Source organism: Limanda limanda, chromosome 6 (assembly GCF_963576545.1).
Source record: "Limanda limanda chromosome 6, fLimLim1.1, whole genome shotgun sequence".
NCBI lineage: Eukaryota > Metazoa > Chordata > Actinopteri > Pleuronectiformes > Pleuronectidae > Limanda > Limanda limanda.
The window spans coordinates 26,974,495-27,044,662 of NC_083641.1; the positions used below are offsets into that span (position 1 = coordinate 26,974,495).

General features: G+C 41.5%; 6 protein-coding genes across 8 annotated transcripts in view; 5 read left to right on the forward strand and 1 right to left on the reverse strand.

The window, feature by feature from the left end:
• Nucleotides 1-6,043: 6,043 nt before the first annotated feature.
• LOC133003012 (optic atrophy 3 protein homolog) lies at nucleotides 6,044-7,213 on the forward strand. Its single transcript, XM_061072599.1, has 2 exons — nucleotides 6,044-6,185; nucleotides 6,930-7,213. The coding sequence occupies exons 1-2, from the start codon at nucleotides 6,044-6,046 to the stop codon at nucleotides 7,211-7,213; spliced, it is 426 nt and encodes a 141-aa protein (XP_060928582.1).
• Nucleotides 7,214-11,438: 4,225 nt separating this feature from the next.
• Nucleotides 11,439-12,807, forward strand: LOC133003913 (optic atrophy 3 protein homolog). Its single transcript, XM_061073736.1, has 2 exons — nucleotides 11,439-11,580; nucleotides 12,491-12,807. The coding sequence occupies exons 1-2, from the start codon at nucleotides 11,439-11,441 to the stop codon at nucleotides 12,772-12,774; spliced, it is 426 nt and encodes a 141-aa protein (XP_060929719.1). The 3' UTR covers nucleotides 12,775-12,807.
• An 837-nt stretch (nucleotides 12,808-13,644) lies between these two features.
• On the forward strand, nucleotides 13,645-16,720 carry opa3 (outer mitochondrial membrane lipid metabolism regulator OPA3). Its single transcript, XM_061073272.1, has 2 exons — nucleotides 13,645-13,798; nucleotides 15,657-16,720. Exons 1-2 carry the CDS (start codon nucleotides 13,657-13,659, stop codon nucleotides 15,980-15,982), a joined length of 468 nt encoding a protein of 155 aa, XP_060929255.1. The 5' UTR covers nucleotides 13,645-13,656; the 3' UTR covers nucleotides 15,983-16,720.
• A 2,692-nt stretch (nucleotides 16,721-19,412) lies between these two features.
• hnrnpul1 (heterogeneous nuclear ribonucleoprotein U-like 1) lies at nucleotides 19,413-31,481 on the forward strand. 3 transcript variants are annotated; one of them, XM_061072751.1, is made up of 16 exons: nucleotides 19,413-19,462; nucleotides 20,010-20,287; nucleotides 20,961-21,443; nucleotides 22,442-22,661; nucleotides 23,655-23,728; nucleotides 23,962-24,101; nucleotides 24,524-24,623; nucleotides 24,745-24,857; nucleotides 24,996-25,262; nucleotides 25,379-25,501; nucleotides 25,596-25,724; nucleotides 27,848-28,016; nucleotides 28,831-29,100; nucleotides 29,314-29,465; nucleotides 29,569-29,811; nucleotides 30,552-31,481. In XM_061072751.1, exons 2-16 carry the CDS (start codon nucleotides 20,047-20,049, stop codon nucleotides 30,666-30,668), a joined length of 2,841 nt encoding a protein of 946 aa, XP_060928734.1. In that variant the 5' UTR covers nucleotides 19,413-19,462; nucleotides 20,010-20,046; the 3' UTR covers nucleotides 30,669-31,481. The 3 variants fall into 3 exon arrangements, with proteins under 3 accessions (XP_060928734.1, XP_060928736.1, XP_060928735.1); XM_061072753.1 differs by having other exon boundaries at nucleotides 29,572-29,811; XM_061072752.1 differs by lacking the exon at nucleotides 19,413-19,462 and adding an exon at nucleotides 19,476-19,530.
• A 65-nt stretch (nucleotides 31,482-31,546) lies between these two features.
• Nucleotides 31,547-45,545, reverse strand: rasgrp4 (RAS guanyl releasing protein 4). The gene is made up of 17 exons (XM_061073230.1): nucleotides 45,440-45,545; nucleotides 39,902-40,074; nucleotides 38,472-38,583; nucleotides 38,200-38,262; nucleotides 37,950-38,084; nucleotides 37,671-37,812; nucleotides 36,707-36,880; nucleotides 36,496-36,612; nucleotides 34,626-34,901; nucleotides 34,452-34,532; nucleotides 34,088-34,192; nucleotides 33,867-33,976; nucleotides 33,595-33,745; nucleotides 33,471-33,507; nucleotides 33,234-33,365; nucleotides 32,946-33,148; nucleotides 31,547-32,820 (listed from the first exon to the last, which is right to left on the reverse strand). Exons 1-17 carry the CDS (start codon nucleotides 45,454-45,456, stop codon nucleotides 32,710-32,712), a joined length of 2,139 nt encoding a protein of 712 aa, XP_060929213.1. The 5' UTR covers nucleotides 45,457-45,545; the 3' UTR covers nucleotides 31,547-32,709.
• Nucleotides 45,546-51,119: 5,574 nt separating this feature from the next.
• The window catches only part of ryr1b (ryanodine receptor 1b (skeletal)), a 64,051-nt gene continuing 45,002 nt past the window's right edge, over nucleotides 51,120-70,168 (forward strand). Inside the window, exons 1-14 of the mRNA XM_061072600.1 lie at nucleotides 51,120-51,167; nucleotides 64,515-64,637; nucleotides 64,748-64,849; nucleotides 65,845-65,865; nucleotides 67,561-67,635; nucleotides 67,727-67,805; nucleotides 67,892-68,004; nucleotides 68,099-68,198; nucleotides 68,317-68,413; nucleotides 68,517-68,591; nucleotides 68,677-68,833; nucleotides 68,934-69,098; nucleotides 69,744-69,865; nucleotides 69,983-70,168. The exon at nucleotides 69,983-70,168 is cut by the window's right edge and continues 1 nt beyond it. Coding sequence (XP_060928583.1) covers nucleotides 51,120-51,167; nucleotides 64,515-64,637; nucleotides 64,748-64,849; nucleotides 65,845-65,865; nucleotides 67,561-67,635; nucleotides 67,727-67,805; nucleotides 67,892-68,004; nucleotides 68,099-68,198; nucleotides 68,317-68,413; nucleotides 68,517-68,591; nucleotides 68,677-68,833; nucleotides 68,934-69,098; nucleotides 69,744-69,865; nucleotides 69,983-70,168 — 1,463 coding nt within the window. The remainder of the gene's footprint in view (nucleotides 51,168-64,514; nucleotides 64,638-64,747; nucleotides 64,850-65,844; nucleotides 65,866-67,560; nucleotides 67,636-67,726; nucleotides 67,806-67,891; nucleotides 68,005-68,098; nucleotides 68,199-68,316; nucleotides 68,414-68,516; nucleotides 68,592-68,676; nucleotides 68,834-68,933; nucleotides 69,099-69,743; nucleotides 69,866-69,982) is intronic.

Here is a 70,168-nt window from a genome sequence, read left to right on the forward strand (position 1 = left end):
TATTGTTGTATTGTTTTTCACTATTAATCCTTTGGTGCTAGTAGATATTTTATCATTATTATATTATATATATTTGTTCAGGTAAATGAATTGGCTTTTTAAGGGGTTTAACATGCTCAAAACGTTAATCAAAGTTTGCAGAATTTTAAAAGTAACTTGCACGTCTTTGTAATTGCTATCAAAGAAAAACATATTGTAATCTTTACTGCTATCGTTTTATTTCCTACATCCAGAAAACAATTCAGTTTGATTGTGTCAGTATAAAACTTTCTGATCCACACCAATTGGTGGCGTAATCTCGCTCTTTGCCAGCCCTTCCGAAAATCACCAGAGAAGAAGAAGGCAACGTTTCCATAGATAGGTAGCAGTGCAGCGGGAAGTGAACAACCACTAGGGGCAGTGAAGCACCACCCATCAGAGGCGGAGTATAACTTTAAACCCTTCATATTAAAGACGCCTGTAGCTCAAATCATCTCAACAGAAGAAGGAAACACCACTTACTTTCTCTAAAGGTAAGAACACATTCTATGAGCTTATATAAAACAACATCAACTTTGAAACTTAAATTGTTCTTATTATCAGGTTTCTTCTTCTCACTGTATTGTTGTATTGTTTTTCACTATTAATCCTTTGGTGCTAGTAGATATTTTATTATTATTATATTATATATATTTGTTCAGGTAAATGAATTGGCTTTTTAAGGGGTTTAACATGCTCAAAACGTTAACCAAAGTTTTCCCCCTGGTGTTCAGACCCGGCGTTGCCTCTATAGTATATAAGGTAAAACCATTGACTGTAAAACAGAGAGACACCCGGACAACATCCGGAAAACTAATGTAGCTCAAATCATCTCAACAGAAGAAGGAAACACCACTTACTTTCTCTAAAGGTAAGAACACATTCTATGAGCTCATATAAAACAACATCAACTTTGAAACTTAAATTGTTCTTATTATCAGGTTTCTTCTTCTCACTGTATTGTTGTATTGTTTTTCACTATTAATCCTTTGGTGCTAGTAGATATTTTATCATTATTATATTATATATATTTGTTCAGGTAAATGAATTGGCTTTTTAAGGGGTTTAACATGCTCAAAACGTTAACCAAAGTTTGCAGAATTTTAAAAGTAACTTGCACGTCTTTGTAATTGCTATCAAAGAAAAACATATTGTAATCTTTACTGTTATCGTTTTATTTCCTAGATCCAGAAAACAATTCAGTTTGATTGTGTCAGTATAAAACTTTCTGATCCACACCACTTGGTGGCGTAATCTCGCTCTTTGCCAGCCCTTCCGAAAATCACCAGAGAAGAAGAAGGCAACGTTTCCATAGATAGGTAGCAGTGCAGCGGGAAGTGAACAACCACTAGGGGCAGTGAAGCACCACCCATCAGAGGCGGAGTATAACTTTAAACCCTTCATATTAAAGACTCCTGTAGCTCAAATCATCTCAACAGAAGAAGGAAACACCGCAAGAAAACACCACTTACTTTCTCTAAAGGTAAGAACACATTCTATGAGCTCATATAAAACAACAGCAACTTTAAAACTTAATTTGTTCTTATTATCATGTTTCTTCTTCTCACTGTATTGTTGTATTGTTTTTCACTATTAATCCTTTGGTGCTAGTAGATATTTTATTATTATTATATTATATTATATATATTTTTTCAGGTAAATGAATTGGCTTTTTGAGGGGTTTAACATGCTCCAAACGTTAACCAAAGTTTGCAGAAAATTGGTTTGTTTTTTATTTCTTTATTTGCTTATTTATATTTTAGTTTATGATCTTAGGTAAAAGTAACTTCCACGTTTTTGTAATTGCTATCAAAGAAAAACATATTTTAATTTTTACTGTTATCGTTTTATTTCCTAGATCCAGAAAACAATTCAGTTTGATTGTGACATTCACTTTCTGATCCACATGTCAACAAAAGGTGCTGATAGTGCGTCCTCTCGCTCTTTGCCAGCCACACCACAGAAGAAGAAGGAACTAGATATTTTGTTGATGGGTGTGTCAAACGGAGGACCGCCTTCATACACATAAGAGAATAGACTGTATAAGAGGCACTTGCTGGAGCTCAAGTAACAGCTACAGAAGAAGAAAACACAATAGGAAAACATATGAGCTCATATACAACAACAGCAACTTCCAAACTTAATTTGTTCTTATTTCATTTGTTTGTCCTTCTTATTGTATTGGTGCTAGTAGAAGTTTATTTTATTATTATAATAATTGTTGTATTATTTTTTCATTATTATTATTATTATTATTATTATATTATGTTATATACACATATTTTCAGGTAAATGAATTGGCTCTTTGAGGGGTTTAACATGCTAAAAACGTTAACCAAAGTTTTCCCCCTAGTGTTCAGACCCGGCGTTGCCTCTATAGTATACAAGGTAAAACCATTGACTGTAAAACAGAGAGACACCCGGACAGCATCCGGAAAACTCCTGTAGCTCAAATCATCTCAACAGAAGAAGGAAACACCACTTACTTTCTCTAAAGGTAAGAACACATTCTATGAGCTCATATAAAACAACATCAACTTTGAAACTTAAATTGTTCTTATTATCAGGTTTCTTCTTCTCACTGTATTGTTGTATTGTTTTTCACTATTAATCCTTTGGTGCTAGTAGATATTTTATCATTATTATATTATATATATTTGTTCAGGTAAATTAATTGGCTTTTTAAGGGGTTTAACATGCTCAAAACGTTAACCAAAGTTTTCCCCCTAGTGTTCAGACCCGGCGTTGCCTCTATAGTATACAAGGTAAAACCATTGACTGTAAAACAGAGAGACACCCGGACAGCATCCGGAAAACTCCTGTAGCTCAAATCATCTCAACAGAAGAAGGAAACACCACTTACTTTCTCTAAAGGTAAGAACACATTCTATGAGCTCATATAAAACAACATCAACTTTGAAACTTAAATTGTTCTTATTATCAGGTTTCTTCTTCTCACTGTATTGTTGTATTGTTTTTCACTATTAATCCTTTGGTGCTAGTAGATATTTTATCATTATTATATTATATATATTTGTTCAGGTAAATGAATTGGCTTTTTAAGGGGTTTAACATGCTCAAAACGTTAACCAAAGTTTGCAGAATTTTAAAAGTAACTTGCACGTCTTTGTAATTGCTATCAAAGAAAAACATATTGTAATCTTTACTGTTATCGTTTTATTTCCTAGATCCAGAAAACAATTCAGTTTGATTGTGTCAGTATAAAACTTTCTGATCCACACCACTTGGTGGCGTAATCTCGCTCTTTGCCAGCCCTTCCGAAAATCACCAGAGAAGAAGAAGGCAACGTTTCCGTAGCAGTGCAGCGGGAAGTGAACAACCACTAGGGGCAGTGAAGCACCACCCATCAGAGGCGGAGTATAACTTTAAACCCTTCATATTAAAGACTCCTGTAGCTCAAATCATCTCAACAGAAGAAGGAAACACCGCAAGAAAACACCACTTACTTTCTCTAAAGGTAAGAACACATTCTATGAGCTCATATAAAACAACAGCAACTTTAAAACTTAATTTGTTCTTATTATCATGTTTCTTCTTCTCACTGTATTGTTGTATTGTTTTTCACTATTAATCCTTTGGTGCTAGTAGATATTTTATTATTATTATATTATATTATATATATTTTTTCAGGTAAATGAATTGGCTTTTTGAGGGGTTTAACATGCTCCAAACGTTAACCAAAGTTTGCAGAAAATTGGTTTGTTTTTTATTTCTTTATTTGCTTATTTATATTTTAGTTTATGATCTTAGGTAAAAGTAACTTCCACGTTTTTGTAATTGCTATCAAAGAAAAACATATTTTAATTTTTACTGTTATCGTTTTATTTCCTAGATCCAGAAAACAATTCAGTTTGATTGTGACATTCACTTTCTGATCCACATGTCAACAAAAGGTGCTGATAGTGCGTCCTCTCGCTCTTTGCCAGCCACACCACAGAAGAAGAAGGAACTAGATATTTTGTTGATGGGTGTGTCAAACGGAGGACCGCCTTCATACACATAAGAGAATAGACTGTATAAGAGGCACTTGCTGGAGCTCAAGTAACAGCTACAGAAGAAGAAAACACAATAGGAAAACATATGAGCTCATATACAACAACAGCAACTTCCAAACTTAATTTGTTCTTATTTCATTTGTTTGTCCTTCTTATTGTATTGGTGCTAGTAGAAGTTTATTTTATTATTATAATAATTGTTGTATTATTTTTTCATTATTATTATTATTATTATTATATTATGTTATATACACATATTTTCAGGTAAATGAATTGGCTCTTTGAGGGGTTTAACATGCTAAAAACGTTAACCAAAGTTTTCCCCCTAGTGTTCAGACCCGGCGTTGCCTCTATAGTATACAAGGTAAAACCATTGACTGTAAAACAGAGAGACACCCGGACAGCATCCGGAAAACTCCTGTAGCTCAAATCATCTCAACAGAAGAAGGAAACACCACTTACTTTCTCTAAAGGTAAGAACACATTCTATGAGCTCATATAAAACAACATCAACTTTGAAACTTAAATTGTTCTTATTATCAGGTTTCTTCTTCTCACTGTATTGTTGTATTGTTTTTCACTATTAATCCTTTGGTGCTAGTAGATATTTTATCATTATTATATTATATATATTTGTTCAGGTAAATGAATTGGCTTTTTAAGGGGTTTAACATGCTCAAAACGTTAACCAAAGTTTGCAGAATTTTAAAAGTAACTTGCACGTCTTTGTAATTGCTATCAAAGAAAAACATATTGTAATCTTTACTGTTATCGTTTTATTTCCTAGATCCAGAAAACAATTCAGTTTGATTGTGTCAGTATAAAACTTTCTGATCCACACCACTTGGTGGCGTAATCTCGCTCTTTGCCAGCCCTTCCGAAAATCACCAGAGAAGAAGAAGGCAACGTTTCCGTAGCAGTGCAGCGGGAAGTGAACAACCACTAGGGGCAGTGAAGCACCACCCATCAGAGGCGGAGTATAACTTTAAACCCTTCATATTAAAGACTCCTGTAGCTCAAATCATCTCAACAGAAGAAGGAAACACCGCAAGAAAACACCACTTACTTTCTCTAAAGGTAAGAACACATTCTATGAGCTCATATAAAAAAACAGCAACTTTAAAACTTAATTTGTTCTTATTATCATGTTTCTTCTTCTCACTGTATTGTTGTATTGTTTTTCACTATTAATCCTTTGGTGCTAGTAGATATTTTATAATTATTATATTATATTATATATATTTTTTCAGGTAAATGAATTGGCTTTTTGAGGGGTTTAACATGCTCCAAACGTTAACCAAAGTTTGCAGAAAATTGGTTTGTTTTTTATTTCTTTATTTGCTTATTTATATTTTAGTTTATGATCTTAGGTAAAAGTAACTTCCACGTTTTTGTAATTGCTATCAAAGAAAAACATATTTTAATTTTTACTGTTATCGTTTTATTTCCTAGATCCAGAAAACAATTCAGTTTGATTGTGACATTCACTTTCTGATCCACATGTCAACAAAAGGTGCTGATAGTGCGTCCTCTCGCTCTTTGCCAGCCACACCACAGAAGAAGAAGGAACTAGATATTTTGTTGATGGGTGTGTCAAACGGAGGACCGCCTTCATACACATAAGAGAATAGACTGTATAAGAGGCACTTGCTGGAGCTCAAGTAACAGCTACAGAAGAAGAAAACACAATAGGAAAACATATGAGCTCATATACAACAACAGCAACTTCCAAACTTAATTTGTTCTTATTTCATTTGTTTGTCCTTCTTATTGTATTGGTGCTAGTAGAAGTTTATTTTATTATTATAATAATTGTTGTATTATTTTTTCATTATTATTATTATTATTATTATGTTATATACACATATTTTCAGGTAAATGAATTGGCTCTTTGAGGGGTTTAACATGCTAAAATCGTTAACCAAAGAAAATCATATTTTAATCTTTACTGTTATTGTTTTGTTTCCTAGAGCCAGAAAACAATTCAGTTTGATTGTGTGTCCGCCAAGATGGTCGTCGGTGCCTTCCCCATCGCCAAGCTCCTCTACCTGGGAGTGAGGCAGATGAGCAAGCCGGTGGCGAACCGGATCAAAGCCGGAGCCCGGAGGAGCGAGTTCTTCAAAAGCTACATCTGCCTGCCGCCGGCCCAGAGTGAGTACCCGGGGGAAAAAACAGCAATAACATAATACATGGTTATACCACTTAAAATTAGATTAGATTCAACTTTATTGTCATTGCACAGTACAAGTATTTATACAACGAAATGCAGTTTAGCATCTAACCAGAAGTGCAAAAAAAAGCAGTAAAAGTGCAGAGTATTGTGCATATTAAAGTGAAAATGTAAATACATAAGATCTGTACAGTAAGAAATATATATGGAATATTACAGTATTAACAGGAATTGTATGATATAAGGACGATGAATACACTATGAGCAGGATAAAAATATAAATATGTATAAATATGAATACACTATAGGCGGGATAATACAGTAGTAAAAAAAGTAACAGTTAGTGCAAATGTACAAATGTTCAGTGGTTGGAGGAGGGGGTGTGGCAGTCCAAGCCAGGGTGGAGAGGGGGGGGGGGGTATAGTCAGTGGAGAAGGTTCTCATCAATGCAGATGCCAAGATAATTATAGTAGATATATAACTAATGTAAATATATATATTATTTGTCTCCTAGAACTTTAAGCAAAACAGCCTCTAGCTCTAAATAATTACCATAAACATTTCTATTATTCACACAAAACATTGCAACAGACGACGATCTTTGTTAATGTATTTGCAGGTGTATCATTCAGCACATTTGTGCATATTTGAGCAAACAAAGTCTTTTTTTTATTGAAAGCCTAACTTCCATGTGCTTGTGTATTGTTTGTTAATTTCCCTCACAGTTTACCACAGGGTTGAGATGAGAACCAAGATGCGGATCATGGGCTTTCGGGGCTCCACCATTAAGCCGCTGAATGAGGACAAGGCTGTGGAGCTGGGCGCAGAGTTGCTGGGAGAGGCCTTCATCTTCCTCATCGGCACTGGATGCATAGTGCTGGAGTACAGCAGGCAGGCCGCTAATTCCCGCAGCAAAGAGGAGGAGCTGACTGAGACCATCACAACCACGAGGATGATCATGTTAACCGAGGTCAAAACAGATGAATTTAGATCATATAAAATAAAATAAAAAGTGTAAGAAGCAAGAAGTGAAAAAGCTGCTGTGTTTTAAAAAACTACATTACACACAATGCCTTTAAGGTAAACATCACACGACTTCCAGAGTGATCCAAGTTCCGAAGAAATAAATTATATAAATTATAAATTAGAGCCTGTGTTGGATTTAATAAAAAAAACAATCTGGTTTTCTCTTTTAATTCAAGGTAAATAAACTTTTTTTCTTTTTAACTCTCTCTTTACCTTTTGACTCTTTTCTCAAATGTCTTTGTAGCGTGAGAGAAAGCAGGGATATTGATAGTTGCCACAACGCCACCTGGGGAGTTTCACCTCCAGGAATATTAATATATACTACGTGCGACAGCACAGGTTCTTGGATTCACTGGGGCAAGAGAAGTGTTTAAATTAATAGAGAATTACTTTAATAAATCAAATACATATTACCAAAGACACAATAAGCACACAAAAACACACCAAACACTTGAATTAAAATACTTACAAAAGGGGGAGGGATTAATAAAGCCGACCACCCGTGACACAGCAAACCAAACAAAACGGGTCGTGAAGAACTCCCACCACCAGGAATTGGGTCGCAGCCTCCGGGCCACAGCACCTACCAACAATAAAAAAATTAAAACAAGTCAAGGTTTTAAAACAAGTTAAACAAACAAAAATCAAAAATAACCTGCATACAAAACTATCTAAACACAATATAAATGGGGTTAAGACGTAACTTTAAAATACGGGCGTCCCCCCGACGTGTTCCCTCCAGGTGCCGTGAAGGTGTAGCGTGGAGTCAGTGGAGACAAAGATATTTATAATAGTGAGCAGGTCCTTAGGCTGAGCCAGGCAGTCTTTATACCACTCCTCCTTGCCTTGTTTCAGTCATCCAGACACTTGAAGTGTCAGGCCAAAGCAGCGTCTCAGCAACCCGGAGGGAGGGGTCTCCCAAATTGTAACCGATTCTATAGCCCAGCTGTAGATTTGCATATTGCGTCAGCATTCACTTTGAAACTAGCAGCTTAGTCATTAATAGGTTTTAATAATATCTTCTAACACTGTGCGTGTATCATCAGATCGCTGCAGTGAACGGGACTGAGCCAGAGAACGCACAGAGCACAGAGCGCACTGGAGATCACTTATAAGAAATGAGGAAACTTTCCAAATCATATCTCAGAGGAGGTGAGGATCCACTGATGTGAGGGAATCGGTCCGATGCTCTAAATAAATAAATACTGCCGTGACAGTGGAGCGTGGATCTGCTCGATGTGTGCATGTGAATGGAAAGAACCGCAGTAAAGTGAGCCGTCATCTGGGGAGCCAGCCGCCACTCGGGTTTTTGTTGCGCGTCTACTACTGCCTCATACGGTAAAGCGGTATAGATAGTCGGAGCGCTTAAAAAAGAACGAAAAGACAACTATATCTTAGTTATAGTCTCTCATTTGATTTTTTGTGTTGATCTTCATGACGTATCTGTTCATGTAAATGATGTATTTTTACTGCAAATTGAAGGGCAAGTCTGTAAAAAAGGACCACTGTATTCGTAATGTAACAATATTTGAAAGCTTATTAAAAATATTCCTTGAGACCTTAAAAGTTACTTTGAGTGGATTCTTGTTCATGGTGTCTCTGACTATACTGAGATATATTTTTTGTGTATTTCTACTGTAGAATTACTGAGAAAATGAAAGGTGAAATCTGTGAAAGGACGAATGTACAAGAATCCACTCAAAGTAACTTTTCTCCTGTATATAGGGGGGGGGTGAACGTCGCCCGTGTCCTCCTGTATATAGAGGGGGAGGGGGGGGGGTGAACGTCGCCCGTGTCCTCCTGTATATAGGGGGGGGGGGGGGGGTTAGACCGTTAGACAGTAAGTGGTTGGTGCAGTCGACTTGTTTAACGTTTGACCGGCAGCCACTGACTGGCTCTTAAAGTTTGCCCCCTGGTGTTCAGACCCGGCGTTGCCTCTATAGTATATAAGGTAAAACCATTGACTGTAAAACAGAGAGACACCCGGACAACATCCGGAAAACTAATGTAGCTCAAATCATCTCAACAGAAGAAGGAAACACCACTTACTTTCTCTAAAGGTAAGAACACATTCTATGAGCTCATATAAAACAACATCAACTTTGAAACTTAAATTGTTCTTATTATCAGGTTTCTTCTTCTCACTGTATTGTTGTATTGTTTTTCACTATTAATCCTTTGGTGCTAGTAGATATTTTATTATTATTATATTATATATATTTGTTCAGGTAAATGAATTGGCTTTTTAAGGGGTTTAACATGCTCAAAACGTTAATCAAAGTTTGCAGAATTTTAAAAGTAACTTGCACGTCTTTGTAATTGCTATCAAAGAAAAACATATTGTAATCTTTACTGCTATCGTTTTATTTCCTACATCCAGAAAACAATTCAGTTTGATTGTGTCAGTATAAAACTTTCTGATCCACACCAATTGGTGGCGTAATCTCGCTCTTTGCCAGCCCTTCCGAAAAACACCAGAGAAGAAGAAGGCAACGTTTCCATAGATAGGTAGCAGTGCAGCGGGAAGTGAACAACCACTAGGGGCAGTGAAGCACCACCCATCAGAGGCGGAGTATAACTTTAAACCCTTCATATTAAAGACGCCTGTAGCTCAAATCATCTCAACAGAAGAAGGAAACACCACTTACTTTCTCTAAAGGTAAGAACACATTCTATGAGCTCATATAAAACAACATCAACTTTGAAACTTAAATTGTTCTTATTATCAGGTTTCTTCTTCTCACTGTATTGTTGTATTGTTTTTCACTATTAATCCTTTGGTGCTAGTAGATATTTTATTATTATTATATTATATATATTTGTTCAGGTAAATGAATTGGCTTTTTAAGGGGTTTAACATGCTCAAAACGTTAATCAAAGTTTGCAGAATTTTAAAAGTAACTTGCACGTCTTTGTAATTGCTATCAAAGAAAAACATATTGTAATCTTTACTGCTATCGTTTTATTTCCTACATCCAGAAAACAATTCAGTTTGATTGTGTCAGTATAAAACTTTCTGATCCACACCAATTGGTGGCGTAATCTCGCTCTTTGCCAGCCCTTCCGAAAATCACCAGAGAAGAAGAAGGCAACGTTTCCATAGATAGGTAGCAGTGCAGCGGGAAGTGAACAACCACTAGGGGCAGTGAAGCACCACCCATCAGAGGCGGAGTATAACTTTAAACCCTTCATATTAAAGACTCCTGTAGCTCAAATCATCTCAACAGAAGAAGGAAACACCGCAAGAAAACACCACTTACTTTCTCTAAAGGTAAGAACACATTCTATGAGCTCATATAAAACAACAGCAACTTTAAAACTTAATTTGTTCTTATTATCATGTTTCTTCTTCTCACTGTATTGTTGTATTGTTTTTCACTATTAATCCTTTGGTGCTAGTAGATATTTTATTATTATTATATTATATTATATATATTTTTTCAGGTAAATGAATTGGCTTTTTGAGGGGTTTAACATGCTCCAAACGTTAACCAAAGTTTGCAGAAAATTGGTTTGTTTTTTATTTCTTTATTTGCTTATTTATATTTTAGTTTATGATCTTAGGTAAAAGTAACTTCCACGTTTTTGTAATTGCTATCAAAGAAAAACATATTTTAATTTTTACTGTTATCGTTTTATTTCCTAGATCCAGAAAACAATTCAGTTTGATTGTGACATTCACTTTCTGATCCACATGTCAACAAAAGGTGCTGATAGTGCGTCCTCTCGCTCTTTGCCAGCCACACCACAGAAGAAGAAGGAACTAGATATTTTGTTGATGGGTGTGTCAAACGGAGGACCGCCTTCATACACATAAGAGAATAGACTGTATAAGAGGCACTTGCTGGAGCTCAAGTAACAGCTACAGAAGAAGAAAACACAATAGGAAAACATATGAGCTCATATACAACAACAGCAACTTCCAAACTTAATTTGTTCTTATTTCATTTGTTTGTCCTTCTTATTGTATTGGTGCTAGTAGAAGTTTATTTTATTATTATAATAATTGTTGTATTATTTTTTCATTATTATTATTATTATTATTATATTATGTTATATACACATATTTTCAGGTAAATGAATTGGCTCTTTGAGGGGTTTAACATGCTAAAATCGTTAACCAAAGAAAATCATATTTTAATCTTTACTGTTATTGTTTTGTTTCCTAGAGCCAGAAAACAATTCATTTTGATTGTGTGTCCGCCAAGATGGTCGTCGGTGCCTTCCCCATCGCCAAGCTCCTCTACCTGGGAGTGAGGCAGGTGAGCAAGCCGGTGGCGAACCGGATCAAAGCCGGAGCCCGGAGGAGCGAGTTCTTTAAAAGCTACATCTGCCTGCCGCCGGCCCAGAGTGAGTACCCCGGGGAAATCCAAACAGCAATAACATAATACATGGTTATAACATTTAAAATAAGTTAAGAATGAATTAAAAGTAACACTGTTGAAGAGTAAATTAATAAAAATAGTGACAGCAGTAATCAAATTGAGACCAACAACAGTTAAAATTGATAGTATTGACAATTAATCCCCAGAAAGGGCCTCAGTGGTATTAATGAAGTCAACCTGAAGTTCTGTTGAAGTCTAAGTGTTGGAAAACAGTAAGAACAAGGAGATCTTCCAAGCTCAGTGTGGATCTTTGGCACCTGCAGGGTGAGCCATGGTAGTGATCAGGTAAAATGAGGACAGTAAGTCAGAGGGCCATGGGGTGCTTTCCTGCTTTTGTAAAACAGCTTTGTACATAAAGGTAAATGAACAAGTGTTTAAAATGTGCCACACAATGTTTATGAGTGGTGTGGGGTTGTGACTAATGAGAGCTTGAGGCTGTTGTTCTTACACTTCTAGACTTCTGTCAATTTCCGATGACAGAGCACGTGTGACGGCTCATGATTGGATACAGCATACAAAGGTTTTAGGTGGAGCTTGCTGCCTTCCATAAATAACGTCACGGTAGTCCAAAGATGGAGAGAAACACTGCTCACTAAATGTTTTCTTGTGAACAAACGGAAGCAAGATTTGTTCTTAAAAATAAATCCCAGTCTCATTCAAAGCTTTGACAACAACATATCAACATGGACATTAAAGGTCTGTTTCTCAATGACAGAACATCACACTCTAGCTCTAAATAATTACCAATGATTTTCATAGACATTTCTATTATTCATCATTCAGCACATTTGTGCATATTTGAGCAAACAAAGTCTTTTTCTATTGAAATACTAACTTCCATGTGCTTGTGTACTGTTTGTTCATTTCCCTCACAGTTTACCACAGGGTTGAGATGAGAACCAAGATGCGGATCATGGGCTTTCGGGGCTCCACCATTAAGCCGCTGAATGAGGACAAGGCTGTGGAGCTGGGCGCAGAGTTGCTGGGAGAGGCCTTCATCTTCCTCATCGGCACTGGATGCATGGTGCTGGAGTACAGCAGGCAGGCCGCTAATTCCCGCCGCAAAGAGGAGGAGCTGACTGAGACCATCACAACCACGAGGATGATCATGTTAACCGAGGTCAAAACAGATGAATTTAGACCAATCCATATAAAATAAAATAAAAAGTGCAAGAAGCAAGAAGTGAAAAAGCTGCTGTGTTTTAAAAAACTACATTACCAACAATGCCTTCAAGGTAAACATATCACAACTTCCGGAGTGATCCAAGTTCCGAAGAAATAAATTATAAAAATTATAAATTAGAGCCTGTGTTGGATTTAATTTTTTTTTTAAAAACCTGGTTTTCTCTCAACACAATGTTATGGGTGAGCGAGCAACCTCTGGCAAGATGGCCGCAATGTGGTGACGTCCGGCTCCGTTGGCCGGCATCGCAGACGAGACATCTAGTCTTTATATATATCTATGGTGAGTGGGTATGAGAAACGGAGGAGGAACTCCTTCATATAAAAAGCGCTTGCTGGAGCTCAAATAACAGCTAAGGAAGAAGGAAACACCGCATGAAAAAAACACTGTCACTACAGGTAAAAACCATAGACTGTATATACAGATTAATATATATACTATTAATCATTTGGTGCTAGTAGAAGTTTATTTTCATAATTATTATAATAATTTATTTTTTTCATTATTTTTATTTTATATATATAATTTGTTTTCAGGTAAATGAATTTGCTCTTGAGGGGTTTAAAATGCTCAAAACGTTAACCAAAGTTTGCAGAAAATTTGTTTGCTTATTTACATTTTAGATTATAATCTTGGGTAAAAGTAACTTGCAGGTATTTTTAAATGCTATCAAAGAAAACGTATTGTAATCTTTACTGTTATCGTTTTATTTCCTAGATCCAGAAAACAATTCAGTTTGTCAGTATAAAACTCTTTGATCCACTCGCTACCACTTGGTGGCGGTAGGGCGTACTCTCGCTCTTTGCCAGCCCGTCCGATAAACCCCAGAGAAGAAGACGGTGAACCGTTTCCGCCAAGATGGTCGTGGGTGCCTTCCCCATCGCCAAGCTCCTCTACCTGGGAGTGAGGCAGATGAGCAAGCCGGTGGCGAACCGGATCAAAGCCGGAGCCCGGAGGAGCGAGTTCTTCAAAAGCTACATCTGCCTGCCGCCGGCCCAGAGTGAGTACCCCGGGCTAACGGCTGCTAATGACCGCTAGCTCCGTGTCCGAGTCCCGGAAGGGAGATCGGCTCGGGCAGGGCCGGAACGACCAATCACAGGGCTCGGGTTATGACCGCTTATCCAATCACGTTCTGGGATCCATGTGGCTGACCAATAGCAGCGAGGGTAGCTTTGAAGAGGGCGGGTCTTGTCTGTCATTGAACAGGGTGAATAGAAGTGATTTTATCAGGACAGGAAGTGTCTTTACCTCAGGTCGCGTTCATTGTGTCCTATCAGGAGGACATGTTCATTGTGTCCTATCAGGAGGACATGTTCATTGTGTCCTATCAGAAGGACATGTTGTAGTTCTGTCACTGTGCTCTGATTATACTTATATTTAAAAAATCTAAGAAAATGGCCGTTGCAGCTAAACACATCATGTTATTAACACTATCTGCAATACAGGGAATAAGAAGCATTGAAATACAAACAGCAATAACATAAAACATGGCTATACCTATTAAGATAAGGTGAGAATTAATTAAAAGTAACACTGTTGAAAAGTAAATAAATACAAATAGTGAAACCAGTAATAAAATTGAGACCAACAACAGTTAAAATTGACATTATTGACAATTAATCCCCAGAAATGGCCTCAATGGTATTAGATAGATAGATAGATAGATAGATAGATAGATAGATAGATAGATAGATAGATAGATAGATAGATAGATAGATAGATTACTTTATTCATCCCCGAAGTGAAATTAAGTCGTCATAGCAGCCGGTATATTTGAATACAATAAAATACAATCCAATAGAATAAAAAATATTGAGGTATAAAGAAGTATTAATGAAGTGTGTGGAAAACAGGAAGAAAAAGCAGATTTTTCCCCAGCTCAGTGTGTAACTTTGGCACCTGCAGGGTAGGCTGTGTTTGTGATCGGGTAAAATGATGAGGACAGCAAGTCAGAGAGGCGGTGGGGTGCTTTACTGCTTTTGTAAAACAGCTTTGTACATAAAGATTTAAAAAATCAACAACAAGAGAGTAAAATGTGCCAGACAAGGTGCAAAGGTTATTGAGATACAAGACGGAATCAACATGTTTCCTTATTGAGTGGTGTCATGGGGGGTTGGGGATCAATGAGAGCTTGAGGCGGTTGTTCTTACACTTATAGACTCTGTCACGTCTGCCTAAAGGTGAGCGGTCAAATTCAGAACGTGTGACAGCTCATGAATGAATGCAAGATGAATTGCATGTAAAAGTTGTAGGTCGGAGCTTGCTGCCTTTCCATAAATAACATCACCAGTCCAAAGACGGAGAGAAACACTGCTTCACTAAAAATGTTTTCTTGTGAACAAACGGAAGCAAGATTTGTTCTAAAAAATGAATCCCAGTCTCATTCTCAGCTTTGACAACAATATATCAACGTGGACTTTAAAGATCAGTTTCTTATCAATGCAGATTCCAAAATATTTATAGTAAATATATAAATAAAGTAAATACATATTATTTATTGTCTCCTAGAACTTTAAGCAAAAAAGTCTCTCTTGCTCCAAAAAATTACCAGTGATTTTTATAGACATTTCTATTATTCACACAAAACATTGCAAAAGACCAACAAAATCTAAATATAGAATCTGCACTGTTTTTTTTATATTGTAAGTTTTTAGGCATTAAATTGCATTGTATTGTGTTTTCACTCATTGCTGCTATTTAGGTTCCTCCCTTGGACTTAATATTTTGCAGTTTAACCTTAAACTTCACTAGAAATAACTGTAAAACACAAATACAACCTGCTTATTTGAGAAACCAAGTATTTTATTGAAAGCCTTACTTCCATGTGCTTGTTTACAGTATGTTCATTTCCCTCACAGTCTACCACTGGGTCGAGATGAGAACCAAGATGCGGATCATGGGCTTTCGGGGCTCCACCATTAAGCCGCTGAATGAGGAAATGGCTGCGGAGCTGGGCGCAGAGTTGCTGGGAGAGGCCATCATCTTCCTCATCGGCACTGGATGTATGGTGCTGGAGTACAGCAGGCAGGCCGCTAATTCTCGCCGCAAAGAGGAGGAGCTGACTGAGACCATCACAAGCCTACAGACTCAACTAGCAGAACTCTCACTGACCACAGAGACTATGGATGCTCGCCTGAGAGAGTTCAACAGGCAGCTGGTGTCCTTTCCCACTCCAAATAAGTGATTAAATAAGTCATTTGCTAGATATTATGGCACTTTCTGTTGATCTGTGTGTGAAGGAATAATTGCACCAACTTAATACAGCCATGTGTACAACCTGAAGACAACCCTGCTTCACACACTGTCCCCTAAACCCATAACCTAGGGTGAAGAGGGGGACATGAGCATTTCAGTGGCCTGTGGATTCTTTCATTGGCTCAAGTTTTGAGCCTGGTTTTTAAAGGGGGATTGCTATGATATTCATAGTGTTTTTCTGTGGTTCATCTTGCATGTTCATAATAAGACTTGACTGTATATAAAGATTAAAATAGGAAGTGACCCTAAAGCTAATATATTTGATGACAAATTCAGCATAAAACCTTTTATTTCAGTGATTGTCATGGACCAGAATCTCATATCAAACACAGATTTCTATGCTCTATTGGCTTCATTTGAGACCCTGGGTCACATCAGTGATTTATTTTTGACATCTGCCCCTAAAGTTTCATAATCACATATCACGTTGTATTTACTCTGAATTCCTTGGCTGGTTTGTGTACACTGGATATGATGACATCTGTATATTGAGGGTGTAAAATAAAATGATATGCTGTCTGTTAATGGGGATGGTGCCACATTACAAGCAATTTGTCAAATTGTATTTGTATTCACAACTCATCACTCTGTACAAGGTGCATCCTACATGCTCTGTCATTAAGCCTGGATTGGTGTAAGGAAAAACTTAGCCAAATAAACTCTATGACATCCCCTCAGTAGTCAGTTACTAGATGGAAACAAGAAATGGGCAATAAAACAAAGATTCAGTGTGTATCGATGCGATTCTCCACCAGTAAAATGCCCCTTGTACAATCCATTCACCGAACATATTCTCACACTGCACAAATTGTTCTGGTTTTTACACTAAACATTTTATATTTCATACGCATTCTCTATTTCTTTACACTTAAGTATTATTATCCTTACACTTAAGAATAGAATGTTACTTATTAACGCTGATTAATACCTATTTTGACTCCAGCTGCTGTATTATTGCTAAATTCCACATCGTGTTTCCACGTTTATTTGTCACATACAGTTTAACACATTGTCAACAGTAGGATGTTGGACAAGAAGAAACCGGTCAGCTCAGCAGTCCAATAGTTAAATTAAAATAAAAGAAAGGTAGAAAGAGCCCACCATAATAAAGCAGAAATAAAATACAAAACAAAAACTACAATCATTCAAAGGTGCAGTGAGGCATTCGCTGCAAGTGAAATAACAACTATCTGTATGGAGTGTGTGTGTGTGAATAGTTGTGATTCACATTATTCCAAATAAAGAACAGGCAGGAAAAGGATGTGCAGATGGTTGTTAGTCATGATGAGTTAGAACCTGACAGCCTGTGGGACCAATTAAGGATATCATCTTTTAAAATAGCAATATATATAAACCTTATAAAATCATCCCATAGATCCTCTGCTGCTTTACAACAGTGTATTATCTCAATAATATTCATAATTAATATGATTAATACACCTCATTCAAAGGAGAGTTTGGGTTCTGTCTATTTACAGCAGTGATTAACCACGAGGAGAATAATATGTTAACCAGGTTCGAAACAGAGGAATTTAGACTAATCCAAATAAAAAAGAACCCGAGTAATACAAGAAAAGGCGGCTGTGTTTAAAAAACTACATTACCCAGCATGCCTTGAAGGTAAACATCACCCCACTTCCGGAGTGACCCAAGTTCCGAAGAAACCAAAACCAACTGAAACTCGTGATGTCGCCTCACAAACAAAACGTTAGGGCATTAGACACAACGCATCCAGACGAATTTTTATCAACAAAACATAAATACAGTAAAGATAAAAAGTCTTATAATACACGTGTATGTGTGTGTATGTACTCCTTGCACTGTGTACCCTGTACAACACTCCGCTCCATATACACTTATTTCACATCATATGTGATATGTGTTAATATAAACCATATTGATATTATATATCATTTGATATTATATATCATTTTATACAATAATATTGTCTTTTGCACACTCTGTCTACATATTCTTACACTCATAGTATATTATCTATTGTATAGTCAAATACTTATATCTATACCTCTACTATATATCATATATTATATCATACTCTCTGTATATTCTTTGTATACATTAGTCCACATACACATATTTATACATGTAAATGTATATGTAAATGTTATAATTATTACTATTATATTACTATTATTATTATATATACTGTTGCTGCCATTATTACTATATACTGCTATTATATTGGTATAATTACTATCATATATAAATATATATTATGATATATTATATACTATATATACTGTACTATTCTTATATACTGTCTAACAATAACATTACCATCATATCATCAGTACTATTACCATCATCTTGCCACTGCACCTTATCTACCTATTTATCTTGTGTTTCTGTTTTTTATTCTTTCTACCTCAATATTTTTTATTTTATTCTATTGTATTGTATTTGATTGTATTCAAATATACCGGCTGCTATGACGACTTAATTTCCCTTCGGGGATGAATAAAGTACTCTATCTATCTATCTATCTATCTATCTATCTATCTATCTATCTATCTATCTATCTATCTATCTATCTATCTATCTATCTATCTATCTATCTATCTATCTATCTATCTATCTATCTATCTATCTATCTATCTATCTATCTATCTACCAGCTATCTATCTATCTATCTATCTATCTATCTATCTATCTATCTATCTATCTATCTATCTATCTATCTATCTATCTATCTATCTATCTATCTATCTATCTATCTATCTATCTATCTATCTATCTACCTACCTATCTATCTATCTTTCTATCTATCTATCTATCTATCTATCTATCTATCTATCTATCTATCTATCTATCTATCTATCTATCTATCTATCTATCTATCTATCTATCTATCTATCTATCTATCTATCTATCTATGTATCTACCAGCTATCTATCTATCTATCTATCTATCTATCTATCTATCTATCTATCTATCTATCTATCTATCTATCTATCTATCTATCTATCTATCTATCTATCTATCTATCTATCTATCTATCTATCTATCTATCTATGTATCTACCAGCTATCTATCTATCTATCTATCTATCTATCTATCTATCTATCTATCTATCTATCTATCTATCTATCTATCTATCTATCTATCTATCTATCTATCTATCTATCTATCTATCTATCTATCTATCTATCTCTCTCTCTCTCTCTCTCTCTCTCTCTCTCTCTCTCTCTCTCTCTCTCTCTCTCTCTCTCTCTCTCTCTCTCTCTCCCTCTCTCTCTCTCTCTCTCTACCTCTCTATCTATGTGTATGTGTGTGTGTGCGTGCGCAGGTTTGGCGCTAACGTCCGGTTTGAGCTCCCGCCGCTAGGGGCCGCTGTGCGACTCTCTCACACATCTACCGCTGCTGATCCGCGCGCCAGGCGAGAGAGGAGGTAGGCCGCGACCCGATTCCTGCTTTTATTCTTCCCCGCAGCTCCGTTAACCTGCACCCGGGCGACGTGTGAGTGATCCCCGGAGCTCCGGCACAACAACCGCCGTAGCGTGTGGTTCTACTTTCACGCTAAAAGCCACGTATCCTGCAAAGCCGTTGGCCGGGTGTTTGGCTAACCTCAGGCGGGCTAGCAGCGTTAGCATCGTAGCGGCAACCGGGAGAGAGGGGGCAGAACGAAAACAAACCGCAGCCCAAACAAAGTGTTGATTTGTTGTTGTTGTGTGTATGTGTTTACTCACATACGGTGGGTGTTATATTTGAACTGTTTGTGGGTCTGTGGGAGAACGGGGTGTGTTTGTTGGTTGTTGTGGTTCTTCCACCGCTGCTAGCCTAGCTTACCGGCCAACGGCTAGCCTGTTAGCATGTTAGCCTGTTTTGGCTCCAGTCTGCCGCGCAACAGATATCGATTTGAAAGTTACGCGGGTGTTGTTAGCTCTGCGTGACCGCTTCTCCTCCCCCCCCCCTCTTTCTATTTACTCTGCTTATAGATTAATTTACTAAAACCAGGAAACGCCCGACGACACGATGAGTGTTGACGTGAAGAAGCTGAAGGTGAACGAGCTGAAAGAGGAGCTCCAGCGCCGCGGCCTGGAGACCCGCGGCCTGAAGGCGGACCTGGTGGAGCGGCTGCGGGCCGCGCTGGAGGCCGACAGCCCGGACGACGCTGCGGAGCCCGGGGAGCAGGCGGTCGGCTTCGGCCGGGACTTCCAGGACGACGACGACGACGAGGGGGACGAGGATGGAGATGAGGCCCAGGACAGCCCAGGTAAACCCCAGGAAATAAGGTCCTCTAGAGGGGTCTGTTGCCTTCTGTAAGACAGGGGGTTGAAATAATAACAATCCACATGTGCAGCTGTGCAGCAGCAGACATGTTCTGAATGATCAGAGAATAAAAAGATGCAATAGAGTACCAATTAAATAAAGAATGCACATTATAATATATACACGTTTCACTGTAGTGGTTTGTAAAGAAATGTTATAAGTAGAATCAAAAAATAGAAGGACATATTGTGATGTGTAAATGTGCAAAAAGTTTGTGAGAATAGAGAAAAGAAGTATTCATGCACTACAGTTTTGATCCATCTGCTGCTTCCTGGTCCTGTACATATATTCGTCATTCACCTTATCTGTACATAATTAATGTCAGTATTAATTACCTCAATGCAGCTTTCACAGCTGTTATCCCGTTCGCCGTTCTTTTACAGTCACATACACAACTCTCACTTTATAGTTTTTAGTAAACTGAACTTAGCTTTTTCTTTTTGACCCATACAACCCGTTGGCAGGAAGTCATTCAGGTATTTTAAGGGACTGTCTCTTCTTCGTGTGGATTTGTGTCTGTGGGAATACATTTGCAGATAAGAAGGAAAGGGGAAGAGTGCGTTGTTTATGTTCTTGAGTGAGACCTAAAAGTTTTGATTCTCCCTTTTTGTTTGCAGAGGCAGTAGAGGATTTGGATGATGATGGGGAGGATGATGCATCAGATGGGCGTGTTGATCTAGATGATGGGCCTGATGATCCAGATGATGGGCGTGTTGATCTAGATGATGGGCCCGATGATCCAGAAGATGGACGTGTTGATCTAGATGATGGACGTGTTGATGCAGATGATGGACGTGATGATCCAGAAGATGTGGCTGACGATGGGGTGGATGATGGAGATGATGGGGTCGATGATGGAGATCGACTGGCTGAAGCTGACGATGCTGCCCTCGAAGAGGAAGATGAGGGACGAGATTCAGGCGGTTATTACGAGGAAGAGGAGGCGGACGGCGAGCCCTACGCAAGTCAACCAGCATCAGACTCGGGCCACAGCATGCCCGACTTCACAGCAGATGTCGATATACACAAAGCTGACACGATGTCGGAGGAAACGACCGAACCTGTTCCTGAACCAGGGGAGAAATCTGAGAACAAACCAGGTGAGATATCGACGGACGTTTTGCTTAAGGTGCATCGTTTGGGACTGATAACTTCACTTAAACTTTGAATGTTCAGTAATTAAACTAAATAAGACGTAGTATTCACCACCAGGGTAGTGAAGCTGGATATAAACAAGGTTGAGAGAGAAACTCTTCATCCACAGCAAAGGATATCATCTTATAAAATACCAATATATATAAACCTTATAAAATCATCCCATAGAACCTCTGCTGCTATACAACAGTGTATTATCTCAATATTATTCATAATTAATATGATTAATACACCTCATGCAAAGGAGAGTTTGGGTTCTCTCTATTTACAGCAGTGATTAACCACGAGGAGAATCATTTTAACCATGTTCCAAACAGAAGAATTTAGACTAATCCAAATAAAATAGAACCTGGGTAATACAAGAAAAGGCGGCTGTGTTTAAAAAACTACATTACCCAGCATGCCTTGAAGGCAAAGATTTGCAGATGTTTTTATTGGTGACATAAATGTTACTTACAGGATGGCACAAGTCATTAGTATTTTAATTGCCTAGTAAAAGTTGGTATACAGTTTGCTCTGCCCTGCGGTTGCCTTACGATGGGTCAAATACAGAGGACCACTTAGCCCACAGCTGCATATTAATAGTTTCAGATTTTGCAGAATCCTTTTTAGATAATCAGACTGGTTGGTGTTGCCAAAATGAAACCGCAGTTCTGCAAAGAAATATAACAGCCTCAGGCTCAGTTAATACAAAGACCCAACACACTGTGTACCTGTGCACATGTTTGAACTCATATCTCCTGATTTATTCATTAGTTTCAGTGTGTAGCACCGGTTGATGTAGCCTGAAGACATGAGGGCAACACATTGGAAACATCTCTTTACTACATTTCCACCAACAACACGACAAAATGTTACCTACTGCAGATACGTTTTTACAATTGCAATTGATTGTAATGTAGTAACACTGAACAAGTAGCTCACTTTCATTGTTCATTTATAGCTTCAGAAGTAAAAGTTGAGATCAAAGCGGAAGAGGACGCCGAGCCTGCTGGAGACAGACAGCAGGAAAACCAAGAGACGGAACAGAAACACGGCGAAGACGGCGCTGCTCAGGCCGACGAAGTCAAAGTGGAATCCGATCGAGGCCGAGAGCACAGCCGCAAGAGATCACACGAGGAGAGCAGGAGCTACGGCTATTACGAGCACCGAGAGGACAAGAGGTACGTGCATCATCAATTTTGATTAGGGTTGCAAAGGGGTGGAAAGTTTCCGGTAAATTTCCGGAAACTTTCCATGGGAAGTTTAGCTCGGGAATTTTGGGAATTTTGAAAAAAATAAAAAATAGCAAATTAAACGCTGAGCAATAAAAACATCATTCAAAACTCTACTTTTAAAGATGTATGGAATGCAGCTCACACTGCACGTTGATTTTCAACCCTCCACTGTGCATTCTTCCATCACATGCACAGATAACTCCCAGCATCCTTCACTCTACAGCAGGGCTATTGAGGCCTGCTGTAGAGTGCAGGACTAGTCAGGTAAGTTTCAATGATATTACTGGGGAAAATATATTAGCATGCTAATTGAGGATTGTTCATCTGTTCATCTAGCCTATTTCCATACGTTTATCCATCAATTGTAAAATATGTTTACAGAAGATTCCAATTGTTTGGCTAACTATTTATATCTCTGGCATTGCATTAGTGTTTTTTTACAAACTTTTTTCTCATCATATTCTACAGAACAATGCCACGTGCACAATCTCATGTGTGGAGGCATTTCACCCCATCCAATGTAGAAGGAAAGGCTGTGTACATTTGCAAATACTGTGCAAAGACCTATGTTAAGAATGACACAACGATGCAGAAGCATATAGTCAAGTGCCCAAAGTTTCCTCAGGGCTCAAAACAGCCTATGACAAAACAAAATGTTTATATTTATGTCTGTATATGACAAGGTAAATACAGTTAGTATAAATTACCCACAACATTTCCAGTTTATTCCCGTTTATTCCCGTATATTCCCGTTAATTCCCATGGAAAGTTTCCAACTTTGAATATTCCCGGAATTTTGCAACCCTAATTGTGATATTTTAAAATCGAGGCTACCTGATGATATGAATTATCACAGAAGTACGTGAGAATCAACAGCAGAATAAGTGAAATACATGTTATGAAACGCGGCTGTTAACATCATCCGCTGTGATTGTACAGATCTCGCACACCACAACCTCCTGCTGAAGACGAGGAGGAGATCATAGATGACACTCTTGTTACCATTGACACATGTAAGTAAACATGAGATTTGTCTTGATACCTGGTGTAGTGGCCAATCTGATCTCACCGCTCTATGTACCTCTCTCTCTTATCTTCTTCTGACAATGATTCCTTGACAGAATAAGTCTAGATTGTATGTGAAGTGGAGGCTGTTTGGCTGCATTCACTCCTTTTGAGCTTAGACAACTCATTCACTTTACAGCAGTATATGTTTTATGCAAACTAAATTTTGGCTTCTTTTCAGACAACTGTGATCTGCACTTCAAAGTGTCCAGAGATCGCTACAGCGGATACCCATTGACCATCGAAGGCTTTGCTTACCTGTGGGCCGGAGCACGAGCTTCCCATGGTGTCACCCAGGGTCGTGTCTGTTACGAGATGAAGGTAATATACACAGAATGAATGTCTTCCTCAAGCGACTAGCTGGATTTTAAACTTGACAGATAAAACTACTCAAATGGAGCTAGAGAATTGAAATTAATCCATTCTGAAAAATGGTCCTTAATGCACAATGCTTGCAGTATTTTGTAATTGGTGTATGAGGAGCTCCTTTTGTTGGTTTCTCCTATTTGCATACAGTGAAATTTTGGAAACTAACATGGTTGGACATTCATTATTATACAAATGAATCAGGGAAATTCTACAAACTGTTGTGACCATGAACTCAATCATAACAAGCAGTAAACGATGACAAATTGTTGGCTACCTTCTAGTTGCGTGACTGGTTCCATGTTTATGGTATCAAAGATTTCCTGAAAGTCGTCTCTTGGCTTTTGTTTGACCGGAGTTTTCTCTCAATTCTTCAGATCAATGAGGAGATTCCCGTGAAGCACCTTCCCAGTAGCGAGCCGGATCCCCATGTGGTCAGAATCGGATGGTCCCTCAACCACTGCAGCACTCAGCTCGGTGAGTGAAGCAACTGTTCCAACAATTGAGATGTTTTTCGTTGGAATGGATGGATGAATGAATTTGCTGTATAGGAGATTTGTGTTCTTAAATAGAAACGATGCATTTTGTCATGTTTTAGGTGAGGAAGCCTTCTCCTATGGATACGGAGGAACAGGAAAGAAATCAGAAGACTGTAAGTTTGCAGACTACGGGGAGAAGTTTGGTGAAAACGACGTCATCGGCTGTTACATTGTAAGTTATGGCAACAGCAATTCAACTATTTCTTTTTGTTTAACACTGTATAACTCTTTTTTTGATCATTGATCTTATAATTTGAGTAATTCGTCCTTGGTTTGGTGGTTTTAACTAATATTCATGCTGTCACTGTAGGACTTTGACGGGAGTGAAGGGGTGGAGATGACCTATTCAAAGAACGGAGTGGCGTTGGGTGTGGCTTTTAAGACAACCAAGGAGGAGCTGGCAGGTCGTGCCCTGTTCCCTCACGTGCTGGTGAAGAATTGTGCTGTTGAGTTCAACTTTGGACAGAAGCCGGAGCCTTACTTCCCCGCACCAGAGGGATACACCTACATTCACAATCTGGGGATGGAGGACAAAATCCGAGGCACTAAGGGACCTGCCAGCAAATCTGACTGCGAGGTTGGCCAGCACTGAAAAGAATAATGCATTTGAAATTCATTTGACAAAGTTGTGGATTTAAATAGGAACTGGATTTATCTCAGATTTATTTAATTCCTTCTGTCACCTGTTTCCAGATTTTGATGATGGTTGGCCTTCCTGCCTGTGGAAAGACTACCTGGGCCATCAAGCATGCCCAGACCAACCCCGAGAAGAAGTACAACATCCTGGGCACAAACGCCATCATGGACAAGATGAAGGTCGGTTTGAGACGCCGCCGCCCGAACAACACAAACACAAACTGCTGAACAGTCTCTTCACTACCGCGTGTCCGTTTGTCCATTTGTCCCGCAGGTCATGGGCCTACGCCGCCAAAAGAACTACGCCGGCCGCTGGGACATCCTGATCCAGCAGGCCACCCAGTGTCTGAACAGGCTGATCGAGATCGCCGCCCGCAAGAGGCGCAACTACATCCTTGACCAGGTACTGCCATCCCACCCACACTCTGCTCTGATTCTCGCCATAGTCAATGTGCCCTGATGTTCACTCTCTCTAATGGAATATTTATTTATCTTTCAGGGTGGCTCTGTGTATTATAGAGTAGAAGATGCATTGATCACCCTCTTGTCACTTGCTTGTCATGCATTGTTTAGGAAAACTGATTAATGGCTCTCATAAGTGACAGAATATTTCATGTTTTCATCCCTCCGTATATATTTGCACTTGCTATTTTCTTGTCATAATACAGTACTGTTTGTCTTGTGAATTTCAACAATGTACAAGTAGACCATGACTATGTAAAGATGTTGAGAAACAAGTAAGCTCTGACTGGTGAGTAAGAAACACCTTCTGTTGCTAATTTTACTAAGACAGAGTTGATAGCTTTTTTAAAAGCTATTTTTGAGCGAGATACATGGAGCTTTTGAGTGTGTGTTTTAATTAATTGACTGAAGGTAAGTAACGACTAACGGCCTTTAGATTTCCAGATCCATATCTGCGAATGTGCAAAAAGGTAGGTGGGTCTTTAATGGACGCTGGGTTTTCATTGGACACTGTGAGTACGCGCAGGTGGGTTATATTTGTCTCTGTTGTGTACTTGACTGGGACTAGAGTGCGTATGAAGAGGAGGTAAGTCAAGGTAAGTGTTTTGAGGGACCCGGCAGAATAGCAAGTCATTCTTCGTTTGTTCGGTTTATCGACGGCTAGCAAGTAAAGTCAAGGTGCATTAGCGCCATCTGCTGTGCTGGAGCACCGGTCCTGGAGGTATTTCTATGGGAAGCATGTTTCTGGAGTTTGCGTTTTAAAACTATTTAATATCTTGCTTACTGATTGTTCGAACATATAGACATCGATTATTTACATATATATTATTCTGAACATTAACATTAACATTGATCTTACTAATAACTGCTGGTGTCATGTTGGTCAGTGTAGAAACAGCTGGTGGTTGTTGAGCAGTTATTTGCAGCTGGTATTTAGAGTTGCTTTGCTGTTGAGTAGTAAAGTGTGTAACTGCTGGTGCAGCACTTTGTCTATTTAAATAACACGATGCAGGATGATGCTCAGTTTATTATTATGTGCATGTTTGTCGCGGATCTGTATTGGTTTGAATTAATTGAATCTCTATTAGATGAATACAGGTTTGTTATCCAGAAGTAGTGGAAGCGGTTTCAGATTTAAACGCCCTCGGATGTGTTACAATAGATTGAATCATAAAGCTAAGTGGGGACTTGCTGCATGTTGCCATGGTGTTTGCATTATGCTGTTATGAGTTATTTAAAATTGGCCTCACAAATAACAATGGGATGACAAAAACCTCACGTGGGAGGAAGTTCATGTTTATGAGGCAGGACTTGTAGTGTGGTATAGAAAATGCAGCACTTTTAACATTCCCAGTTCAAAGTGGCTTCCATTAAGTTGACTAACTCTCGGCAGGATAAATATACTTCCTAAATTTCAACATGTAACCACTGGTAGAAATGCATTACCTCTTTAATAATGACACATATTAGTTAATGGCGGTTTAGGTTTGTGACTTTTACTCTTTAATATTCCTTTTAGTGAGTTATGGAAACTGCACGACACATTTGGAAAACATTGCATGTTGCATCATCCTAACTTTGCATTTACTCTGCTCTGTCGTGAAAATGATTAATATCTTGGGTTTTATTGGCTGGTCACCTTGTATGGCAACGATTGTTCAAAGTAGAAATGCGTCATAACTCCAACTATATGTAAAAGATGTTCAAAGGCAGCACAGCGTCAGGAGATGAAGAGATACAGTTTTAATATTGATTTATGAGTACCTGCATATCTTAAATAGCTGAGGAAAGGTGCAGTGTAGCCAGTTCAGATATTTTTGGGTCCCTCTACGTCCAAAGTGAATGTCCACCAGAAGTCACCGGAGCCTGGATCCCCGGACGCGCAGGTGAGTCAGTGGAGTGACGAGAGGCCGTTAGCACTCGAGAAAAAAACCGTAGACTTGACATCCGAGCCAAACCTCTCTCACTTCATTATTGCAGGGTTCCTGCTTCCTTCCAGTGGAAAGCCATTACAAGTAAACAATAACAAACAAGCTTCTACTTCTTTCTTGTCACCATTGCTAGACAAATGTATATGGATCAGCAAGGAGACGAAAAATGCGTCCTTTTGAAGGTTTTCAACGCAAGGCTATTGTAATTTGTCCCACGGACGAGGATTTAAAAGAACGAACATTAAAGCAAACCAATGAGCAGGGGAAGGATGTGCCCGATCATGCTGTTTTAGAAATGAAAGGTAGGAATGCTGTGGAAACAACAAAACACCAGATCTACTTTTTTACTTTTTCTATGTGTTGTCTTTAAAATCAAACTTGGAAGATGCCCCCCCCTCCCCTCCCTCCCTCCCCCTCCCCCCCTATCATAGCCTTTGGCCAGATATCAGACCCGGACATTATATATAAAAAAAACAAACGGCCCACATGAATTTAATTCTTACTTTTGCCCTCAATCTGCCACCTGCCATTCAGCTTACTTCTGACGCACTGCAAACGGAGACTCTGGCCTCGCTGAGCTCCTGTAACCATGGCGATAACGCTGCACACCCGGGCTTCCCCTGAAAAAAAAAAAACCATATTTCCAAACAGCAAACTTACAAGCAGTCACATGCTGGAGTTGTTGGAAGTTAATTTGTAATAAGCGTTACGTCAGCTGTGCTCGGTTTGCAGTGCTGTTTCCTCTTCTCACCGACCCCTCTAGTTGTCCCCTTTGTGCCCCTCCCCACCTCCTCCGATGTCTCCTCCCCCCCCCCCCACCCACCCCCCCGTGTCTGCTTAAACAAATGTTTCCTCCATGTTCCCCTGGAGGTCATGTTTGTGACCTTTACCCCGCCCTCTGCTTTCATCTATTTGCTCGTACCTTCTTTATGATTCCCACCGACCCTGTACGGTACTAATTATTTTTCATTTTGTTTTCCGGTGGTGTGGCTGCTCTGGTCTTCACTACATCCCTCCCCCCCCCACCCCTCTCTTTCTCTCTCCTCCTCTCTCCATCCGTCTCTCGCTGGATGGGCTCTCTCTCTCCTCCTGTGGTCACCTCTGTCACTCTCCAAGCCAACTTTACTCTCCCTGAGGCTTGCGACTTCCTGGAGGCGGTGACGCACATTGAGCTGCAGCAAGAGGAGGCTGACAAGCTGATGAAGCAGTACAATGAGGAGGGCCGCAAGGCCGGCCCGCCCCCTGAGAAACGCTTCGACAGCAGGCAGGGCGGCTTCCGCGGCCGTGGCGCCAGTGGCGGCAGCTTCCAGCGCTACGATAACCGCGAAGGATCCCGCGGCAGCTACCAGAACCGCAGCGGAGACGGAGGCAGTGGCTACAGAGGAAGTGAGTACTACGTCCCATTTGTTTCTGATCACTTACGACTCTAGCATTGATAAATTCAAATCACGTATTATTCTGAAAGACGATTATCTCGTACGAAGGTTACAGATTTTATAGGTGTTTTAAATCCTAAACTCTGATTTTTGTAGTAACGATATGTTATTTTGTGCATTATACTGTATTTTACTGTTTTAACATAATGTGTGTTCATGGCAGGCTACAACCGTGGTGGCAGCTATAACCAAAGTCGTTGGGGCAACAGCTACCGTGACGGAGGGTCTGATTCACGCAGTGGATACAGCCGCAGCCAGCCGTCGGGAGCCAGCTACAACCGCCCGGCTCCTTACAAGGGGGCAGGATACAGCCAGGTATTTACCATCGCCTCTTTGGCAGTATGAACGTTTAGAGATGATAAAATGATAAAAAAGACAAACTTATTAAATGAATCTCTTCACCTTCTTGTTCCACCAGCAGGGCTACAGCCAGAGCTACAGTCCAGGGTACCAGCAAGGCAGCTACAACCAGAACTACTACGGCAACTACAGTCAGTACCCGGGCTACAGCCAGAGCTACAGCCAGACACCGGCCGCGGCACAGACCTACAACCACCACCAGCAACAGCCACAGCAGCAAGCGCAGCAGCAGCAGCAAGCGCAGCAGACACCACAGCCACAGCAGCAGCAGACACAGAGCTACAACCAGCAATATCAGCAGGTACTGGTGAACATCCTTCCTCCCTCCGTCTTTAACTTTGAGCAACAGGTGCTGAGGGAGGGAGTGTTTCTAAAAGTATTCAATCAACTGTATGATGGGAGCACGGGTTCATGTACTGACAGACAAACGTTGCTCTCATGTTCATTTTATGGACGCATTCAGCAAATAGCACTGCACACAGACACACAATGCATCAATGCAGCAAAACACAAGGTTCCTACGGTCATGGAAAACCTGGAAAAGTCATGGAATTGTTTAATGTTTATTTCCAGGCCCGGAACAGTCACTGGAAACAATAAAACCCCAAAAGTTTTGGAAAAGTCATGGAAATTTGTTATATTCATATTTTCATGATATTCACATACACTGAGTTTTAAATAATTCACATGCTTTTAAAGAAATACGTTCAAAATATATAAGCAGGCATACTTCGGTTTGTGTCATTTAAGGTATACTGTATGCCTTGGAATTCTCATTGTTAGTTTAAATACTACATTTTGTCACTTTCACGTATACACTGAGATTTCACAAAATGTGTGGTTATGGAAATTTGGTTCAAAGTTATTGAAAAGTCATGGAAAAGTCATGGAAATCCATTGGTCAAAATGTGTATGAACTCTGCAAACAATAACAAGTTAGAGACGTGTATTGGTTCTTATTGAATCTGTAAGTTGGACAAATTAGAAATTATCTGGAAACTCTGAACCTTCTCACCGTTGTTTTTCTCTCTACCCCTCCAGTATGCTCAGCAGTGGCAGCAGTACTACCAGAACCAGAACCAGTGGAACCAGTACTACAGCCAGTACGGCAGCTACCCTGGACAGGGCAGCCACGGCTCCTCCTCCGGTTCCCAGTAGCTTTGCCCCTCATCTGTACCTGCATCCACCTGTGTCCTAAACACCTCCGACCTCTGCGGCAAATTGATTTTTGTACAGTTCCACTTAAAGTCACCACCCATAACTGTGTCCGTGTGGTTTAACACAGAATCATGCATTCTTCACAAATCAGTATACAGCTGTATACAGTCTAATGTCTCTGCATTTATCTTTTGTTTTTACTGAATTGTCTTACTGAGCAGGGACTGTGAGGCGGTAGAAGATAGGTATCAAACATTTAATGAATGTTATCTATTATGCATTGAATGTGGACGTCTGTTGAACTTCAAACCCCATTTTCGACAGGTTGAAGAGGTGACAGTTTATTTCAAGGAGGCATAGAGTGAACAAGTGACAAGTAAAGTCACGTGTATTGAGAAGCTTAACAAAAGAACAAAATTGCATGCTTTTTACCATCATTACCCTCCCCCCCCCTCTCCTCCTCCTTTGTCTTGCTTTTTAATTTTCAGTTACCAAATGAGAACATTTTATTTTTCTCTGATAGAATTCAAACCATTGTGGAACATTTTTTTATAGGTGTTGATACTGTAGTATTTAAACATTAATCCCATCTCTGATTGAGAAGATTTTGCCACTTATTGTTGCGTAGTTGTATGTGCAGTTTTTTTGTTTTTTTTTATCACTTTGTGATTTGCTGTCCATTGAATCCAGTAGTTTAATCCTGTTTTGTCAAACCCACTTTTTTCTACCTGAAAATGAAAACCTGATATTGACAAGTAACCCAAATTGTCTTTTTGTCTTTATACAATAAATGCAATTGTATGCGCCTGTAAATGTTCACGTTCTCCTTTTGTTGCCAAACACGACACATGAGGCATGATTTATTATTATCGGTGTATTTTCATTTTCAACAAAATTGAAATTGTGACCAACAGACAATAAAAACAAACACACAGAGCTTAAAACAAGACAATCTTCGGAGCAGACGTTCCAGTGCAGTCCTGCTGAACCTTTGACCTTTTCAAGAATTACGTAATTCAAAAACTCTGGTCAGGGCAGGAAATACATTTTCTTTTGCTGCTTGCTGATGTGGCTGATGGATTTAGAGTTGGGTTCTGCTGAGAGAAGACACAATGAGCCCCCCCGAACCTGAAGGGCTTCCTGGTGTTTGTGTCTGAACCCGACTCCAGCCGGATGTTTCCCTGATTACAAGCACACGTGGTGTAAAAAAATCAAGTAGAAAACACAGCTAACGGGACCAAACCCGACCTGGACCTGAATGTCTCTTCACAATGTATCTGACCCCAGCCGGACCCCGGTCGGGGGTCCACACTCCACAGAGATCAGGCTCCACAGGCTTCTTTCAATATTTACCAGCCAAACTAGTGGTGGACGACATGAACAGACTTTTGTGTAATAGCAAATAAAAAGAGAAACATTTTCAGGAAATTTCATAGAAACCAGATGAACATGCCATGTTAGTTTTTTAAAACAAAACCGCAATCGAGAATTACCGTAAAAAAATAAAGGGCTGCGGTGGTTTGACGGGTTGTCAAATAAAACCAGAGAGAAAGAAACAAACCATCATCATATCACCAATATGATCCCAAAACAAAGTTCTCCGATACTGTAGCTGCCAGAGTTAAAATTTATTTTAACCAATATGTTGAAGTTAGTGTTAAGTTCCTACCCTGAATGTAAGTTTCATATATTTGATCAGGAAACAGTTGCGTGTCTGTAGGTTGTGATTCTGTGTGTGACTTTCTGAGGTTGTGTAGAATCTTAGCACCAGAGAACCAAGGCACGAGTTTTGAAAAAACAAAGTGAGATGTTCATAAATTACAGCAGAATCGGATGTTTGAAGCCTGAACAACTTGACAAACCAACAAGACTTGACAGAAATAAAATTAAAAAACATGTGACGAACACGAAGGAGTCCATTTGTAACTGCTGGCCAGTAAAATCTCATGAGTTCGACACCAGTCCGACGCAGCTCTGTCACAGCGTGGTGGCGTCTGGGCGTTTGTGTCCGTGTGAGGAAACGTTCAGAAGACCCGAGCGCTCAGTCCGGCTCTCTGCTCTTGTCTTTGTAGAGATGCAGCTCCTCCATCTTCTCCTGCAGGAAGGAAACAGGCATGGAGCCGCCTCTGCTCCTCGGAGGCAGCGTGTTGGCCTGGGAAACAGAAACGTTTGGGTTCTTAGCAGGTTTATACAAAAACGACACAACCGATTTCAATGACAGGGAAAAACACATGTGTCGTTAAATATACGATAGACTCCTATCAGGCCCCATCTTACCCTTCTGTCTGGAGATCCGTTCACCAGAGTGTTGTGGTTGTTTCCCCTCTTGTCCTTTTTCTGAGGCGTCCACACGCCGGGGTCCGTCTGCGTGGAGCGGTCCGACAGAGAAGAATCACTGCTGTTGTTCTTCCAGTCCGAGGATCCCTTGTCCTGCTCCGTCTCGTTACTTTGGGGGAAAACAAAGGTCTCGTCCTCTGAACCTGCCACAGAACATTAAGTGTTAAAGGTCATTTCACAGGGAGGGAGATGTGTGTAGTGTGTGTGTGATGAGGAGATCGGACGCACTCCAGCTATTGCCTTTGGTTCTGGAGTCAGGGGCGGGGGTGCAGGGACAGGACCCGGTCGTGTTCTTGTGTTTCTTCAGGCACTCCATTCCCACCAGGTTCCTGCAGTGTCGGTGGCAGTTTATCCCACAGTCTGAGAGAGAGAGAGAGAGAGAGAGAGAGAGAGAGAGAGAGGAACAGAGGAACTTAATGATGCAGTCCATCGAATATCATATTCTTGCTTTTGGTCGGGTCCTACCTTTACAGTGGTATCCCTGTTTGATGACTCCCCAAAGCTACAGGAGAACACAAGAAGTCATATTAGAGTTTGTTTGGCCAAAGAAAAACCACAACACTCAAAAAACGTAAAGACAAATACTCACGAAGCCTCCACACGTGTCGCAGAACGTCGGGCGTTTGTACGTGGTCTCGTGGAAGTTGTGCACGTCTCTGAAGTTGTAGCCCAGCTTGGCACAGATGGACATTCCCCTCATGAAGTAGGAGGTGATCTCCTCACGGCTGATTTGTCCTTCCCTGGACAGACAAGTGCAGAAAACAAGAGAGTGAGCAAGCTGAGGTTTTTTATATAATCCATTCAACAACTCATCTCATTTCATATCTCGGGTCTGTTCGGCGCCGGTCGCAGCTTCCTCACCTTTCGGTTTCGTGAGTGCAGAAGGAAAAAGGGAAGTTGGCGGCAATCTTGTCAAAGTCCTCCTGTGAGATGTAGCCGTCTTTGTTCTGGTTGCAGTTCTTCATGATGGACTGCAGGGGGCAACAGAGCAGTCATATAGCCTGCAGCCTAGTTCTGCTTTAAGCCTGAGGAGTAATAAGGAAGTGAAAGAGCGGGCGGCTGCTGCAGAGCCTCATACTCACATCCACCATCTGCTTGACGTGTTTCGATATGGTGTCGGGGTCGAGCCGGGGGTTGACCCCCGAGCCCCACTCGGCCACCACCGGAGGCTTCACCGGAGCTACAGGCTGCGGAGCGACAAGGTGAAGATAAGAAACGAGAAAACAAGAAAACTAGAAAAGAGCGCTCACACCCACCACATGACACGCTTGGCCCCAAAGTACAGGGCTTTGATGTGGCCGGCTTTGATGCAGATCAGCACCGAGCGTGTGCTTTTGTTATGAACTTTAGTTTGACGCCCACAGACGAGTTACATGCGTGTCCCTCCTCTCGTGAGAAGGTTAAAACAAGTGTCACTGCGATGACTCCAAAGAGAACAAAGCTGACCTGGATCTTGGGGTTCCTCGGTTCCTTGGTGTACGAAAGTTCATAGATCTCGTCTTCGGTGTAGTATAAATCTAGAGAAAGCTGAAGCATTAAAAGAACATAATTTGAGATGTTCTTAAGGTTGTGGAATCTTTTTTTCTTTAAATCTGAGAGCTTGTTGCCTGGGCCTCGTACCGTGAGCAGGTGCAGGAGGTCCTTGTTGGCCTCGAAGGGCGGCGTGCAGCTGTGGATGGCCAGCAGCTCGTTGATGTTGCTGTACAGGTGCTGCAGCTTACTCAGGTTGATCTTGTCTCCGTCGATGTAGTCGGGCAGCGCCTCGTTCAGAGAGATCAGATCCTTCAGGTGGACGCCCAGGATCGGCACCTTGAAGCCGCTGCACTCGTTGTACAGGCGCCGGTAGTTGCTGTAGTTGCTGCGTGAGGAGAGCAGCTCGGTCATCTCACTCAGCGCCTGGGAGAAGAACAGGAACGAGAAGCTCCTGTCAGGTCTTCACAGCTCGTGATGGAGATGAGGACTTAGCATGTAGAGTTCAAATATTTATTTTAGGGTGTGAATTGTGTGTTTTCCCCACATTTATCTACTGTAACTTAGTGGTGGGGGAAAAAATCGATTCTGTTCAGTATCGCGATATTTTGGGCCCGCGATTATATCGATACTGTAGCACAAAGTATTGCAATATTTTTTTTTTTTTAAATATTTATTTACAATTATATATGTAACAGCCCCTGGCTGGCAAAGCATGACAAGGAGAGTTTCAGAGTTTAAAAGATACCTAGTGTGTGTGCGGAAAGGATGTTCTCCACTGCAGGAGATATAGTAACGGCCCAGAGGAACTTTAACATCTGAGCATGTTGACCAACTCCTTTTTCTGAACAAAAATGCCAATATTCCCAAATGAATTTAACATTTTGGGTCATGACCTTGCAGGTCTCAATTTGATTGAACTTCTAGGTTACTCTTATTTATATGATTGAGCTCAGTGTTCATGTGAGAGGTCTCCTATTCAGAAAATAATTACAAAGGTCCTGTGTCCTGAATGTTCAAGGACAAAGTTTTTGAACGACCCTTTCTTAGTTTTTGCACTTCAGTTAATGTGAAGAAGACAATGTTGTTCACAGAATTGAATGTGACATTTGAAGTGAGTTGAGCAGTCTTATTTTCCTCATTTTTTGTAATGCCTTTGAATAATATGGGGGACATGAATCGCAATATATCGCAGAATCGAATCGCAATACTTGCAGTATCGCAATATATCGCAGAATCGCAATACTATTAAATCGTGGCCCAAATATCGCAATACTATTGAATCGTCACATTTTGCCAATTCCCACCCCTACTGTAACTCAATTAACTGAAAAATGTAAACAACAAAGAAGAAATAATCCTCAACAGGGACAAGTTGTTCCCCTGCAACCCAGAAAATATATTAAAAAACTATCAGTTTTAGTTTTATACAAATTAAGAACAAATAATAAAAGGAAAAGGCGTTGAGAAATAAAAAGAAAAAACACAGAATGCATTCTGAACAGTCTTCATCCTCTGAAGCCTTTTCTGCCAAAGACATGAATAATGTTTTTTTGCTTATCATACAACAATGTTAATGCAGAACATCTTTTTGTAGTATTCACATTGCAGAGCAGCATTTTGATGCATCTTTATAGCATTTCATAAATACTCCTAAATATGCAATTAGGTCAAGTTGACATTTGTGCACTTTGCATCTCGTCAAACTACTTGAGATGAAGATCTTGAGTTAAAATGTTGCTTTTGCTGCATTTTTAACTTGAACTAATTTCATATTTTGCCGGCAGAAACACTGAACACAATGTTGCCTATCAAGATGAATTCTCCAACTTACAATTGTCAATATACACAGAGAGATTCAGACAGTTCCTCACAGAGAAAGTAAGATGTAACAGGTCAAACAGACATGAAGCCAAAACATTTCAAAACTCCGGGAAGGAGATTGACTCAAGACCGAACATTTCCTTTTTGTGGTGTCGTCAGTTCTCTGACTCACGGGTTTGTGTAATAAGTGAATTACCTTGGTGACGTCAGGAGGCAGCAGGTTGGACGTGTCCTTCAGGCGGGAGATGGAGCTGTGGCACAGGCCTCCGGTTACAGCCATTAGAGTGTTAAAGTTTTGCAGAGACCGGAGTTTCTACAGAGGAATAGATGAATAAAGTCATCTCGACTTTTTTACAGAAAAAAAACAAAAATCCACGTGAACCCAGGTTTTTTAGAGGAGATGTTACCTGAGCCACGTGGATGAACTTGGTGAAGACCTGCGCTCTCTGCTGGGCCGTGTGTCTGCTGAGGATCATCAGCTGCACCCACTGCGAGACGCCGTTGCACATCATGACCGAGCGCTCCAGGGCCGGGTTGTCCCTCACCGAGCCGCGCACCACGTAGCTGCGGTAGTCCATGAACTGGCCAATCAGAGAGCAGCGGTCAGGGCTTTGACTCAGGTGAGCAAGGGAAGCAGAAAACCGTCTCCAACACAGAACTCAGCCGCTTTCAGCAGCTTCACCGACCGGTTGATCGTAACGAAACGCAAAACTAGGTCATGAAGGAGAAAATTCCTCTCTGACATCTTGGAAGGAGAGTTGCACTCGACCTCTTGATAAAACACAATATCCAGAGCGTCTTTCTTATCAGACGTTACAGCTGGTTGGAGTCTGGAGATGCAGGTATTCATAAGTTAATGGATTTAATGGATTTGCTAGAGATGCTCAGTTCAGTTGCTCTTATCCACTGGATCTTTCTTTTAAAATGACTACTGAAACTCCAAAGTAAGTTGTGCTGCAGAAGATTTTAAACACATCTTTACAATCTTCTTACTGACACAACAGATCAATAAAAAGACTGTAAACTCCACGTCACAGTCATTTTATTTTACTGTTTTGCACTTAAACTCTCAGTGACAGAAAAGGACCAGTAGATTTTAAATTAAATGAATCTTGGAGAGTTTCTTTAACCTCAGAAGTTTCTCAAATCACGTTTCCACTTTCCGCTTCTGCAGTGTGACGTCTTTCTTTATCAGGGATCAACTGGGACATTTGGTATTTTAATTATCATGTGGTCAGTTAAGCGTGTTCTTTAATCTTCACGGTATGTGCTTTCACCTATTGTGTTCGTCTTTGGAGCGGCAGCTTTGCAGTAAGTTACGGCGACATGATGGATTCTCATGAAGGAAATGACATTTTCTGCTGAACTTACTGAAACGTTACAGAAGTTCTTGAACTCCAGGTAGCTGATGTGCTGGGCCATTTCCTCCGGCTCCATGTGGTCGAAGATCAGAGAGACCTTCCTCTTCTTCACCGAGGGTGAGGGGGCCTGGGAGACATTCGCATGAGGGTCTCTGGGAAAAAAGAAAAGCCGGGCAACAGGACAAAAATAGAGGGATTACTCTATTTATAGAAAGACGTGTTTGAGACGTGTTCAAATAAGCAAAGTACAGATCCTCCGGACGGTGAATCAAATCAAAACACGTCTCACAAGCAGCAGGAGGAGTCGATGAGCTGCGACTGCGTCTCCTCTCCGTCGGACCGCACCAGGTCCCACAGGTCCCCCATGGTCTGCTCAAGCAGGGGGTCTGCCTCGAACACGGCCGGGAACTGGCTGATCCACTGCCTTGCCACCAAGCAGCACAGAAACCATGTTTACTACCCGCAAATAGAGCAGGATAACCAGTTCTGTCACACATTGTGTCATACAACACGCTCATGTGTCCGCTGCCAGTACTCACCTGACGAGGTGGCAGATCTGGGCCCGTCTCTGGCCTCTCTTGTCCAGCGTTCCGTCCTTATAAGTGAGCCGAGGAGTCAAGGATGTCAACACACACATGCAGATACTGCACAGCACCACAGCAAACACCAGCAGGGATACACACACTTCAAACCTGCTCTGGCGTCGAGGAGTGCAAAACAAAGTCTGTTTTCTGATCTGATTAATGACATGTGATTGGGAGCAGTGCACCGGTTGGCCCCGGGCGCTGCACCGAGCCACAGCGGAGGATATAGGGCGAGGAGTTTCTGGGCGAAGGTCTGAGATGGAACGACCCAACTGTGCATCATCAGCGTCACATGGACCAGCTGTGACCCTCGGGGGCTGGACAGCTTCCCCTCGGAATCTGCAGGAGAAACACGGCAGCACGTCACACCAGGAGGATTAACGTGTTCCACAACAACAACAGGAGGGAGAGCCGGGCACCGGGCCTCCTCAGGCTCAGGGTCAGCTCAGGTCACTGCAGATCCAGATTTCAGAGAAGGAGTTTTCTTCAGATGCTTCGTTTCTCTGTCTCTATTTGAAGATGAGCAGCTCAGGTGTGACTGTGTGTGTGTCTGTTCACTTAGAGACACACAATGACAACCTGCAGTGTGTTTCCCTCCTGTTCACTTTACTGGACCAGGTACAGACGACTTTGACCTTAATACACACGAAGAAAATGAAACATCCACAGCTCTTTCTGTGAAAAGACCTCTTCTCTATATTTGATCCCTCTTTTTAACCCTATGTTTTTATTTGCATTAAACTAAAAACACTATGATTCAGCTGTTTGTCAAAGTGTGTTTAAACCCGACAAATGAAACATGAAACAAATCTGCATCTAATTTTAAATCCACTCATCATACATTATGTCATCGTCTCTCACAGCGTTTAATTTAAGTTGCTGCTAAAAGGGAACAAAGACCAAAAATAAGACTGGCAGTCGCGTGGGCGTCTCTACTCACTTTTAACCTGACTGACTGAAGCAGCGTTTATCCTCCGTCAATATAGTTTTCATATTCACTTATGCATGTCTCTCTCTCTCTATTAAATTAAACGTGTGCATGCATGAGATCTGCTATAAACATGTAATACTGTGTGTTGGGTTTTCATGTAAATGCCTTAATGACATTGCTTTCAGGATAAATTTAGAATGACCACTTCCTCCAAGTGCTATGTTGACACTCAGATATTTGTGCATCTCTTTGTTCATTATTATTTTTACCGTTGATGACAAACCAGGACATCATTTGTGTTCAGACATGCTGCTGATGAGTTTTTCAGTGAGTGACAAACGCTCTGGACGCCAGGGGACACCTCGGCATGTTTTTGTGATTTGGATGAAGTGAGAAATGAAGAGGGTTGAGACTTCAGGAACAGAGGGAGAGAGGAGAGGAGAGAGAGAGACTCAAATAGTTTAACAGTGCATGGGAATAGCTGGTTGGCCTCTGCTGCCCAACAGAACAAAGCTTGATTGTATGAGACTGGTCTTTGTTTCCCTCGCTCCCTCCCTCCCTCTCTCTCCCTCTCTCTCTCTCTCCCTCCTTGTCAGTCTCTCTCACCCTGTGTTACCCCCTTACTCTCCCTCCTCGTCCCTCATTTATATAACCTGGTTGATAAAGAGTGAAGACACATGACCCAAACTTTGGGAACACATGCAAACGCGTGAGACAGAGACTGACCGAAGCAGTTCAGGCAGCGCTGGATGAGCTCATCCAGGCTGGCAGCGCTGGAGCTGGCCGGGGAGCTGGGGCTCTGCAGGGCCCGGGTGATGTCCTGAGGACTGGGACATGTGTTCCTCCTCCGCTGGACCAGCTTCCTGCTCTTCAGCACAGCAGGGCTGTCGCTGGATTTCCTGAGAGAGAGACAGAGAGAGACAGAGAAAGAGAGAGAGAGAGTTAGAGAGGCAGACAGACACAGAGTCTGAGTTTTAGAAGCATTGAACTAAGTAGAGCAGAGTGTGGTGAGCTGGGGCAGGTCAGCATCTGAGGAGATGCAGTTCTTCAGATCTGATAAGCTCGTGCTGCACAAGCTTCATGCACAAACACCGCAAACAGCTCCACAGCTTTCTGTGTCTCTACCTGAAGACGCCACCGATCAGAGTGAATCTCCAAATTCCATCGAGCCGATTCAAACTGCAGACATTCATCGATGTAATTTACCTGAATATCCCTAAATCCTTTCATCCAAATCCATGCATCATTCTTAGAAGATAACATTAATGCTGAGAAATGCCCTATTTTAGAATAATATTATTCTTGTTCTGCACGTTTATCTGGATCCACACCAAACTCTTCACAGATCTTCCTTCGCTCATATGTGGAAATCTGTTGTTTTTGTGTAACCTTGCTTGTAAAACTACAAACATACAAACAAACCCACTAACAAATGGACAGGAGATAAACTTCTCCTTAGCAGAGGTAACAATGGTGGAACAGATGATTAAACACCCGTTTTTGAGAGCTAAAAGCGAATGCTCAGCAAACTGTCACTTCAGCTACGCTCTGAAAAACTGACTGTCAGGCTGGAAAAGTACAATATTACATCACATTCTAATGAGGTCACACATCTACAGCAACGCTAATGTGCAAGTCACTGTAATTCTTCAGGTTCCTCAGGAAACCAGATGTGGTTTCACACAATGCATCACAGTTTGAGCCACCCATGGTAACGGGCGGGTGTTATGGAGGAGACGGAAGACAACGGTCTGGATAAACTAGACAAGAAACTTTCAGAATAAAATAAAAAAATAAATGAATGAATGCTGAAGGGGAGTGGCAGTGAGTTAAGACCTTTAAAATGTTTGACCTTGTTTTAAGTGATCAGCGTTTAGTCCCAAAGGTTGAATGTTGTCAAAGAAAAGTTCAATCACAGACAACGATGAGCAACACTTTGTTTCTGCAGAGTTGCCATGGACTCACTTTTTTAAAGGGGTTTTCAAATCGAGTCAAAGGAGACTCCTGTGTTTCATGATGCGTTGAAAGCTTCCTCTTCAGATCAAGGGCTCAGTTTAGCAACGTCTGACTGAATTACACAACATCCAGTAACTGACGCTTCTCAAACTTTTTACACTTAAGCTGCTTCAGTTTTGTGAAAGAGTCGAGGGGCGTGGTCAGATCCCGGTTCCTCCAGCCAGGAGTCAGGACACCTCCTCCTCCTCATCCTTTGTGTCTCCTCAGACAGGAGCTATATCTTTACATGTCCTCACTGCATATTTTGACTTCACCCCAAAAAATAACAATTAGCATCGCATGCAACATGGACAGAGTGTGCTGGTGTGTGTGTTCTGCAGCGAGTGTGATGTTCGCCAGTTCTCTGAACTCTGTGAGTTCAGAGAACTGGCGACAAGTTCCCTGAATGACCAGACTTACATCCCCTTCTCTCAACCTCTGTTTGTTCGAGCACGCAAACACACAATGCAAAGCTCAACGCACACACACGCATCCACAGTGCACACACACACACAAACACACAAACATGCAAGGTTGGCTTTATGCACGACACATGAATAGACACTCATGGATGCACACTTTCAAACTGCTCTCCTGCCTCCTCCACCTGCTCCTCGCCTCATTACACCGACTGGCCTCTGAAATCAAAACACCAACACTCAGCAGCACAGCGTGTTCCACCACCACCTGCTTTTGTTTCAGGATAGGTGAGTCCCCCCCCCCCCACCACCACACACACACACAACACGAACACATGCTGAGCCAAACGAGAACATAACAGAGGTGACCGGGTGCGTTGTCTCCGTCCGTCACAGACCTGAAGCACTTCTGCTACGGGTTCCAGTGAAGAGCTCACACCTCTCACCACATTCTGTGACGTCTGAGTTCAGTTCATCTCTTTCTCCTCAGAGCCTCATCACAGTGGGTTTGATGTACAAGGTAATTTGAATTTTGAGTATATGGAAATTATAAGAAATCAATATCTGTGAGTTAGATATTAGTCTTTACGCTCAGAAGACATTCAAATAAATCTCCTTCATTCAAATAAACCATACAAACAGAGCCTTATCCCGCACTCACGCCTCAATTCTGTGTTACATTAACACACATAACAGTATATTGCATATTGCACATCCACATTTCTCTCCTGTTTTGCATTTTACTTTTTTTAAAAACTTTTTATATCTTGTATATATCTGTTTTGCATTTAACCCCTTATTTAACTTTTTATATCTTTTTTATATTTTTGTTTTGTTTTATATACAGTTATTTATTTCTTATGTGAAGTACTTATTGTGTTTTTATGCTTTATGTTAAATGTATGCACCTATTTACCAAAGAAAATTCCAGGTAGGTGTAAACCTACTTGGCAATAAATACTTTCTGATTCTGATTCTTGGTGGGACTTGAACATATGATCCCCAGCTCTAGAGGCGAGACACTTATCCACTTTTGCTTTGGGTTTCACTCAGCCACTTTAAGTTTCCCTTTTTGACTGTGGCATAGTGGTACAGTGGCATAGTGGTACAGTACACTTCCCCCCCTGCTACCCTACTAGATAGATCGAACTCAGATGGGACTTGAACCTTCAATCTGCGACCCTGGAGGCAAAACATTTATCCATTAAAGCTCTTAACTGCTTCAAATGAACCTTTTTTTTGTATTATTGAGTCATCTACCTACCTTTGAAATGAGTAATATCAATAAGTTGCAATAAAAGAAAAGCCACTATCCTATGTTTCTGCTTGATGACTCATTCATTTCATAAAGTGTAAACCAATGTGCTAAGTAAACTAAAACAAAAGGTTCTGTGACTCGTTGTCTCCGTGCCCTTTGCAGCCTGACGTGTCTCTCTGTGACTCAGAGTGAATCCAGATCTGTCCGTCAACACGAGGACACACAAGCGCTGCTGCTGCACAACACAAGAGCCGTTAGGGAAACGTTGTTGATGTCGTGACGTCTGAGAGGGAGTTTCCCCCCAAAGTGCTGAGCAGGTAACGCTCCACACCGCAGGCTCCTTTCTGTGGAAGCAGCCGGGCTGAAGAGAGCAACTGTCTGCTGGTGGTGAATAATCTGCCTGATGGAGTGGAGCTCCATGCAAATCTGAGACGCAGGACAACTGGAGTTACTGTTTGGACATTTGCATCCAGCTTTTCCAAAGAGTCCGAAACCCAACGTGGGCAGATAGGAGAATTTCCCTTCTTTATTTACCTGTACTCCCACTGAGGGAAATGAGGTTTTATTAATCATTACTGAACTCCATCATATTACAGATTGTGTATAAAGAGGACATCCCACTCCTCCTTCACCCTCCTGACTCCTCCTTCTCCCTCCTGACTCCTCCTTCACCCCTTTTTCCCTTCTTCCTTCATCCGCGCTCTATTCAAGCCATTCAGGAAACAGCTTCTCCTTTTTTTTCCTCTTTGGAAATACCCCTCTCCCTCCCCTTCTCATCCGTGTCAGGACTCCTGGCCACAGATCTACTTCCCCCAGCCTCCTCCTCATCCTCCTCCTCCTCCTCCTCCCCCCCTGGTCCCTCTCTCGCTCTCACAGTGGCGGGGGGATATGCAAATTCCTCTCTTTCTTTCCTTAATTGATTAATTGAAGCCAGGGCCCTTTGAAGGCCTTGTTTGTGAGCTGCTCTTTTCCTCTTCTGCTCTTCGCTCTCACAACCTGCGTACTTGTTCCCTTCTGCATCATCATTCAATCAGTACATTACATAAATCAACTGTTGTTGATAATCTACTGCAAACAAACAAGAGTCCTGTGTTCGAGAGCCTGACCTGACATGTGGGAGTTAAAGCTTTCTGATTGTTCCATGAATCTACCTGTGCACACACACACACACACACACATGGGTTGGTGCAGCTATCCTTATTGGGACTTAGCACTGACTTCCATTCATTGTAGACAGCCTAATCAAAACCTTTTCCCTAAACCTTAACCATGACCAATTCATTCCTAACCTTAACCTACACCCACAGTTCACATCTCACCACTAACCTTAACCAGGACCTCAGAAATGAAGCGTTACCATAAGGACCAGAGTTTGGTCCCCAGCAGGTCTACTGGTCCTCACTAGGTCAGTATTAATGCTGCTAACGGTTCCAAAGCAGAAACAAAAACTCGTAACTCTTATCCTTCACTTAAAATGTAATGAGTAATGTTATGACAACTTGTTTTTTTATCTCAATAATGAGTAAACCAGATTTCAGTCCCCACGAATGAGGTAATACCTCAACCACACACACACGTTCATCACTCACTCACTTTATTTCATGTTGATGTAGTTTGTCGAATTCACGTTTCTCCCCTTTCTGGCTTTATGTTTTCATTTGTGGATTTTCAAGTCTCATTCATTTATTTCCAATTTAAATTATTTAATACATTCCTATAATTTCTCGCATGTTTTAATCATTCGCACAATTTATCAGAGAACAATCTTGGCATCACTTGTTATTTTTTTACTACTGATTCAAGATCCTCTCTCCATCAGTCCACCTCACACACAGGCAGCTGATCACCTGGTAGCTTCTCTACCTTAACATTCAAAACACATCAGTCCTCTCATTCCAGGTAATCTGATAAGAGCTGCGGTCACAGCGACAGCAGTACAGAAAGTACCTCTGAAAACACAACTAACCAAAAACTGGGTGCTTTTCAGGAGCATCGAAGATCAAACGCAGATAAATAAGTAAGTAAGAACATGTCTGAAGTGACATGTAAATGAGGAGAAGCTGGACAGAACAGAAAAAGCAGAACACAAGTTCCATGGAAAGGTGAGCAGCGCTCAACAGGAACGCACAACTGTTGAATGTCAGTCAGGGCTCGCTTGTGTGCAGTACACACACATAATTTGAGAAGTTGATAGCCTCACTGATATGCAGGTCAAAGACTTCAGCTATGACTGTGTGTGTATCTGTGTGTGTGTGTGTGTGTGTGTCTGTGTGTGTGAGTGATAAGTGTATGCAGCATTTCTCCTCAACACAGAGTCTCTTTTCTGCAACTGCAAACTTTGCACATTCAAATAAATTGCATTAAAACACACACACATACACAAAGTGGCAGATAAAAAAAAGGTAATGCCCCAGTTTCTCTTCCACTTGCTGGAGAGCCTTTGCAGAAACCACGGAGCCTCAGGGCTTCACACGTCTCTGTGCACATGAAACACTTGCTGCTGACACAGACTCACACCGAGCTGCGAGTGGTTGAGTGCACCAGACTCTCACTTCTGATGCACCCTCTTCTATTCTTTTTTTTTTAAATTACCTCTTGGTCTTGTTCATTGCAGAGCTCTTCTCCTCAGCGGCACTCCTCCTGCACTGGGGATCCACACGGGCATCTGAGCGTGTCCCTACAGCTCCATGGTTGACCCTGCTCCTCCTCCTCCTCCTCCTCCTCCTCCTGGTCTGTGTCCTTTATGTGTTTATATGCCCAGGACAGCAGGAGCGGGCACAGGACAGAGAGCTGCTGGGGGTGAGGCCTGCCCACCGACCTGTCCTCCACTGAGCTGAACTCCCGGCCTCAGCCCTGCTTATCAAACCGCTCAGTGAGTCAGTCCAGCCACTCTCTCTCTCAGCAACCTGCAGATATCTGTCAACCACAGATCAGCAGCAGAGCAGACTCCACGCTCCCTCCGACAAGTCAACCCTGAAACACAAGCTTCAAAGTGCAAGAGCACGAGCGAGAGAAAGTCCTCCACTTGTCCCTGCAACATAAACAAGTCAGCATCTTAAATGGAGGAACTGGCTCTGACAGATAGGGGAACTCACATTAGTTTCTGTGTGTGTGCGTGTGTGTGTTTGTGTGTGTGAATGTGTGCACAAGAGGGAGGGGAGAGAGAGAGAGAGTCAGAGAGAGAGAGAGAGAGAGAACAGTGAAATGCAGTACCAGCAGAGGAAGGAGGAGGAGAGTTAAGAGAGAGAGAGAGAGATGGTGATGAGCAATCAACTGAGCACCATCAGTTCACTCCAGGAAGTGACAACTGCGGTTATTTGTATGAGGCGAAAAAAAAAAAGAGCCACACCTCGATGTCACTGTTTGTTTTTCTGGAGCAATCACATGAACTTGGCTAAAGAATCCTGAAAATAAATAATTCCTCTATCTCCCTGTAAGACCTGTAGATCCAGGCTCTCCCACATCACGTATATCCTCCTGATTTCGTCCTTTTCTTCTTGCTCATCAGCCCTTCTGTCATTTCTCAGGGTGGCAAGTGATTACACAGGGAGGTAGTGTTTGTGCTTGTGAATGTGCCTGTGCAGCTGGACAGGGAGACTCAAAGGCATCCTTGTTTTGACGCACCGAGAGGAAGAGGCGATCAAACAGGGGACATTAATGTCCCCGAGTCTGCAGAGGTGGCTTCTTTGCAGCAGGAAGCTGACTGGCTGGCAGGGAGAGAGGCTGATATGGCTTTCAGAAGCAGGCGAGCGATGCACCGAGGCCCAGGGCTCCGGCCGCCCCTGCATGCTAAGTCCCAAGAAGAAGAAAAAAATGCATCTGGATTTGCATTAGAAAGACGATCAGTGAGCGACTGAAACATGTGAATGATGAATTAAGAAACCAGCAAAGGGGAAATCTGACTGCAATCTTAAGCAACAGCTCTTTGAAACAGGAAAAGTTGCAATGAATGTTTCCAGCTGGTAAATCTAAAAATAGAAAATAGAAAAGATAATGAAATAAAGAGAATTAACGACGGTTGTGAGTCTTAAACTCCACGATATGTTATTATTTACTTAATAGGATCATTAATTCAATAAGATCATGAGCCAAATTCAAATCGTTTATGCAGTTAACATGAAGCTTGTATTTCTTGTAAAACCAGAAGTTAATTAAATCAGCTGATTTGAAAAGAAAGTGTAACTTAGGTTTTCTCTTGAATTACGAAGGAATTGGGCATTTTAATATGTGAATAACATACTTAACATATCATCAATGAATTTGATTATTTTATTATGTGAAAAATTCAGGAATAGTTTTCACCGTTAATTGCTAGCAAAAGCAATTAGCATGAAGCTAGCGTTAGCGTTAAAGTATTTTGGAGCCATCACACATCTTTGTATCAGACCTTTATATAGTTTGATTTAAGTTATTATTTAAGGAACCAGAATCTTTTACTTTACAAGACAATGAAATCCAGACTTACCTTTATTCAACCGGGATGAATTAAGAAAACACACGCAAATAGAAAAACATGTGCAAATTAAAATAAACAACTTTGAAAAAGGTCACAACTCATGCAAATACAGAAACAAGCTGCAAATAGTGAAGACGACACCGGAAATGTTTCCAGGGACTCAAAGAAGGGATGGACGTGTCTGTAGTTCAACGTGTCTGTAGTTCAACGTGTCTGTAGTTCAACGTGTCTGTAGTTCAACGTGTCTGTAGTCCGAAGCTTTGTGAAGTTAACGAGGTCAGCTTCTTGTCAGTGGTGATTAAACGTCACAGTTCATTAAACTACAGACACGTTCATCACTTTTCTTTGTGGAAGTTGTTTTCTGTATTTCTAGGTGTTTTTCCTGATTTGCATGTTTTCTCTTCACTTTCAGCGCGTTGACTTCTCCCGGCCTCCGTACTTTTCTAATTCTTTTACCACCTTTTAGACTCAGAGTTTCACTGCCACAACTTTCTCTGCAATGTCGCCATCTTCAGGCGAGGCGTCGCCACTGCAGCTGACAGGCAAGCAGCGGGTCACTCGCGAGCCTGGACTCGAACTCCCAGAATTCCCAGTCCCGGTTCTGCTTGTCAGTGGCTGTGATCACCTCCTCCTCTTCCTCCTCCTCTTCCTCCTCCTCTTCATCACTCACCGGCTGCTCGGAGTCGCTATATCCGGGTGAGGGAGATGGATGAAGGATGCTGACGGACGCCAGATGGAGCCTGTGGAGGTAAGGATGGAGGGTTGTCACTGTGTGTGTGTGTGTGTGTGTGTGTGTGTGTGTGTGTGTGTGTGTGTGTGTGTCCGTGTGTGTGCATGTGTGTGTCCAGCATCCCTGGTGCATCCCCGCCGGTTGCTGTGGCCGGGAGGGGAGTGCCCTGCCCGGTCACTCCTGCAGATCCACCGGTGTCCTCCATGGATGCACCAGGAGTCAGGAGGAGAAGCTGCAGCTCTGTCATCAGCCACAATCTGATGCACTGGTTATTACACTGTTGTGTGTGTGTTTGTGTGTGTGTGTGTGTGTGTGTGTGTGTGTGTGTGTGTCTGCACTGAAGGAGGAGAGGGGGTTCGGTTCAGGCTGTGATGGAAACCTCCTAATATCCAGTTACCTTAAAAATGATGTTTTTAGCAAATTCTGGAAATTTTGTATTATTCTCAAGGTATGAGGATAATTTAGTTTCCTATACTCAATGTATCCTCTTCAAATTGTTTCAAAGATACTGAATTCAAAGTGTATTAAACTCAGAAAATTCAGTGTTACATGCAATCTTACTTTTGAGAAGCAGAAACTGATGAACAGTCATCGAGCAAAATAAAATAAACGACTAGTGAGAAAAACAGTTTTTCTGTTGATTCGTCATCTTTATATTTTAATAATCGTCTTATAAGATGAGATGAGACAAGATAGAATTTTATTATTGTGCCGGATCTTACTCCAAAGTTACAATAACGAAGAATAAATACTCAAATGGGAATAGAAACAGAATCAGTGTAAATGACAAAGAAGAACTAAGTATTGCACATTATATTAGTTTAATACTTTACATGACAATAATGAAAGTGAATATATTGTTATATTGCACATACAGGACATGATAATGAAAGAGTGATATTTCCCCATCATGTTTAGCAGTAATATTGTTCATCATCATTTGTTGAAGGGACTCAACGACCTTTTAGGATCTATGTCCAGTCATTAACAGACACAACAGACGCAGCACAGACACATCCATTCCTACAGTGAAGGGACAAGGTTGTTAAAAGTAACAGGGCGGTAATTTATTACTTCATAGGACCTTTGCTTACACTGAGGCATAAAACCAGAGATGTAATGGCAAAGTGTGAAGGTGCACAGAGTTAATTAAAACCCTGACATCATGTCTCTGCAAAGCCCCCCCCCCCCAACCCCCCCTTGCATTATTGATTGGGATGTGAGAAAAGATCTGAAGCTTCCACAGCGCTGAATGTGCAAAGCTTTGCTCTGATCAAACAGATAAAGTTATTAAGTGAAGATTATCTGATCAATTAGAGGAGAATATGAACTGTAACTTTCACAGCTGCTTGTTTGAGCTTAATTCAATCTTCTGTGTTCCTCACACAGTTAATCAGAATCAGAATCAGAATCAGAATCAGAAGGTATTTATTGCCAAGTAGGTTTACACCTACCTGGAATTTGCTCTGGTTATTGGTGCATACAATGAACATAGAAAAATAAAAACACAATAAATACACCACACATAAGAAAAACAATAAAAAACAATATATATTTACTCACTCTTTACTTCTTATTTACTCACTTTTTCTAATATTTGGTTAAATGGTTCATCATGAAGAAACTCCACTTTCCCTCCTCGTGTCGTCTCCCTGCCTTCAGGAGGAGTGAGGATACCCGAGCCCATGAGCACCAAGCCCGTTGGGTTTGTAACCATCGACTTCGGATGGAGTTCAGTCACGTTGGCTGGTGTCTCTACTTGATTTCTTTACACCACACATGCCTGTACTCGGTGAACACATGGGGCTCGGGTCTGGTTCGGACACAAACATACTCCATCCCTGTCGGGTTCGGTCCCGGCTCCGGTAGTTTTCTCTCTTCGGTTTGGTTTGGACGGAACATCGGGTCCCGAGCTGAAACTCAAGTCGAAGCCCGTTCCAGCCACTGAGCTACTGGAGGAATTTAACAATCTACAATTCTAATATTAACAAAGGAGCCAAACATCATCTGGTTCCAACGTTTTGCTGCTTTTCTTTGAAACATATTGAAAAATAAATCCTGTTATTTAAGACGTCTGAGGACACAACAGGGATCTGACTTATTCTATCTTGACCGAGTTTTCTATTTTCACTGCTTTTGTCTTTCTGGGTTTTAAAGTTGAAGAAGAAGAAGCTGTCAGGTTATATAATAGATTTGTCAATAACAACCGAAATAACCGGCTGTGTTGTAAACTTGGTTCTTCCTCAGGAGTTGTGTTGTGGTTTGTGTGGTTCATCCTGAGCAGGCGAGTGTCAGGTGACGTCTCAGTTTCCCTCTGAGGTCGTGTGAGGTCACAGCCGCGTTGATTCACTTTCACTCTTTGATTCCCGAGGCTTCAAGGAAGAGATCAGCCGACTTACTCACTTTGAGGTGTGAAGGTGTGTGTGTGTGTGTGTGTGTGTGTTCTTACTGTACGCTCCTCAAAGACCAGTCCTCACCCCCTCTTTCCTTTTATAGCCTCAGACATGAGGGAGGAGGGAGGGAGGGAGGTTTGTGTGTCTGTGTGTGTGTGTGTGTGTGTGTTGGAAGGGGGGGGGCAGCTTGTGTGAAGGAGTGGCCCACTTCTACAAACATGGCGGCACAGTGGGATGGGGAGCGGTGTAAATGTGTAACAAGGTGCCTTCCCCTCCCTCCCTCTCTCCCTCCTTCCTTCACCCACCATCCCTCCCTCCCTCCCTCCCTCATCCACGGCCGGGGGGTGGGGGCGGTGAGAGGCGAGAGAGGAGCCCTGGTGGGACTCACCTCCCGTCACTCTCTCTCACAGCAGCGTGAGAGCCACAGGACTCACGCTGTCCTCCAGCACACCCACACACACCAGCACCGAGAGCGAGAGACACTGAGAGAGAGAGAGGGAGAGAGAGAGAGAGAGAGAGAGAGGGGGGGTTCAGAAACGAGAAAGGACGGGGGGAGAGAGGGAGGGGACGTAGCAAAAGGAGATTTATCCCCCAAAAAACAAAACTAAACGATCCGAATCCTGAAGAGAGAAAAAAACATAAAAAGGATTTTCTCTTTTTTCCTGAGGAGCTGCGAATAACCCTGAGTGAAGGATGGCAGAAGGGGGCGAGGGAGAGGAGGAGATCCAGTTCCTGCGAACGGTGAGTCCTGCTCACTTTCCTTATCGGGAGGGCCGACCTGCACCGGAGAGGACACTGAGAGAAGGAAATGAGATTATTGTTTGATTTCCTGGTTAATTTCTCTTTGCTCTCGACCTACAACTTTCCCTCTGGTCCGGTTTCCCTCTGGTCCAGTTTCCCTCTGGTCCAGTTTCCCTCTGCTCTCCCAGCGTCTTCACTTCTGTCACATTCGCTCGTCTGCCATCGGATATTTCCGTCTAATCTGAACTTGCAGTTTTCAGAGCCAAGACCCGCTTCTGTATATAGTTGACTATTTTTGCAGGGGGGTCCTGAATGCACCGTGACCCGCTTACTAGCTGCTCTCTTCAAACTCGTTAATTGATTTCTTTAATCCTCGGGGTCGTTAACCCACATCACACGGTTCACATTCTCCTCTTTGCAGAATGCGCATCATTGTCTCGTCCAATCTCTGTCATATTACTTCCAGAATGTTCTGGGTGTAAGAATAGGTGGGAACCATGTGTATCAGTGCATATATGTGTGCGTGAGCGCAGATAGATAGACAGGGGCTGGTGCATCTGTTAGCATCGTTATCTATTTATATCTGAGGAAAGTAGAGCCTGTCAGTGTGGGGTGAGCAGGCAGAGCAACAAGCTACCCAGATCCTGCAGGGGACAGCTGGCCCAGGGCTGCACGTCTTCCATGGAGAAGACAGAACACAGTCCCAGTGCAGAGACGTCCACTTCACAGACTCCAGGTCAGCAGGAGACCCCGGTGTGGTCCTGGAGCAGCTGAGATCCTGAGAGAGAGAGAGACAGAGAGAGAGAGGAATTCAGTACATGAGAAAATTACTAAATCAGATTTTATAACCCATATTTAATCCACAATGTCTCAAAGGTCTCAACCAAGGCCCAACAGTCCCCGGATGAATCCACATATAAATTCACTGGATCTGCACCAAATGTCAAACATCCAATCAGCCCTCCTAGCAAAGCGTATTTTCATAGAGATCAATAAATTATTCTCAGAGAAATCAGTGAAAATGTAAAAATAACAACAACACTCTATCTTGCAGTGTTAAAGAAAGTGAAAGTTTATTCCTGGATCCAACCTCCTGATCCAAATCTGCACCAAAATGTTACTGGTTCTTCTCCGACCCACAACACAGTTTAATCCTTCCAGTAGTTGTTGTGTAATCCTGCTGACTAGAAGACAAAAGAACTAAAACACACAAAGTTGTGTTGGCTTTTAGCAGCAACTCATGAGTTTAGAATAAAAGAAACATTGTGAAACAATAACATGAAAACTGTTGGTTTTTTGGTTTAATTGACGATTATTTGAAAAGTTGAAAAATCATCAAACTAAAATAACATTCCTGCTCATTTGATTGAATATTTATTTAAGCCTCGGAAAACACATTGAGGAATAAGACCCTCATTTACAATGGTGCCGAGGGTACAATAAAGAGTTGATACATTGAAGAGTTAATACATTGAATAAATAAGAATGAAATAAATATGCAAATATATTTACAGTAATACACGGTATAAAAAAAAATTGTCAGTATAAAATACTATGGCCAAGTCAACTAGCTGTTACATAGCTGCAGGAGAAGTCAGCTGCACATGAGACCAGACCTGAGAACTCCCTCAATGAAACAAATGAGCACAACCTTAAAGATTTTTGTACCTCATTCCAAATGTAGGGTTCCTTATAACAGAAAACTGTCTTCCCCAATTTATCACTGAGAGAATCATCCAGCGATGGTTCACTTGTTGCTGTCATGTTTAATTATCTGTGTATAGTTGAAGTTACAGTATAAGCTCAGACATCTAAATCAGGATTCCACTGATGGACAGGATTCCCGTCGGGCTTGTGGTGTTCGCTCATAACGAGACAACAACAGACCAACACAGCTGCTGCTTCTATTACACACACACGAGGTTTTCCTCTTGGTCTCTGTGAGGAACTCGGAGGATAAACACTTTGAATCCCAGGGTTCATCCTGGGGGTCAAGAGGCTGCGTGAGGCCCGGACACTTCTAAAGGAGAAACGTTGCAGCTCCATGTGAATTATTAATATCGTGTACTTCAATGGGTTTTATCTCCGACACCGACATGCTCGGGGTCAGCGGCTCAGCCCCCCCACACGAGGCTGTACGGCTCTTTGGATTAAAGCTTCCACCAAATTGTTTTTTCTCCTTTTAATTAGAGGCACGTGATGGGAGGCGTCATGTGACTCAGCTGTTTCTCTCAGCTGGGGGGGGGGGGGGGGGGTTCTCTCTGGCTCATATGGGAGGATGGAGGTGTGATACAGGAGCTCTTATACCTCACCTGGACCCAGTGGAGGTAGCTGGTCCCAGTAGTGTATATCTACTGGGAGGAAGCTTTTCACTGTTACACAACCTGTCCTGCAGGTTCAGAGACTCACTTCACTTTCAGCTGCATCATCTCACAACAACTTCATACAGACTTTAGAAAACAATGAGCCTTATGTATTTTTCATCATATCACAGTTTAGCATTGGAAACATTGATGTTAGTTATCATGTGGATTGAAACCAGCTTCAAAGTGCATGGAGGGAATATTGTTGAGGTTTTGTTTGTAATGGTGAGATCTAGAATAGCATATTGTGTTGCTTTTGTGTTGAGTTTAACAGGATCCACTTATATTTATGCTGTAGAGAAGCTCGACAATTCAAAATGACAGATTAGTGCATTTATCCTCAGGGGTGCTTGATACCAAAAGAGAGAAGTGTTTTAATATTAGAAAACACGTCTACACAAGTGATCATCTCCACATCACAAAAGGCTACACACAGATTACTCAGCAGCATCATCACTGCCCTGCCAGGTTTCATTGTGTTACTCTTACACAGCCTGTGACTCACACAACACAGTGATCACTGCGTGGCTGGAATAGTCGTACAGTACGGTGTACAGTAACTGAGTGTTAGCCCTCTGCTGAACTACAGGTGACTAGAATTCAACCTCCAGCTTAATAAAAATACCGTGTGAGCACTTCAGCTCCCACGTCTGCTGTCAGGAGAATCGCTGAGTGTGCAACAGCCGGCCGTCTTTCCTTCTCTCTTCAGAAACAACAGAGAGGTATCCTGCTCTCTAGACACACAAGGTAACACACGTTAGGTAACAGGGGCCACACAATGATTCTGTAGCGGCCGTGTCACTGTTCCACGATGCCACACACTCGCCACCGGGTGAATCACGTGGGCGCGTGGAGTTTGAAGAGGTATTTGAGTTCCAGTCTATAACAGCAGTTTCTTTTTTTAGTGTGCCACGATAAGTGTGCACACTCTGGAGGGAGAAACCAGAGGAGTCAGTGTCCTACTTGCCAGCATCCTTTGGGAGACTCAGTGTGTGTGTGTGTCTGTGTGTGTGTCTGTGTGTGTGTGTGTGTGAATAGAAGTCTTTTTTTATTTTTGTCCCAGTCAAATGTGACATTTGTGGACGAGACTGTATCTTGAGTTTTGTCAGAAGTCTCTTTGCAGGACGTTCTGATTCACACGTGAAAAGGTCGACTCGATGTCCCAGATAAAATCAGGCAAAAGGCAACGATCATATCTCACTGTTAATCGGGTTCTATATGAAATGCAATGAAAACATGAATAATCTTTATTTTTATCGGATTTTATTTTAGTAACATTTGTTTAGTGCTTCATAAAATTATGACAACAGATGATATGTGAAGGGAGAGAGAGATGAGAGTGACATGAAACAAAGGATGTATTGGGGATGTTGTGGTTGTATGGTATTCATCATTGGACATCCCCCACCCCCCATTGACTTTTGGATGGTGCTTTTTAAAGCATTGCTGTGATTGACAGGTCTTTTTCGGTTGTCAAAATCTCATATCCCTTTATCTGATTAACAGAGGGCGTGTTTTAGAAATAGGAAAATTGTTATCTAATGACAGTTTTTCAGTTTTTGTCCTTCTTGATTGATTTAACTATCAATAAATGTCACTTGGTGAAAGTTATATCGATTCAGTAAAGTGTTTGAAAGGTTGATTGAACAGCGTCTTCAGATCAGATTCTCTGGTCGGTCGTTGCTTCTTGGTTTTGTCTGTAAACTCAGGCTGTGTTGCTGATCTCTCCCTGTTTATCATCCCAGTTGTTAAGTGCCTTTTACACACAAACACACACACACACACACACACACACACACACACACACACACATACAGGTTGTGTATATGTGAGCTCCAGTAGCAGCAGAGTTGGGGTGGGCCCGGCTGATGGGCGATTATGAGGCAGGTGCATGTGAAGCAGGGCTTTAGAAGTGCTGAGCCCAGGAGATAGACACATCCACAGCCGGACAACAATAACAACACACACACACACACACATACACAAACACACACATCAAGGCAGCACCTGTTAGTCCGTCTGCCTCGGTCACAGCAGTTTACACAATAAACAGGTGGTCTGGTCTGCTCTGCCGGACACGAGACAGAAACAGACAGAGAGGGAAAGTGACACAACTGTTATGCAAACGTCTGTGTGTGTGTGTGTTTATGTGTGTGTGTAGTTTGTGCGTGGTGGAATGCTTTCTTGTGTGTAGAGGTGCAGTGATTAGCTCTGTCAAGTATCCAGAGATCTCTTGTGCACGTCGCCTCCATGAGGCCGCTCCACAGTCCAGAGTCGACCCAGTGAGGCGGACGTCAAAAGGGAAAGTTCAAAATAAGTCAAACTCATAAAGTGTCTTTTCACCGTCTCACAAACGACCAGGTCATGAGATACACAAATTAAAAACACAATGCACTGACTTAGTGCAACTTTAGATTTTTGCTCATAATTACAGGTTTTAGAGAAAGTTTTTTAAACATTGGTTTCTACTCATGTAGTGAAATGGTAAATTGATCAGATGCACATTAATTTGTGTCTTTAAATTGTATTTATCTTTATTTATAATAAAGTTTATGATTAAATAAAATATCAAACCTCAATTGCATTTCTTTGTCATCAGGGTTTCATAATGACATCTGAGGAATCATTGTCAATTTAACTTAATTATATATTTTTACCAATATATCAGTATCAGAAATATTGAAATCCCAAGTTTTGATATTTGCATCGACCCCCAGAAAATGCTGGTCATAGTGATATAGTGTGAAATATAACACTAAAGCAAGTTTCTAGTAACACCCATTCATTAAGACTACTACTAATCAATTTCCCTACTTTGTGGAAATGAATGTAAATCTATTTGTTGTGAATTTCCTAACAGTGATTTAAAGCCTTTCACAAGCTGAAGCTTCTTTCTGCAGCCAAACGTCCAGAAGCTCGATGTTTATCTCATTATTTCTCACTGATTGTTTCAAGAAGCCCAAATCCTCCAGAACGTGTGTGTGTGTGTGTGTGTGTGTGTGTGTGTGTGTATGTGTGTGTGTGTGTGTGTGTGTGTGTGTGTGTGTGTGTGTGTGTGTGTCTGTGTGTGTGTGTGTGCAAAGCCGGATTTAAGTCAGAATGGAAAATGTTTCGCATGGTGAGTTAAATAATGAGGAATATTTTGGATCCAGAGTCATTTGGCGTTGTGCTTTTGAATTGTGCGGCAGAAGCTAGCTGGTAAAAATAGAACCTTGTTAACGGAATAAGTTTGAGGGAAAGTATAGAAAGTATAGAAATTAACTTATGCTTTGAGAACATCCACAGAGGCTCTAGGATCTTTTTTTTGTTTAGTGTCTGACATTTTCTTGGTTGGAAAGTTGAGACGACGACAGTGAACACTCGGTTGTTTCATATTTCACATGTATGTTTTTAGGCTTTACTTTCAGTTCGACTACAGGAGGATTATTATCTCTCACGATGAATCTCTCTGTGCTTAAATCAATCTATTATTAAACTTTTGTATAATAAACCGTTTTACGCAGGTCCGCTGGTCAGGAAGATACTTTACTGACTCTTTAGGCAAAATAGACTTTTCTTTTTTCTTTTTACAGGAATGGATTTTGGCTCGAGTCCATCTGAAATAATTTATTAATAACAGCGTTTTCCGGTGGAATCTCTGCCGTCTGCCAGACTTCGAATCCTTCACACGGCCGAGGCTGCTCAATGTTTGATGTCAGGTAGTTAGAGGCAGTTCAACATCAAGTGTCAATGAAATTCAACTGCCGCTTAAGTCAGGAGTGCCTGGAAGGAATATTTCATTCATGGTGAATGAAATATGGAAACATTCATGCTACTTAGTCAATTGTCTCACTCGTCAACCTGTGTTTTAGAAACCTCTGAACTTTAAAAGACTTCCGATTGATTGAGGATTAAAATATTGTGATTGGTTGAGTTCACTTTTCGTCTCTGGCTCTTCAGAAGCTGAAGCTAGTTTCCCTGAGCCCACTGGGTTTCTCCCCTGTGAGCGAGAGTCTCTGCTGGCTCCCTCTCCAGCTATCTGCTGGTCAGCAGAAGGAGGGAATGTGATAGTGACAGGTGCAGCCCCCCAAAATAGGAGAGGAGCGCAGGGGGAAGGCCCGGAGCAGGGTGCTGGAGCGAGAGGGAGAGAGGAAAGAGGGAGGCAATGAAATGATAAGAGGAAAAATGGACCAGAATCAAAAGGAAGTGGTTTGGAATGAGAGTCAGGATGTGAAAGTGACAGCTCTGAATGCTGTCGAGACGTTTCTCTTCTGTGTGCAGCTGACACAGGATCAGCAGCGAGTCAGTGCTGCACAAAAAGCTTTTCAGCCCCAAGAGACTAATAACTTTCATACATGTATAGAGTTTCATTGCAGCATCCACACATCTGATCGACCTGTGGGGGGCCGGCCTTAGACGAGGGGGTCTTGTGACTGAAAGACCGAAACACCTGATGACGCTAAGATACACAACTGAAGATAATATGTCACTAACATCCACTGGTGTTGGGCCTTAATCAGTGCAGGTAGAACATGCTAGGGATATTCAGTGTTTGGTTTAAAAGGCTTAGAGGTAATGACGTGTGATCTACTGAGCAGGACACATGGTTTTCATGGTGCTGCCATAGAAACCAGTAGCTGGTCAGATTCACCTTTAGCCTCGGCGTCTCCTCAAGTTCAGCCTCAAAGCCAAAACACTTGATTCCACTAAGGTGCATAGCCGAGGTTCTGTCCCTAACATCTACTGGTGGATGGTAACTTAAACTGTGCAGAAAACCTTCAACTGTACAAGGGACAATCCCCATCTATGCTAAAATAGTTAAAAGAGCGTATGACTGTCACCTTAATGTGTTATTATAAAGTTATGAGGAGATTTAATGGACTGTAGGTTTATCTCACTATGAATGAAACAGTGATCATGTTTATCTTTAACTGACGTGCACACTAGACATTTACAAGTTGCTCAGTGGACTTTAAGACTTTGAGAGAAATAAACAACATTTCTATGTAGTAAGTTTTAGATTGATTGATATTTTCTTAAATGTATACTTTATTAGTGCAATTCATTACAATACTTTTATTATAAATGTATAAATGATACCAGGCTGAAACACAATTTCAACCAGATATATGAACCATCAAATCTGAAGATAAATACACATCGTACATGCTTAGTTTATTCTGTAATATAGAAACATTTTAGATCAGCAAACATGAACACTTTTACCTTTGTATCTGTGAAAGGCTCATATATATAATATATTTATATTGAGATATAAAACCGTCACAGTTTTCACTTTAGTGTCCAGCAGAGTCAAACTTGTTTTTCTCAGTCTCCTGATATAACATCAGCAATCACCTGCAGAACTCCACTGTGTTAAATCTGTCTCTGTTGACACTGGTGAGGAGATGGTTTATCTATTTCAGAGGTGATAAGTGAGTTATGCTGTGTAGGCCTGTGCTCCGTATGTAACCTATAAACCCTGAGATGGACCTTTTATATTTACACTCAGTGATTGGTGTCGTATCCTCAGGTAACACGGATCCACAACCTCTGAATCTCAAAACCTTCATTAAGCTTGAAGAGAATGTTCAGGGAGAGAAGAAGAAGAAGAGACTCACAGGTGTGATTCTCTGAGGCGTTTTAGTGAAGACGTGATTGAGAGTGAGCGATATGATCAGATTCAGATTCAGTGTCTCAGCCTCGTCCTCCAGACTTCAGACTGCAGCGTGTGGTCCTGACTGCTGATCGTGCACCTGTACTGTCTCTTCTGGTTTTCAAAGGGAAACCCCATCACCACCCTCCCCTCCAACTCCACCCTAATGAACTGCTCCTCTCCTCCACCCACTTACTGTGCAATGTGCTGTCCCTCACTATTTTTTTATGTCTGCAGAAACATAATCAATGCCCGCGGGTGGTTTGCATCAGCAGCACTTTGAAATCTGGAACTGTCCGGAAATAATGGATGTTATTCATTTGATATGGGATTTGATTACTGGGCAGGTTTTCATCGATAGTTTGTCACTTCGGAATCTGAGAGTTCGGCATTAAAGGCCGAAATTAATAAACCAGCGATGAGATGGACATATTAGAAAAGTAATAAAGGAAAATATTGACAAGAATGTCGCTCAGCAGAACTCATACCTGCCCAGTCCCCTTTCATTCACTCAGAGAAATCTCCTGAATATGTCAGATTGTTTAAAATATAGTGAAAACAACAAAAATCACCCTGTCATGCAATGTAAACAAATATTTCAAGGAAATCCAACAAACAAATCCAGATGAAAACTTTAACTCCTTGTCCAAGATAGATAGATAGATAGATAGATAGATAGATAGATAGATAGATAGATAGATAGATAGATAGATAGATAGATAGATAGATAGATAGATAGATAGATAGATAGATAGATAGATAGATAGATAGATAGATAGATAGATAGATAGATAGATAGATAGATAGATAGATAGATAGATAGATAGATAGATAGATAGATAGATAGATAGATAGATAGATAGATAGATAGATAGATAGATAGATTACTTTATTCATCTCCGAAGGGAAATTAAGTCGTCATAGCAGCTGGTATATTTAAATACAATAAAATACAATACAATAGAATAAAATAAAAAATATTGAGGTAGAAAGAATAAAAACAGAAACACAAGATAAATAGGTAGATAAGGTGCAGTGGCAAGATGATGGTAATAGTACTGATGATATGATGGTAATGTTATTGTTAGACAGTATATAAAAATAGTACAGTATATATAGTATATAATATAACATAATATATATTTATATATGATAGTAATTATACCAATATAATATGATAGTAATTATACCAATATAATAATATATATGATAGTAATTATACCAATATAATAGCAGTATATAGTAAAGTATAGTCTAAGACAGATAAGTATAGTCCAAGATAGATAATGAAGAAATTATTCCATTACTTTTCATGTTTGATTGTGTTTTTATTACAGTGTTGAAGAGAAAAGCTTTGATATGTGTTTTAAAAAATCTAGTTTTCTAGCAACCCACAGCTGAAGGTCAATTTACAAAAATAACTTCTGCAACAGAGACCAACAGACGATAAAGGCCCAAAACTCCTGAGCAAGCTGAACAAGTGGAGTAAATAACTATATTTAAAAAGTGTTGACATCCGTGATAGCATCAGTTGAGATGCTGTATAAATGGCCCATGAAGCGGCTTAGCAGATAAACTGATCTCGGGGGGGTCGCTCGTCTCGCTGGAACTTGCTGGTATAGAGTCCCACCCTGGTGTTGTCCTGGCCGTGTCCTCAGCATGGCAGGATGAAGGAAGGGAAGCAGAACTCTGTGTCTGTCCCTGTCCTCCAGCTGTTGTTCTGTTTGCTCCCGGCGTCGGGTGGGCACCGTGCCCGCTGGTCGGGGGAACCCTGGCTTCCCTCTGTCTGCACCACGGGACCACCCTGGAGAATACACAAAGGTGTCAGCTTTCAGCCGCTATCTGGGCCTCTTGCTGTAAATCCACCCTGCGTTACTCACCTCCATTTGCAAACACACACATTTGTTTGTGTGTGTGTCTGTCTAGTTTATGTCCAATTGTCTCTCCCTCTCCCTCTGACCCGGAGCATCCACATTGCCCAGATGCTTCAGCCGCCAGGTCCACACAGGGTTAGTCTGTAACGCTACACCCGGCAAAGTGATGGGGCTTCAGATGAGTCTCATCCACACGAGGAGTGTAACCTCCTGGTGAGGCTGGTGAGACCCGGCACCTCCTGGCTGTCGCTCAGAGCCGACGCCTACCTGACTTTGCTTCGTCCAACACGCTCATGTGAGATTAGCGAATCATCAGGCCGGCGTTGTGCTTGGCTCACAATGAAGCATCAGCTGCACGGGCTTCAAATCCTGAAAGCTGTCTCTATTAATACGAGGATGAGCTAAGCCCCCGGGGTTGGTGGGGTCTATGGAGTCAGCTTTTCACATGGTTGAATTGGAAGTGATTCACACCGTGTGACTGAGGGAGGAACACGGATCTGAAGCTGCTAACTCACTTCACAGAGAACTATTCAAAGTCTGCGACAATCAGGAAGGAGTTGTTTGCTCCAGCCATGTGTCGACAAAGTGTTGTGTGTTTGTCTGCTCCACCGGCCGCTTGGCAGGTTCCCATCTGCCATCGAGTTAAAATACCAGATAACTTCACCAGAACCACTTATTAATAGATGATATTTTTGTGTGTCGTCCGCTTGCATCGACCTATATTTTAACCACATTCATGGTTTACCACAAGTTATTAGAAAATAGTTTCACAGCTCATCAACTCAAAATCTAGTTTGACTGAATATGAATTCCTATAATAACAACAACAACAATAATAATAATAAGATAATAATTAGAGATGCCCTGGAAGTTCCAGGTTGGTTATTGGAAAAGTACACAAATCCACAAATCTATGAACCGATCCGATACCTCATCTTTAGTTTCACCCAGATGAAACAGCAGGTGCACTGTACTGTTCTTAAAGCCGTGAAGAAGAAATCACCCCCGGTAGTTTAGCGTTTAGCCAGAACAACAGTTTGGCAATATTTCCTGCTGGAAGTGCACGTTTACAGTTGTTGTTTATCCCAAGATTTATTTATTTGTGTTGTTTTTCAGCCCTGATTGTTGATATAGACAATAAAAGAAGTTCCATGTGGTTCATTCTCTGTATTTAAGTAAATTGTGTTACATTTGACACATTTTAAAAGGTTGATACGATAATAACCGAGATCTGAGACGTCTCTCTAGTCCCTGGATCCTCTGAGTCGTCCTCTGTGTCTCTGCCTGTAGAAGGTGAATGAAGCATAGTGAGTCTTCTCTCTCTCTGTGTAACTGTGGTTGTTTCACCGGTATACCAAAGGCTCTGACTGCCGTACTGCGTTGGGCATTTATCGTCTCTGGCTGTCATCCGATCGCACATCTTGTCTCGTAGCTATGAGTCACTGGGTTACTTCACTCGTCTGCTTTTAGACACCAGCTCGGTCTTCTCTCCTTAATGGGGACTGCAGCAGCGTCCCCACAACAGAGCTCGGCTCAACGTGTTCTACGAACGTGTGACTTCTCTGCAGCGATGCAGGGATTCAGAAACGTTTTTAATGTCAAGACCACCTTGATCGACAAAGATCTGTGTCATAGTGGAGCATTTAGTTATTGGTTCCAAGCTCAGCTGTGAAGTTGTGGGAGTTGAAGGTGTTGTTTGTCTCCAGGGAGCTTTTACTTCAACATAAAAATTTAGATTTTCTATTTAGCGATGCCTCTGAGATTCAGGTACTTTTCTTGAAAGTCATATGCCCCTGGTCTACCTGTGGGTCTTGGCTGCAGAGTGAGGAGAGAGAGAGAGTTGCTCCACTTTCTGGAGGGTGAGGCAGGGAGCGTGAGGACAGGACAGAGGAGACGTTTCTAGGCTGAGGAGAGGACAGATGATAGCTCTGCCGAAAGGAAGAGAAGGAAGAGAGGACTTACTTCAACCAAGGAAACGTTAGAGGCCTCTGGGTTTAAGAGGGGGGGGGGGGCATGTTACGAGGTCACCGATCTGCACCACTTTCCATTTCCCTGCTCTGTGCCACAAACATAGACATGGAAACGAGTCTCGAGTTTCTGCCTATTATCTTAAACACTAAAGTCAAAGACACACCGGTCCCACAGAATCACCTTCGGGGGGGGGGGATAGCGAGCGGGTCAAGACGAACCGATTCACACAGAACGGGAGAAAAGTCCGGGTCCCGTCCAGAACTGTTGTGCGGAGGAGGAATATCCAGGCAGGTTAAGTGATGGGTTCACTTGGATAATGACGGAGAAGAAGGAGCAGCTGAGAATGTAGAGTGTCAGGTGTGGGTTTCACAGGGGGGGTGTGGGGGGGGTGTTTATTGCTGTATTTACACTGGTCTCTGGAGGGTCCGGGCATTGATGAGCAGCAGCAAATTACTGTCTGTTGGCATTCTGCTGGTGAAAGGGACTCGTTGTGTGTCTGTTGTGTGCTATCTTTTGAACTCTCTAATGTTAAAGACTATTTGTGGTTTTGCCAGATTTTGCTTCTTAATCATATATTGTTTAAATATCAGGGGTAAGAAAGCAATTTGTATGGATTGTGTGATGTCCTTGGATTTTTAGAAAGACGCCATTGAAATGATATGTATTATCATTATGATTATTTCAGAACACTTTGCTGGCAGCCATCGGTTTTCAGTTATTTAATCCTGAGAGTTTGCTAATTGATGTTCGAACAGTATAGAAACGATTGAACGACATATTTCAATAGTTTGGAAAATGTAGAAAAGGCTGTGACCTGTCAGCAGTCGTGCAAATAGATATAAAACATATCAAATCATAGCTATTGTCCAGGTTTTCTTCTTTTGCTCTCACCAACTGTGTCAGTTTAGCCAATGAAAGCTCAGTTTTGTACATAACAAAGCCTCAAATGTCAAGTCAAGCAAGTTTAATTTTCTAAACCTTTCTTCTTTTTTTTTTTAAACATATATTTATTGGTTTTATACAGTTTTATACATTAACATCAATTTACATACATACATGAACCTTCCCCAACCTGAACATATGGCAGTATAAAATGTCAGTACATAATACAAACATCACAAAAATGGCTAAGTTATGATTAAAACATCAATTCAAGGGCAAAAAATTACAATGAAAATACTAATTTAGTAACAAAATTAAAACAAAATTAAAAAAAATATATATATACATATATATAAGTAAAATGAAATACAGTCACAATCATGGAACAGAGTATTTCACATTTCCGATGCCTCTTCAACGTCACCATTCTTAACTTTCTAAACCTTTCTACTACAATATGAAAAAGCAGGAATAACAGGGTCAACCTGCAGAAAACAACATGATCTCAGGGAAGGAATTGTGTGGTTTGAACCCTTAAATGCTCACGTGAGCCTAAAACAATGTGAAAGTGAATAAACAGCTGTTAACTCTTTGTGTGTTTTTGTTTTTGTGTTGTGTGCAGGATGACCAGGTTGTTCTGCAGTGCACCGCCTCCCTCCTGAAGGAGCAGCAGATCAAACTATGTCTGTCCTGCGAGGGCTTCGGGAACCGTCTCTGCTTCCTGGAGACCACGTCCAACGCTCAGGTAGGTCCACCGGCCCCCCCGGACCCCCGGCCCCCCGTCTTTGTGCTTCGTATACCACCTGACTCTGAGTGACCTTCCTCTCCCCCTGCGTGATGTGTGTGTGTTTGCAGAACGTGCCCCCGGACCTGGCCATCTGCAGCTTCATCCTGGAGCAGTCCCTGTCGGTTCGGGCTCTGCAGGAGATGCTGGCCAACACGGTGGACATGACTGAGGTAGGAGTCACACACAGGAGGAGGAGTCACACACAGGAGGAGGAGTCACACACAGAGGAGGAGTCACACACAGGAGGAGGAGTCAATGGAAAAGTGATGGAGGCTCGAGTTAGAGGTCACTTTGGTCCCTTTAGAGGTCGATGCCTTATGAATAGCAAATGATAGAAACATTACATTTGGTAAAGAGATTATTTTCTGACTGATTAACAAACTAATGTGTTGTTTTTATAATGTTTTCTGCTCTGATCCTCTGCCTCTGATTATAGAATCAGATTTTGCTGAGCTGTTTAGTATTTCCTGGTTTCTGTTATCGAAAGGAATTAAGTATGTTTCAATTTATTCTTCACTTTATTCTTCACGTCCTCTCCTCAGTTTGGAGTCGGCAGCTTTTCACTCTTTTGGAAACAAACCCCTCTGATTAACTTATTCTTTAATGAGATTTTAACTTTTTAATGTGTCTGTTTTAATGTTAATTTAAGATATATTGATTCAGAGGCTTTTTCCTCCTCAAGCTTATTAGGTGATGTTTATTTTTTGATTATTATTTGCGTTCTCCCACTATTCAGCTCATAGGTAAAACATTTCTATTCCTTCATTATTATATCCATTTAAAATTGCTATGTTTTATTCTGAAATATTCTTTATCTTATTAAAAGAGCAGAAAAATCAATTGCATGTCCATGTTTTTTTTTTTAACACACGTTCTAAAGTAAATAGAGAATTGGGAATATTGGAAGAATTGGGAACATCTTCTTCAAACTGTTTAATTAATAAATAAATATACATTATTTTGGCCATGGACTTAAAATCGCATACTTATAAATCATAACAACATCAAGCTGCAATCAATGCTGGATTTGTGACATCATCAGTAAATAATATCGATCTGGTCCCAACAGTGAGAACTCATTGCTTTTATTTCGTTATGATTTATTTATTTTACTTTCTATTTGACGACCCCCCCACCCCTTTCCTTCTTGCTTGCTCCCGAGCAGACAGTCGATTTGGACCAATGGGTATGTTCTGTTCCCACGTCTTTATTCCCTGTAACAACCTGGCCACTGTCCTCCTTCCTGTCCTGCTGCCCTCTGGATGTCCTATTCAGTGAAATAGTGCTGTGTCGTTCTCATGTTCAGATTCATATCTGTGTGACCCCCCCTCCCCCCCCCCCGAGGTGGCGTTTACTCTCTACGCCTGCTGGTATTCACACCAGGAACTGAAGTAGACAAATCCAGTACCTTTGTATTATTTCTTTAATCTTAGATGATTCGTATTTACCTAAAACTTTATTATAAACCTAATGAAACTGAATTAAAACATTGGAAGAGTTTGACCAAAAATTGGCTGAATCTGCAGATTTACTTTAATTTAATGAAGCCAGTGATACGTATTTTATGAACTTATTTACTTATTTCTACAGCTGTATCTGTTATGATTGAATTACCGTAGATATTCAGACCTAACTCAGGTGTTAATGCGTTAACATTCCATGCAGAGACATCACCGGCCCATTCGCCCCCATTCCCTCATCACAAGTATTTTACGCTCCCTTGCTTTATGTTGTTCCTTTTGTTTCAGCTCATTCGTGAAGTCGTTATGTTCGTCTTAAGTTTCTTAGAACCAATGTTCCACGAGGGTTTCTCCAATTTTTGTGTTTCTTGAAACACTTGGTGAAGTGGTTTCTGTCCACTTGAGTTTATATAAAAGTCTATAAGTGACATTAAAGCCCCTTGTTGTTAAAACCAAGATAATATCATAGATTATATTTTTACTGCTAGTCTCTGGAGTTGCACATTCTTGTCGTAGTGGTAGTTTGTGGAGTTTCAGGAGTTTGAAGATATGGAGGAGCCAGATCTTTTTTAAAGGGGAGCAGGAGGATGAGAATAGCATGGAATGCAGCCCCCCCCACCTCTGTAAGGTGGATAGGGAAACTGGACACCCCCCAGAGCACTGGACAGGCCTGTGTGCCCCCTTAAAACACACACACACACACACACACACACACACACACACACACTAACACAAACAGATACACTTATTTTTGTGGAGACCTGTCTTTAGGAAAGATTCGGTACCTAAACATTAACCCTTAAAAACAAGTCTTAACCCTCAAACAACCATTTAAACTTGTTTTCGAACCCTGTCGCACACACACACACACACACACACACACACACACACACACAAACACACACACGAACACACTCCATCACCACCTGTCCAAGCTGAGCCTGGTGCTAATGTGGACCAGGGTTAATGGTATAGTGCTGCCACTTGACATACCTGCCCCTGGCTCATCCCAGTGGATTATGGTTCTTAACTCGACACGACAGCTGAGCGTTATCGTCCAGCTGGTTGAACTAAACACTGGTTTTAGCTGATCTGTCCACAACTGCCACAATAATTATGTTTTTCTTGTTGCTTCCTTGCTGGATGTTGAGAAAAGGTAGGACTGGTTTCATTCGTTTGACTCTATGTGAGTTTGTGAATAAGCGGTTACTGGATTCCAATCTTTTGGGATGTGTCAAACGTTATAATATCTCATTCCAACTGTTAATGTTGTTTTTTTTGTTTCTAGTTATGTTTTTTGGGGGAAAAACGTCAGTGTTCAGTGTTGTTTTTCATTATAAAATTGTTAACATGATCGATATTTCAGCAGAAGTTGGTGTGAGCTCTATATTTGAAGTATTTTCCATCTTCTCCCTCTCCAGTCGTCCCAAGGTGGAGGTCATCGTACTTTACTGTATGGTCACGCCATCCTCCTGAGACACCACCACTCAAGCATGGTAAGTCTGTCCATCACCAGTTTGTCCTACTGTCGTGAAAAGACACAACTCCATGTTCCCGTCCCGCCCTGATAGTAAACTTTCCCTCCAGTACCTGAGCTGTTTGACGACATCTCGCTCCCTCACAGACAAGCTGGCCTTCGACGTGGGCTTACAAGAAGATTCCACTGGTACAGACAAACTCAGAGATACTTCTCCTAAATGTTATACACACACAGATTTCAATTGCAAGTGGTGGTTCCTGTTGTTCTTGCAGGGGAGGCCTGTTGGTGGACCATTCACCCAGCGTCCAAGCAAAGGTCAGAAGGTGAGAAGGTCAGGGTGGGTGATGACCTCATCCTCGTCAGCGTGTCCTCTGAGAGATACCTGGTAAGAATCCTTTTATATCTTAAGGATTTAGAGGCGATATATAATCTCTGCCAGGTTGAAAGTGGTCCCATGGTTTCCTCCTCCCTGTCCTCAGCACCTGTCGTACGCCAGTGGAGATCTGATGGTGGACGCCTCCTTCATGCAGACTCTGTGGAACATGAATCCAATCATGTCAGGGTGTGAACTCGCTGAAGGTGCAAACCTGTTCTGTGCAACTATCATCTAATTCTGGAAACACACGTACAAGCACATACACATATTTAGTGGGTGAGTAAACACTACACACACTCACTGTGGTGTGTCTGTTCTCAGGGTTTCTGACGGGAGGTCACGTGTTGAGACTCTTCCATGGACACATGGACGAGTGTCTCGCCATCTCTACCCCAGAGGAAGGAGAGGAGAAGCGAAGGTAAAACTTAAACCATATCCAGATATATGCATGAAGAAGAACTCACATATATCGTGTTAATCTGTTATTATATCACGTGTGTGTCTGCTCGCCTCCACTTCAGGATGGCTCACTACGAAGGTGGTGCTGTGTGCAGTCAGGCTCGATCCCTGTGGAGGTTGGAGCCTCTAAGAATCAGGTGATTGGATTTACCTTCATTATCATCGTTATAGTTATGTCGTAGTTCTTTTAATTGTGTGATTCCATCTACTTTCTGTTCGCAGCTGGAGCGGGAGCCACATGAAATGGGGGCAGTCGTTCCGTATCCGCCACATCACCACAGGCCGGTACCTGTGCATGGATGAAGACAAGGGCCTGTCGGTGGTCGACCCAGAGAGGGCCAACACCAAGCTCGCCGCTTTCTGCTTCCGGGCCACGAAGGTCAGAATGAACAGATTCACTCTCTCTGGCCTCGTGATCCTTTCCTGTCTTCATCTCTCATTAAACCCTTTATGATTTCCTCCTGGTTCCCCGTGAGCAGGAGAAGGTGGAGGTGGCTCAGAAGCGTGATGTGGAGGGGATGGGCATTCCAGAGATCAAGTATGGAGAGTCCATGTGCTTCGTCCAGCATGTGTCCACCGCCCTGTGGCTCACATACGCTGCTCTAGATGCCAAAGCTGCTCGTCTGGGAATGATGAAGAGAAAGGTATGAAAAACAGGAAAGATGATATCGTAACGAAGCAGGTTTAGTCACTTCCAGACTCTTAAAGATTCTTTGAACTGTAGTAGAAAATTAACTAAGCATGGTTGACAAAGTATTTTGTATTTGGACAGTAAGTGTTTGAAGCCTTGTCAAGAGTCTTTTATGACTTGTATTTACATACAACAAATGTTTGATGACTTGAGATGTTTTATGGTCGGAACTGTTTATGACGTGAATACAGTGAGACTAGATGTCTATATATGAGTGTATGTCTTCTTATCACCTTAGGCAACACATGTGAATCAGCTGTTATGTTTAGTTTCCTCTCCTTCCCCCACCTGTGGAACCTGTCTGGATTGGTTCAGAGAGACAGCCCTAAAGCTTGCTATATTAGATCTGTGCATCTGACTGTTCTGCATCTTCACTCTGAGATCCTTAGGACTCTGGGTGTGTTGATCCTTTCTGCAGAAAGCCCCTTATTAAATACACGTAGATAACTTTGTTGTTTCCAGCCTCTTGTATCTCCAGATTTCCGTCACAGAACTTATGGAGGATAGATGAACACAGTCACCAGGCACTGGGATTGCAGGACACAGAGAGAACTGGGGGATATCATCTGTGATATAATGATGTTGTCTGTGTGTCCAGGTCATTCTGCACCAGGAGGGTCACATGGACGACGCCCTGACTGTGTCCCGCTCTCAGGTTGAGGAGTCTCAGGCTGCTCGAATGATTTACAGCACCGCAGGTCTCTTCAGGCAGTTCATCAAGTCAGTATATTTTCAAATTTATAAAAGTGAGAAGGAAATCTGTCTCGCTGACACAGCGTCAGCCCAAAATTGCCTGTCATGTTCAATATGCTCATATTTTGATCTTGGTTCTTCCAGGGGATTGGACTCTCTGAGCGGGAAGAGCAAGTCTCCGGGGGCCGTGTCGCTCCCTCTGGAGGGCGTCATCCTCTCTCTCCAGGATCTCATCTTCTACTTTCGCCCGCCCGAGGAGGAGCTGGAGCACGAGGAGAAACAGACCAAGCTCCGCTCCCTCCGCAACCGTCAGAACCTCTTCCAAGAGGA

Excerpts from the sequence above, each read along its gene's own strand:
- LOC133003012 (XM_061072599.1), top strand. The coding sequence starts at position 6,044 with ATGGTCGTCGGTGCCTTCCCCATCGCCAAGCTCCTCTACCTGGGAGTG. Across the intron at positions 6,186-6,929 it reads CTGCCTGCCGCCGGCCCAGA|TTTACCACAGGGTTGAGATG; the intron begins GTGAGTACCCGG and ends TTTCCCTCACAG.
- LOC133003913 (XM_061073736.1), top strand. The coding sequence starts at position 11,439 with ATGGTCGTCGGTGCCTTCCCCATCGCCAAGCTCCTCTACCTGGGAGTG. Across the intron at positions 11,581-12,490 it reads CTGCCTGCCGCCGGCCCAGA|TTTACCACAGGGTTGAGATG; the intron begins GTGAGTACCCCG and ends TTTCCCTCACAG.
- opa3 (XM_061073272.1), top strand. The coding sequence starts at position 13,657 with ATGGTCGTGGGTGCCTTCCCCATCGCCAAGCTCCTCTACCTGGGAGTG. Across the intron at positions 13,799-15,656 it reads CTGCCTGCCGCCGGCCCAGA|TCTACCACTGGGTCGAGATG; the intron begins GTGAGTACCCCG and ends TTTCCCTCACAG.
- hnrnpul1 (XM_061072751.1), top strand. The coding sequence starts at position 20,047 with ATGAGTGTTGACGTGAAGAAGCTGAAGGTGAACGAGCTGAAAGAGGAG. Across the intron at positions 24,102-24,523 it reads GTGTCTGTTACGAGATGAAG|ATCAATGAGGAGATTCCCGT; the intron begins GTAATATACACA and ends TCAATTCTTCAG. Across the intron at positions 29,466-29,568 it reads AGGGGGCAGGATACAGCCAG|CAGGGCTACAGCCAGAGCTA; the intron begins GTATTTACCATC and ends TTGTTCCACCAG.
- rasgrp4 (XM_061073230.1), bottom strand. Across the intron at positions 34,193-34,451 it reads CGAGGAACCCCAAGATCCAG|CCTGTAGCTCCGGTGAAGCC; the intron begins GTCAGCTTTGTT and ends GTCGCTCCGCAG. Across the intron at positions 32,821-32,945 it reads ACGGATCTCCAGACAGAAGG|GCCAACACGCTGCCTCCGAG; the intron begins GTAAGATGGGGC and ends TCTGTTTCCCAG.